The sequence below is a fragment of the Typha angustifolia genome, chromosome 9 (genome assembly GCF_048772165.1).
Source record: "Typha angustifolia cultivar Huaian chromosome 9, ASM4877216v1, whole genome shotgun sequence".
NCBI classification, from domain to species: Eukaryota; Viridiplantae; Streptophyta; class Magnoliopsida; order Poales; family Typhaceae; genus Typha; species Typha angustifolia.
Window position 1 is genome coordinate 7,523,866 of NC_133247.1, and position 72,089 is coordinate 7,595,954.

General features: G+C 38.0%; 1 protein-coding gene across 2 annotated transcripts; it reads right to left on the reverse strand.

Moving 5' to 3' along the window:
- Nucleotides 1–3,977: 3,977 nt before the first annotated feature.
- On the reverse strand, nt 3,978–47,007 carry LOC140767196 (dol-P-Man:Man(5)GlcNAc(2)-PP-Dol alpha-1,3-mannosyltransferase). Of its 2 annotated transcripts, none has more exons than XR_012105550.1 (13): nt 46,816–47,007; nt 46,702–46,736; nt 46,441–46,578; nt 45,391–45,459; nt 29,119–29,276; nt 28,942–29,008; nt 28,821–28,874; nt 21,360–21,448; nt 20,308–20,424; nt 19,712–19,830; nt 19,516–19,594; nt 4,534–4,646; nt 3,978–4,373 (listed from the first exon to the last, which is right to left on the reverse strand). XR_012105550.1 is itself a non-coding variant. In XM_073107025.1 (13 exons), the coding sequence occupies exons 1-13, from the start codon at nt 46,949–46,951 to the stop codon at nt 4,324–4,326; spliced, it is 1,287 nt and encodes a 428-aa protein (XP_072963126.1). In that variant the 5' UTR covers nt 46,952–47,005; the 3' UTR covers nt 3,978–4,323. The 2 variants fall into 2 exon arrangements, 1 of the variants encoding a protein (XP_072963126.1); XM_073107025.1 differs by having other exon boundaries at nt 3,978–4,492; nt 4,590–4,646; nt 46,816–47,005.
- Nucleotides 47,008–72,089: the final 25,082 nt, after the last annotated feature.

A 72,089-nucleotide genomic window follows, 5' to 3' on the forward strand; every position in this document is an offset into this window, starting at 1 on the left:
GTCGACTTCGTCGTCCACGCAATTTGGCTTGAAGAAGATGCAGGAGGACTTGGAAGAGGACATACTTCCTCCCATTAATAATCTCACTTGCTAGATCTCTACTCCCACACCCAATTAATTCTAATTAACAGGTGTGTTTACGGAGAGCTTCTTAACTTACAAGTATATAGTCCCCCTTCAATTTATAGGACGGAAGGCCACATACTTGAGCAAGAAGGGGGGTGAACGAACGTGATTAGATTCCCTACAATTTGCACGCTATATGGACGGTGGATATTTGATGAATTGATGTATGGTTAATGGGTGGTGCAGATAGCATGGTGAAACCATCCAAATTTCCAAATATTCTTCAGTCCCTCTCCGTTTTGGCATTTGACTTGAACAATCCCTCGCCATAGTATTCATCTTATCTTGTAGACCATCACAGCTACCCTATGAATCAACTGAACTAATCTACAACTGAGATAAACCTAATTCTAATATCAATCAAATCAAAATATTTGATGTAGCTTAATAGTCTCTGGATCATATAAATATAATGGTCAGTAGGTAGATTAGCTTTGGTCTACATTGGCTACTGTGGTTTTATGACATCTATGAAATTATTCGTGTGATATATTAGCTGACTAGAAAGAACTGTAGATCTACTTAGCTTACAACCAATTGATTACATGCACAGTGATTAATTCCCTTGTAAGCTAAAGAATGCAACTGATACTTTCATGTACTTAAAACTGTCAAAATTTTGGTAAACAATTGTGGCGCAATATATTTAAGGAAATATCTACTCTTTAAGTTGAATAAGAGAGATAAACTTGAGGAGGATAAAGTAGGCTGGTCAAAGAAGGATAGACTTTTTAGATATGATTGGTTAGCTAACATGCATATATGTTTAGGGTTAGCGTTTCCAAATCTCCATTTCCAAATCTCCACCTTTGATTTCTTGAGCATAATGCAAAGCTGTTTACTTTCTCTATCTTCTGGCCAAGGTTTGGCGCACCACCCACTTACTTTTAGACTTTGTCCATTTGTTTATAACTGTTTAATGCTTGCTTGCTGTAATCACATTTGATTAGTATAATAATATATAGGTAGAATCTTAACGCCTGGTTAGGTCAGGCCCTATTCTTTGTGCTGTGAGATTCCTTCTATTTTCTTATAAGAGGTACAGTTTTTTGGAAGTGCTGTCAACTTGCCAATAAAAAAGAGCAGGTTAGATGCAGTGAACCCAATAGGCTAAATTGAGAAGTACATGGTAAGCTTCCAACAAAGCAAGAATACAAAGAAGGTTAGAAATTATCATTATTATATATTATATATTAAGCAAGATTGCCATGTGAACTAATTGGTGGAAAGGGGTGTTTGATTACTTTAATCTGATTCTGTGCAAAATGATCACTCTCATGTGTCCTTTCTTGTACAAAGAGGACACACAGGGAGAGGATTTCCTGGCAGATGGCTAAGAATAATGGGAGTGAGAGAATCCGTCTTAAAAGTAGTCAAAGTTCAGGAATAGTAGGGTGGAGAAAGAGGCAAAGATATTGATAGATTTTATCATGTGGAAAGGTATGGAAGAACTTAAACAGAAGGCCAGGGAAAGAGAACATAGGAAGTGCCTACTCTTTGGCTCCTCCATTTGATTGCTAGCTTCAGTGCTTCCAAATGCCAGTTTGTTCATGCCTTTTGCATATCTTGCACTGTCCATCTATAGTCCATGAGTACTCGAAGAAGTACTATTCTTGAAAGTTCATTTTCAATTTTTTATATTCTTTTCTAAGTCCTGTGTTGAAATTTGATTGATTTATGAGTTTTTTTTTACCAAACTAGCCCCTATGTTTTATTGAGTTTTTTATAAATCACACCTTATATTTTATTTAATATGTAATTCATACTCCATTTTTTGAGAATTTTGTAACCTGATTTTTTTCTTTTCCCATATAATTCTCATTTAATATGTTGGGTTAACTTAGACAGTACTAGAAAAAAATATTACATCATAATATACAAAATAATTTATTAATATCTAAATTACTCTTGTCTTTTTCATCCTCTTTTTCTCTTCCCAAATAAGAAGAAGAAGAAAAGAAGAAGGGAGATAAAGAAAGATGGTGGCGGCAACAGTATTTTATGTTTATTTTATTCATAATAGCGCTAGGTAAAATGCTGATAAGTTTATTTTATAAAATGCTCAACTCTTTAACATTTTATGTTTAGAAAATGCTGAAGAGATAAGTATTCTATTTGAAACAATCGAAAAAAAAATTTTAAGTAAATTTGGAAAAGCTACGATCTTTTCTATAATTTTGAGCGTAGTTGGATTCAGAAAATCATTGTCATTCCAACTTATAAAACTCTTTTATATTTTCACAACGAAATATTTTATAACTAAAAATAGATAACTTAGCACAAAGTTATAACGTTATAATTTTTTTCTTTATATTTTTTATTTATCTTTTTTTTAGTTGTTTAAACAATAAAATACTTAACTTTTCAACATTTTATGTGTATCTTTTTTTTAGTAAAATACTAAAATATTCATCATTTTTTGTTGTAATTAAAATGTAGATTAGATAAGTGTTTTACTTGATAAAATGCTAATCTAATTAGTGTTTTACTTAGGTTGGGACAAGTAAAACGCTTAACAATTAGCATTTTATTTAAGGCTATAGTAAAATAAACCCATTTTGGTACTAAGTTGGAGATATAAGCCACATTGGTTTAAAAAAGAAAGGGTCTAGTTTGGTCAAAACCTCCTTGATTTATAACCAAAATATTACTGCAGTGAAAATTTTGAATATATCCTCCTTTGTTTATCTGGAAAGGTGTGAATTAGGGTTCTCTGAGTATTTATGAATTGATTCCTTTTTCAATAATGTTTGGGAAATAGTGCCATGCTTTTCACTATCATTTGAGTATCCAGACATCGAAGATTAAGAATGTTGAAAATGTCCCATAATTCAGTCGAATCTTGATGCATTTTATTATTTGGGGAAATTAACTGGCTTGCATTTTAACCTGTCTCTTCTTTTTTTTTTTTTTTTTTTTTTTGAGAATAAAGGGTTGCACCCAGTTACCCAGTTATATTATTAAGAAGATAATGTATTGAAAACCCTTTGAACACTAGCAAAGAATAACCCTCCAATTATTACTTGGACCGTGACTTCTCAAGAGGTTTTGCAATTTAATTGTATTTGAAGTATAGATTTAGCATATAAAATTGAGTGCATATATATTCTATGGTCAATGCATATTTTATTATGACAGAGTATACATAATGTGATACATAGTAGAGTCGAATCAAAAAATCAAATGCAAAAGCTCCCACCCCAAGTCCTAAGAAATTATTTGCAAGATAATTCCACTTTATAACAACATTAGCAAGTATGGACTAAAACATATGTTACATGCAAATAAGAACCACTTTGCTTTGCAGTGCGCACATTAAATGTGTAATGCCGATATTTATGTAAGCAAAGCGTATCTTTATATAAGAAATGTAATGCAAATAAGAACCACAGCATGAACCTTTCTATAAAGCAATACCAGTAGACCTTGTCTGCAAAGAGTGAGTTGTTGTCTGTTTGCAAATGTTATTATAAGAAAAATACTTCATGTTGTTATGATATCCACGGCAAAAGCCACAATGAACTATAAGAGCTCTTCTTGTGACTAAGATTCCATCAGCAGCAAGAGTACAGCTAATTCCCAGCTCTTCAATAAATTTCTACATACTTTCTTGTTTGCCAGCTGCAAAGCAGATTCATCTTTTGTTTGCATATTGGCATGGTTTTACTCTTATCGTACTAATTTATCTTGAAGATATGATTACATCTCTTTTATATGCACATTCCTTCCGCTTGTTTGTGATTACATTTCTAGGAATTTATATATGACACGAGACTCCTAACGGAGATAACCACTGTCCGAGAAAGCAATTTTTCATGTCTACCTAAAAAGACTAATAAATAGAAATAATAGATAGACAAGGAAACTTCCCGCCTTCTCAAATAATAGAAATAATTTAAGAACTGTTTTACAGTACGGGCCTCTTCCCTGAACTTTGAACTTTGTTACTTTCTCAAAATTTTCCACTAGATCATCATCAACAGAAATTTCACAGGTCTTCCCTATCCAAGAATCTTACATAGTTGCGGTTGCCCAGGAAATAATTGTCAGAATTGAATTTTTTTTTTCTTTTTGGAAAAAACAACGCAAAACAAGTAAACTTGTTACCAGTTAATGAACTTCTTAAATCATCCGTACAGTCTGCTGTATTCTCAAAACATCCGTGTTGCCGGTTAATGAACGCGGTGCAGTATAACATCATCCCTCCCTTTCTTGTGATGTCTTCTTATCAATATAGGGATGTTCACCTGGGGAAATCCAAAGGCCCCATAAAATTGATAGATGAATACACAACAGTATTATAGAAGAGTAGAAGGTTGAGGGATATATATTCCAGCAGAGCTCCACACCAGCAAACAAGAGGAGCCTGCATAGGAAAAGTTTGATGCAACATCATACATGGAGTACCTTACTCGACGACATACTCTGGAAACAAATAATCAGAAAGCCATCGAGATTCCTACCGTACAGGAGTAGGGAAAGGTGTCTTCCACAAAAGAAAAGGCAATGAGTAGAAGTACCTGCAACCATCAAGGAGATGAAATTATTTCTATGTACTCAGATAGCTGATCAAGACATGCATAACTAGAAAAAAATGTTACATGTATAATGTAAAGGCACATAATGCATTCATCATCTGAGTATCCAGATAAATTTGTATGCAGCATATTTTACAGGCAAGCCAATAAAGCAAGAGAAAACTACAGAAATCTCATTCAAGTTTTCTATTACAATTCCCGTGTCAGCACACATTCAATGTTAGTTGTTTAGAACTGACTAGTTAACTAATGAATCACGTAGGAAATACTGCATGTACATGTCACTGAAAGGTACTTAATCGCACTTTAGTATGACTAGCTATTGAGAGACTAAAAACCACATGCGTCCTGGCAGTAAGACTATGAAACTCAAGAAGATACATATGTTGCACTTACTTGAGGAAAGACTATTTTATATAACATTGAAGAGGACAACGAATTCCTCTCAGTAGCAGTGTTTATTTGAAAGGATCAAGAAAAAAATCTAACTCTGGTTATTGAACATTCCTTTTGGAGAGAGCTGAACTGATACTAATAATCCAAAAGTTAAGTTATAAAATTGTAGGGTATTTTACAAATCACACCCTACATTTTACATATTTGTAATTCACACCTCGTCTTTAATGATTTTGTAACTTGACTCCTTATTTTTCTTTATAATTCTCGTTTAACACCTTAATATTGACTAACTAATATTAACCAAATTACTAAAATACCTCACTACTATTTTTCCTCCTTTTTGCCCATCCTCGAAGAAGGTATAGATAATTTAGATATTTATAAGTTATTTTATATATTATATTATAATATTTCTTTGTTGATACCGTTTAAATTAACGAAGGGTGTTAAATGAGAATTATAAGAACAAAGTAGGAATCAAGTTACAAAAATTTTAAAGACAAAATGTGAATCACAAAATAGATAAAATATAGAGTGTGATTTATAAAATTTTTAAAATTATAATATGAAGTTGTAGAGATTGTTTAGTTGCTCTCACTTCTAAAGAGGGTGCTCAAAGCTGGGAAAAGCTTCTCTTCATTATAAGTGTCATTGGCAGTTTCACATGCATCATGTTGGCAAGCACATATACTTGAGCAGGTAGTTTCACACGCATCATGCTAGCAAGCACATATACTTGAGCAGGGTCTGGGAGCCCCTCCATGGGGTCTTAGAGACCCATCTACACAATAATTAGACTCTTCGATCCAGAGTCCACTCCATGTGCAGGAGAGGCTCAGTACACATATGCAGGAGCATTAGGGCCTTGCATGTGAATATACCTAGAGTGCTCACATGTCAGCACATAATTCTAGAGCCCCTTGTCCAGGCTTAACCATTTTCTTGATTGAAGATCCATGTGGCCCTCTTCCTTCTTCTTTTAAACCTCATCCAACTTGAGCAAAAGAGGGAGGTTAGATTAAAATGATAGGCAACAAGAATTCTAAGTTTAGAGATAAGACTGATATGCTATGAAGCTTTTCTTTAATAGTTCTAATAACAAAATACTCAAATATGATGTCTTACATGTATAGGGGTCTATCCCTTATATAGCAATAATAAAGTATATAATATAGATTGATTGGAGAGGCTCAATGCTTGTGGCAGGGCTGTCAGAATTCAGCAAGCATCACCATAATCTTCTTGTGCACATCAGCAAGGATAAGGGCAGCAAATGATTAAGAGTGAGCTTCCATTGGCTCCTCTTATCCCTTGCATAAAGCCCACAAAGATCACTAGTTAGTTAGAGGCCTTTCCCAAGTCAACAAAGATTGCACAACCTTTCTTGTCCAAAAGTGAACAAGAACCAATACAGTCAAAGGTTTTGGTAGATCACTTGAGCAAAAGACCTAAATATCATTTAAAGAGAACTAGGTGAGTATCATGACAAGGATTTGGTGCACCCAAATTGCATGATTTTTAGTGAAAAATAGGTTGGTTATGACATTTGCCCCTACCTAATGTGCGAACGTCCCATCCAACAACGCCTCAAATGTCTACCACAGCTCCTCAAACTCCAAAAATGTTGTTTAGTGGAGTGTCTTCACTCTTGGTTGCTGATGCGAACTAGGTTAGATCGGATCACATCACGGGAAGATTGAGCTCAATGGATTGAGTCTAGTTATCTTATCTGCTTATTTGCTTTAATTAGAGTCTTATTACGTTAGAATTTGTTAGTTAACTAATTCAGCTCTGTGCAGTTTCGTGAAAATGTTCGAAGAATATTCCATAGACGACCAAAAATTATGAAACCACTTGGAGAAGATCGAAGACGTTCTAATCTATAACTTTCATATTTAAGGTTTCTCCAAATTCAGACTCTATCTGTGACAGAACGAAGAATCAATCCGAGAAGGATAAGAAATGCTGATTTAACTAAGTAATGTTTATCTCTAGGTCATGTTTATCTCTTATGTAAGCACTTAAAGTAAGTCTAGTTAAGTCATATAAGCCACTAAGGTAAGTTCAATTAAGTCATGTAAGCCTCTAAGACAAATCCTAGTTCGAGTCGTATAAGCCTTTAAGACTAGTCCAAGTAGGACTCATTACACCCAACCTATTTATATAAAGAGGCTGGGCTTCTTTGTTTAAGATAGAATTGAAAGGAAGGAATATTGAGTTAAGTTCAGTTAAATTTATTTACCTTGCATTACTTATCGTCCTTATCTTTTACCATAGCCATTAGATCGTCGTTATCTTCCTAAGAGTAGATCTAAATTAGAAACCCTAATTTTACCTCCAATCCATAACCACTATCACCTCCAACAGCCACCCTACTTTACAGCCGTCCACTACCACCCTTGGCCATCCGCCACCCTCTGACGACCGCCGCAATGTCGGATATTTACCATTAATTATATCTTTCTATCCAGACATTTGATTGATGTGAACCTAAAGCCATTAGAATCCTAACTCACGAGGCTACCTCCACCTAAATTTTATAATTTTCTTACATCGAGTCGATCCAAATCTAGTCTGTAATAGTTGCACACCGAGCCTCACTTCAATGTCATGGTTTGTCATTCGCCTTGATGACCTTCACTTGGACAGATCTTTGGGCATTGTGTTCTTGAACCCTCCAAGGATGTTGGTGGCTTTCACTAGAATAGCCACCTAGTCTGAGAAAGTTGCCTAAACCACAACTCGTTTATTGGGTGCCTTCTTCGTGAAAGCACCCCTATGCACATAACCTTTTCAAGGAAAGTAGTTGTCAGTTTTAGATCGTCGACCTCGTGGAATTTAGACTGCAACTTCATTAATCTAATTGCCTTAGAAACTCGGTCATTGGATGCCTCCTTCATAAGCATAACCCTATGCATTGCAACCCACTTAAAAAGAGAACTCTTATATTGATCTCATCAACTTCAATTTGTACTAAGCAAGTCGTCTCTGTCATAACTTTCTCGTCAGCTAATCCCTTTGTGAGAGCACCTTTATATGCTGCAGCCTTAGGCTCGTTGACTCTAATTAGCAGCTCCTCCAAATAAGATGCCTCAACAACTCTCTTGCTAGGTGTCTCCTTCACAAGCACAACCTCATGCGGAGAAGCCCACTCAAGGAGAGCACCACTCATCTTGAGCTCATCAACCTCCTCATTGACGCCAGACTACTGCTCTTGCAAGCGAGTTTGCCTTAGCCGCAACATACTTCTTATTTCATCAATCAAGCTCCATCTTTGAGCTTGCAAAATTGGATTTTAAAGGTGCCTATGGAATCTCCAAGGCTGTCCTCCCGTGAGAACGTGCCGATCCTCCAAAGGTAAGGCTTTGGTGCACCCAATTATATTATGAAGTGTTCAATTATTAATATTAATTTTAATGAATGTCTTCAATCATAGTATGTGTTGAATAACATCTATATTTATCTATTACTTTTTCTTTAATAAAATAGGTTATTTACAAAAATAATCTAAATGTAAAAGTATTATAATGTAGGTTTTAAACTTTTATACATATATTTAAACTAAAAACCAAAGCTTGACATATTGAAGACTCAAAAACATCTTTAAATATCCTAAAAGTTTATTAAAAATATTATAAATACATGCCAGTAGCACGTAGGGGCGTGCCACTCACGTAAGGTCATGCAACTGGCATGCAAGGGTATAACATTGGCGCAACGAGGCATGCCACTCACATAGGGGTGTGCCATTGGCACGACGAGGCGCGTCAAGGCGTGCCGCTTGGCACGCCCTGTGTCGACGGGCATGTGCCGTGCCGATGATGGCACGGCCATCATTGGTACCAGTAGGGAAGTACATTAGCTGGCTCAACTCCAAGGGTGATCTCAATGCGGTGGTCCTGGGGTCAAGCCGACAGCATGCCGCTTGGTTCTTAAAATACCTCGCTAAACTCTTTCAATAAGTTGGTCACTTCGATAGGCATTCCTTCCTTCATTTTGTGGTCCACTTGGCTCTAGACTAAGTTGCATTAAAAGGCCATGGCAGCCAACCTTAGCAGCCTTGCCGTTGGTTGAAGTTGGGCTCCAAATCACTATTGGATTTCATCACCGCACTCGTTCACATCACTTCGTTTGAAATTCATCCTCATCTCTAAAAAGTCAAAGGTGACTAGACCCAATAGTTGCTGTTGGGTCCCCAACACAATGTTAACCCCTTGTAAAGCTAAGGGGTGAAGATCCAAAGTAAAGAAATTGCCTTGAATCCAAGGTTCCCAGTTTTGGCCGATCTCGATCCTAACCGAAACTAGCCGGTGGGGTTTCAACCGAAACAGGTGGGAACGAGTCGGATCCAACCCTGGGGACATCAATAATTGATGTCCCCCCACCCACTTGCCTCTTTCTCCCTTTTCTCTCTTTCTCACGAGTCTCTTTCTCATCGATCTCTTTCTCACCAGCGACTGAGTAGATCTCCGGTGACCTTGACCTCCGGCGACGTTCTCCGACGAATATCCGACAACCTCAACCTCCGGCGACTTCGGGTGAGTTTTTTTTTCAGTTTCTAATTCATTTCTTTCTCTTTTTTTCATTGCGCATCTACTGCTACTGAGAACTTGAGAGGCTAAGGCAGAGAGGGGTGGAAACTATAAATTAGAAAGAAGTAAAAAAAAATAGAAAAAAAAATTGAGAGGGTTTTATTTTCATAAATTTTAAATTATTTTTATTTTATTTTGATTTTTGTTTATGTTTTTTTGTTACAAAGTTAAAATATCAATGGCTCCAAAAGAGAAGTTATATGATACCGACATTGGGTGGCAACATTGCAGCACTATTGGGTAAGATAAAATACGTGTTAAATGCAACTAGTGTGGAAAGGAAATGAATGGTGGTGTCAGCCGTTTGAAAGAACATTTAGCTGGAAGAAAGGAAAATGTAACAGCTTACACTCAAGTGTCCTTGAAAATTAGAAAACAAATGTTGACTCATTTAATTGGCAAAAAGAAGAATAAATAATCTACACAACTAAGAGAGTCAACGGTTCGAGAAAAATTAATTGATAATCATGTACACATTGATGATGATAGTAGTGAGTAGAGTGGGGAGGATGAGGAGAGATATATGAGGAGGGCAATGAAAGAGAGCAAAAATATGTATAAAGGAAAGGAAGAGATGAGAAGAAGCACCAGTGGTAACTTTCAGAGATCTAAATCTGTCAGAATCAAAAAAAAAAAAAAAAGAAAAAGAAAAAGAAAAAAGATTTGGGATGAGAAAGGAGGGTGCACGTGCTATGCACGTGCAACCCCTCCACTCTCCCTCTCGAGCACGCGACGAGGTGCTGTTAGGGGGGGGGGATTTCATTTAAATCCGAATCGGATTAGATTTGATCCTCATCTAATCTATAAATTAAACCCTAATCTCTCTCTCTCTGCTTAATGCTTAATAATCTCAGCCCTCTCCTCTTTCTTTTCTTCCTCCTTCACCGACAGAGTCACGCCGTGGAATCGGCCTGCCGGAGCGTCGCCGGAGCCAGCGGAGACCACCACGCGACTCCCCCGTAAGCCCTCTCTAACCCTTCAAAGTTAATTTAAGAATAATAGAGTTTAGTGAAAATACCTAATTTGGGGGTTTTCGGCCTCGTCGGCAAATCTGCCGGCCGGTGGCTTCGAGTCGCAGCCGCTACCTCTGGAAGCGCCTTGCCGTTGGCCTCGTGCCGTGGGCAATCACCGTTGGAGCCCTCGTGGCTCCGGTCGCCGTCGGTCATGGGATCGATCACCGTTCGCGGGTTCTCCTCCACCTCGCGAGGACGGCGGCACCGTATGGGTGTTGAGAAGCCAGGGATGCGGCCGGCGAACCTTCGTCGTGGCGGTCGCCGGCGTCTTCCTCTTTCTCTTCTTCTTTCTCTCTCATTTCCTCTCTTTTTCTCTCTCTCTCTTCGGTTTGGGGAAGACAGACTCGGGTTGCCCGAGTCTGATCTTCTCCCTTTAGTGATGGATTCGGATTGGGTTGGATCCGAATCCAAGGAACCCGACCCGGTTCCATTATCTAATTGGATTGGGCCTTAGCCCAATCCATTTAAGAATTAATTGGGTGGGCTGTGGGCCAACTGCAGCCCAGCCCAATTGATTTGGGCTTAGTTTAGCCCAAATTAATTATTCTTAGGTTAAATTATATAAACATTTTTAATAATTGTTTTGATTAAAAATGTTATTGTTATTTATTATTTAAGGTGGTGATTTTTAGTACGTGGGCTAGAGATTTGAGATTTTGGTTGTCTTGCCTAGACTCAGGTGAGTGGGTTCACTCACGTGTTTATTTTATTGTATTTCGTATTTTTGTCAGACCATGTAAATTTTCTGTGTGCAAATTATTTATTTCACCCTCATGTGTAAAAATTAAATTGTTGCAATTTCTGTGTGCAAGTCTATTTATTTCATCCGTACGTGCGAAAATTTAATTGTTTTATTTTCTGTGTGTATTTAATTATTATATTCAGTGCATCACCATACTTCGTGCTAATATTGAGAATTTTGAAAAGAAAAATGAGACTAGTATTGATATGACTTAGAGAACAGTCCCGATATAAATCGTCTGCGATTTTCCGTGGTGACTCAAGTCTATCTGAAAGTCTAGGGGAAAGTCCTAAATTAGATCACTGCGGTGACTTTCTTAGGTGACTCTGGCGGGGTTAGGGAACAGTTCTAGGAAAAATGAGAAAATTTCCTAGGTGACTCTAACTTCTCTCAACGGTTAGAGGAAAAGACAGAGTGTGTTGATCACAGGGTGATACCCTCTGATGACCCTAACCGGATCAGCTACGAAGAAAAGTCCCGAGCGTCATCTCGAGGTGACTTCTAGTTGATGTGGATCCACAGGGTTTAGACCCATTGAGACATATGATAGTACAAATATCAAAAAGATGTTAATATGTTGAAAACGTGCAAGGTTACAAGTTGTGACATTTCTCTATTATTATCATTGTTATTATGTAAAGAGCATGCCTATTGCATATTATGATGGATATTGTTGCTTTTAGTTTAATTTATTCAGCATTAATATGTTTTAAAATTTATTTGGTTCGAGTGGATTCCACTCACTGAGCTATAGTTGTTGGCTCACGAGTTCTATTATTTTTGTATTTGTCTATTTATTTCAGGTAATAGTCAGCGGGGCGACTGAGCGTGATGTATCCGGATTCCACCTCCACTTAGGATTTACCTATTTACCTTTCCGCTCTTTTAGATTTTGTGCTTTAGATTAGAAGATTTTATTTTATTTTATTTTAGTTTAGAGACTCAAAAACTTTAACATTGTTTTTATTTTAATTGCATTTAGTAATAAAATTTTAATAAAGCACATTCTCATTTTATTTATTTATCTTGTCATCGTATACGTAGAGAGTATTATTAAGGCTTCGTGCATCTCAAGCATATTGAAATGTATGACCGGTCATGATTCCTATTTTGGGTCGTGACAAAATCAATTAATATATAGGGAGAGAGAGAATATCGGGGCAGCAGTTCTACCCTTAGAACTCCTGATATTACAGTAGAGTCTGAAAATATTAGACTAATGGATACATATCCTCAAAAATAAAAAGGGATCGTACACAGACTTCCATCAAAACAGTTCTCAAAGAAATTAAAAATGCAAAGAAACATATTGGTAATCTCTAAACTTTTCTTATACAACCATATTCTTTTCAATGTAACTGATAGTTTTTATTATTACACTATGGTGAATGCTATACAATCAGTAGGGCCTAGTGTTCCTCCTCCTAGTTCAAATGATATTGCTACTAAATATCTTAACTCAAAAGAAGATGAGACTTCGTACTTACATTGAGACATTTAAACGGTATTGGGATGAATTTAGTTGTACACTGATATGTGATGGGTAGAGTACACAAAACAAAAAAATATATAATTAATTTCTTAGTGTACTCTGGCATGGGGATAATAGTCCTGAAGTCTATGAATACTACTGCTCATTTCAAAAATGCAAATTATATTTGTCAGTTGATGGATGAGGTGGTATAAAAAACGATGAAAAAAGAGTAGTCCAAGTAGTTACTGATAATGAGACCAATTATAAAGCTGTTGAAAATTTACTTATGATAAAAAAAACCTCATTTATATTAGACGCCATGTGCTGCACATTGTATTGATCTAATGTTAGAGAATATTACAAAAGAGCCTAAAATTGATATAGTCATACATGAAGATCAGATGTTAACAAATTTTATATATAACTATGGTTGAGTTCTTAATTTACTCAAGTAGATGACTGATAGTAGGGAGATCATCAGACCCAGCGTCACTAGATTTGCCACTCATTTTTTAGTCTTAGAGAGCATCATGGACTACAAGGATAATATTATGCGGATGTTTACATCACAAGAGTGGTCTATAAAAATTAAGAATATAAAACCTAAAGATAAATCTTTAGGTAAACTTTAAAAAATATAGCTCTTAGAAATACATTTTAAAATGATATTATAATTACCACCATAGTATTTGAGCCTCTTATCAAAGTATTAAGACTTGTAGACAGTAATGACAAATCTAAAAATGGTTTATTATATGAGGCAATAGACATAGCAAAAGAATAAATAAAAAAAATGTGGGCTAAAATTATAGAAAGTGATGAAAGATGATTGATTCTAGATGAAACAGGCAACTACATAGGATATACACGTTGTTAGTAGGCATGCTTTTAAGCTGTAAGTTTTAATTTACTAGTTACTTTTCTTTATGAATATTTAAAAACTTGAATGCTTATAAATTTTAAATTTCTACAGGGTATTTTTTTAATCCAAGATTTTAATTCTCTATAAATGTCAATAATGATAGTGAAGTCTTGTTAGGAGTTAGAAAGGTAATCAGCAGGCTTGAGCCCGATATTCATAAACAAATCATTTGCGATAAAGAAGTGAGTTATGATTCAATTAAATAATTTTATTATTATTTGTTTCAAGTTTTAAATTTTAATAAGTTGCTACAACTATATCTTGTAACACTCAAACTGAATGGTGGTCTATCTATAGATGGGAAGAGGCACCAAATTTGACGCCAATAGCAAAGAAGATTTTAAGTCAATCTGTGTCTTCATCATAGTGTGAAAGAAATTGGACTACTTTCTCCTTAATCTACACAAAAACACGTAATTAATTTACAATGGAAAGATTGGAGAAGTTAGTTTTTTATCATTATAATATAAGATTGAGAGAGAAATTTAAGAAAAAAGGCAAAAACTGAACAACTAATTGATTTAAATCATATTTTTGATGAAGAAGACCTCTTGACTCCATAGATCAGAGAAATAGAGGACAGGTTATTAGATGACAGAGATAACCCATGATTAGATGAGATATTGGGAGAGACCACAACGAGGGCAGAGACTAGTACGAGTCGTTTAGCAGCGAGAGATAATATACCTACTAGTACTAGTCATAATCCTGATGATACACATGGTGGTGAGATCGTCCCATCTACATTTGTTGAGGAAAGTCAAGGAGACATAAGGATTAATGACAGAAACTGAGGATGTATATACATATCAACGACGTCGTCATAAGAATGTTGCTTCCTATGATTATGGTACATCGAGTATTTATTGTTTGGAGCCATCACAAGATCCATATGCTAGTTATTATCCTCAATATCCTCAGTATTCTTAGACACAAGATTCAAATGCTGATTATTATCCTCCTCAGATGCAAGTTACACAACAAGATCTATACAATATGACTAGTATGATGGAATCACTTTTTGGAGCATCAAGTCCCAGACATCAATATTTACAAACTTATGGTGATTATGAAGATGAAGACTACAAATTTACGAGAACCAACTCGGTATTCATCAAAGTTTTAAATTTTGAGTACGTTAATACATTTTTTAAGTTTGTAGACTTTATCTGTGAGTAATTTTTGTTTTCTTATTTTTCTGTCATTTTTTCTAAATTTTTCTGCATTTTTTTGCATTTTTAAATAATATTTAGACTTTTATATAATTAAAAAATAGTCCAATCCAATACGAACAACCGATATGTATCATTTTTCTAGACGACCGATACCAATCCCGATACTGGGAACCTTGCTTAAATCTTCAAAAGAACCCCTTGACATATATTGTTCGCCCGAAGCATTGTACTATATCCAAGTGCTACATCATACCTAGAGGTAGCCTCTATAGCCATGTCTATCCTCTTCACTACATGCTCATCCATAAAATTATGGGTGCTCCTGGTGTCGATGAGGATCCGCACATTTTGGTTCTTCACGATACCGTCAACCCGAAGCATCCTTGGCGCATTAGCGCCAAATGTAGATATGCATGGAGATCTCAGCATAGATCTCCTCACTATTCTCCAAAGACTCTCGGTCTTTAATAAGGTCCCCTAGTTCATCCTCTGTTGGTTCACCTTCTTCCACATCTTCGGTTTCGTCCAATACCATCACCGTGGCCGCCAATCGAGCACACTTATGCCTGGGGATGAATTTCTCATCACAATAGAAGCACGGCCTATTTGCTCTTCCGTTCTTCAACCTTGGCTTGTGTTAGTCTTCTCATGGGGGCTCGAGGAAGTCCCCTCAACTTTGTTTGTGGCCGTGGAAATGGCCTTGCATCTACTGTCCTTAGCAGGCCTGTTAGTACATGGTGTGCGGTTGTAGTTTACAGATCTACTCCTCTGGCCTCCATGGTGCTCTAGCCCTCTTTTGTTGCCATCCACAGCTCTCTAAGTTTCTCTTCCATCACTTAAGCTACGGCGAAAGCCTCAAGCAAGGTGGCTAGCCGAGCGGCTTTTACTTCCGCCTGTTTCTCCTGCCAAAGGCAACTAACTAATGTGTTCTTGAGTTGAGAATCCACTAAGCCCTGAACTCGATTGCTCACAGTTCAAACTTCTCTTGATATGCCCCAACTATAATCCTTTGGATCAGCTTAGTGAGGACAACTTAGAAATCTTCATAACTGGAGGGCCCAAACTGGACGCAAATAGCATCAGCAAACTCCTCCCATGATCGGTAGGGTTGAGCCTGGTTCATGGTTTGGTACCATCGGATGGCGGTGTCTTCAAGGTGGAAGGATGCTAACAATACTTTTTGTTCATTAGGTGTTTTCTGGTACTTGAAAAGTTGCTCTTAATTATTTTGTTTCCGAATAGTTGTTAGTTTCCTATCTAGATTGGATTTATAGTAGTTTTCAGAGTTTTATAGTTGTTAGTTTCCTATCTACTTAAAAGAGAGGTGGTGTATAATGGAAAGCACGTTATTTTTGATGAAATTGATTGCTAGTTCTCTTCTATTTTTGTGACCGTGATCATAAAATTTCTTCATCAGCTATGACAAATTGCTAACAGAGTCATCTTCCACAGAGATCACCCTATGGCCGACATTGTTCGAAGAACAGCAGACTCATGGGGACACCAGCCTAAAGAACGTTATACTTGATGGCTTTTCTAACAAAGCTACCAACAGCTCTAGTATTCATTTGAGTATTGCAAATGATGCAACAAGAACTCAGGCTACAAACATGACTGACTTCCTTAGCCTTCAATGCTCGATGAATTGTGGGTAACAGTTGCACAACTAATAATCATTAAAGCCAACAACAAGCCTCCACAAACGAGTTGGGTAGGAGACCCAGCATGCAACTCGTCATTGGGCCCATATGACGGATCTAGCAATGAGAAAGTAGAAAAATATCTTTCTTGAATGTAATCCAAGAAGGGCGGGGAGAACACATTGGGATCTGCAAAAACACTTTAACTTTCTTTTCCTTCATTCAATGATCAATTACATATAGAAGATCTTTTTGACTGGAGAGGTGGAACACTACTTTGATTACATGGAGATCATTAAGGAAAAGAAAGTTAAAGTGTGTGCGTAAGGATGAGCTTCCTCATAGTGGGATCAACTAGAGACTGTGCACAACAAAACAAATACTGCGTACCCATTTCCTTCCTACCAACTATGATCAATGCCTTTTTAAAACAATATCAAAATTGTCAAGAAGGGAACTAATCCATTTGTGATTATGCTGTCGAATGTTGTCGACTCTACAGGAATGATTTATTTGGAACAAAATCTTAACAAGTAGCAAGATTTCTTGGAGCACTTCATCCAATGATTTATGATCGAATCAAGATTTAAACCTATCTTCACTCTTAATGAGGTGGAGAAACAATTAGATCGATCGAGTGGGAGCACTAGACCCTACAATATATTGTCTTCTGCGACAAATTCAATGGATCCATCACCAAATAAAGTATGTATTCCACTGAATGATTCAATTACTTGATCTAGTCCACCAAGAAACCCGATGATGCAATCAAATGTTGCCTCTCAACCTACAACATCAAAGAATTCAACAATTTTATTGCCAAAACTGATTGAAAACAACACTGGGTAAAACTGATGTGGAGAAGTAGGACATCATTCAATGGAATGCCACTGTCGATAATGATTTGATCAAAGAAGAGCAATATTATGATGATCAACAGGATGGCTCATATATCTTATAAGGATGAAAGAGTGTCTTTGGTAGTCCGAAAATTACTGTCTGCTCCAAAACAAGATCCTTCTAAGCAGTAACGTAGTATTTTGACTATTTTCAAGACAAGATGCACTGTAAATCAATGGGTTTGTGGCATTATCACTGATATGGATAATGAAAATATTGTCTCACAACTGACGTTTAACAAATTGAATCTCCTACCTATTTAAGATTATCTAAACACTTATTCTATAGGATAGATCAATAGTATTGGCAAGACAAAAGTGATGAAACAATGTCTTATCACTTTCTCCATCAACCAACTATACAGGGATCAAGTTCTTTTTGATGTGGTTCACATGGATATTTGTCATACACTCCTTGGTCGCCCATAGCAGTACAATGTCGTGATAATACCTTTACTTTCTATAAAGATGGAGTGAAGATTATTCTTGCCCCTATGTGCATGGAGGAAAATGCACCAAAAACACACAAAGTGAAAGAAGCTTTCCTTTTAGTCAGTGACATAGAGCATGAGTCCCGAGAAACTAAAGAAGCCTTAGCTCTGATCATCAAAAAAGAAGGTCCAATATCGATGCTAGAACCACCCAACGTAATAACATTACTTAATGATTTTTATCTTTTCATACCTGACAAGCTTCAAGAAGGTTTGCCTCTGGAACGAGACAAACATCCATATTGATCTCATTACTAGCATGAGTCCACCAAATCTACCAAAACAATGGGACATAGCCCTTGCCCAAGCTGAGTTTGCATATAATAATATGAAGAACCGATCAATGAGAAAATCACCATTTGAGATAATGTTCGAGCAGTCACCAAATCATCTTGTGGATCTTGTTCTTTATGAACAGTCGTACATAAACACCGCAAACTTAAAGTATTCAAAGAACATGACTTAGTGATGGCACATCTCAGAAAAGAACGAGTTCTAGTGGCGACTACAATTAGTTGAATTCTAGAAAGATTGGACCCTTTCACATTTTGTGCAAGATCAATAATAATGCTTACGTAATCGACCTTCCAAACAGTTATGGAATTTCAAAGATATTCAATGAGGAATACTTGTTTGAGTATCATCCTTCCGAAGTAAGTCCATTATTTGACTTGAGGATGGTCATGAGGGACTAATGTAGTATCAAGTGTTTCCTAGTTCTCATAGATTCCTAATCTTAAAGATTTTCTAATTCTTACATTCTCAAAGGTTTACTAATTCTCATTGGACTCCTAATCTAAAAAGGTTTCGTATTTCTAGGATCTTTCTTAATTACTTAGTTTCATAATAGTTTTTAGTTTCCTATCTAGATTAGATTGCTAGTAGTTTTAGGAGTTTCATTTGCTTTAGGATTGTTCTCTATTTAAAGAGTAGTGTACAATGAAGAACACATTACTTTTGATGAAATTGTTTGTTTCTATTTTACTTCTTCTCTTCTCTTCTCTTTTCTATTTTCTATTTTTGTGACAGTGATCACAAAATTTCTTCACCGATTGCGCCAAAGATACTTTTTAACTTTAGGTGAAAAAGAGAATGAAGAAAAGTTGATCAGGCCATGACAAGCCAGCACAAGTTCACACAGCTCAACACTGCTCATGGTTAATGTTTGTTTAAACAAAAAACATAACTTCTTTGCAAGTACCAAAACAAGAACTTATAATCAGTAATAACAATCTCACCTGTGATAATTAAGTGCTCAAGACAAGTAACTGATATGCAAAGAAATGAAACCCACATAGTACGCATGTTTAAGAAGACAATAAATGGAAATATAAAAAAAGAAAAAAAGGAAAAAAAAAAGCATATAGCAGTTAATTAATTGAAGGATCCTTAACATCATCGTATAAATATGCAGATAAGTAAACCAAGAAATGTAGGATATACTTATCCTTCTGCCTTCTTTCTCCAAGATGAAAAATAACAACCTTAGCATGAAAGTTCTTACCACGAATAGAATTGATAATGCAAAGACCGAGCAAATACGACACCAATGAAGTTCCCGACAAACATAACTGTTATAATATCTGGATGAACATCACAAGTAAAGTCAGGTTCAGGTTTAGTCAAAAATCTATAAAGTATAAACTATCAAAAAGAAGACAAAGATGAAGTATATCACTAGTTTATCTTGAAAACCGTACGTTCTTTACTGAGAGTTCTAAGTCTGGACTCTAAAGTAAGAAACTTTTTTATAGATAAGGATTTTGATACAGCATCACTCAGTCTGGAATTCAAGAGCTGGAATAGTCCTCCTTCATGCCTGTAGATGATGTTTGATGCTATTAGTAAATTGTATGCTTTCAAGAAAGGTCAAATATGATGTCCAATTAAAGCAATCCATCTTTTCCATAACATGAAAAATAGTAGGACAACTGACTAATAGTCATATAGTGGGAATGCTTTGTGTAAAAGTTATATAGCACAATGATTAATCATTGGGACATAAAGAAACAATAAAGCTCAGCTCAGACACATGGCTATCCCATCCCATGAGACAGCATTTTCTTGATCTCTTCTCACCTATCTGATAAGTGTGTGTGGTCAATCAACACATGATTATTTCAAAATAAAAAGGCAGCTTAAGCAGAACCATGGTTAATCGATGAGGATCATACCATGCAGATCATTTTAAGAGAGAAGCAGGCCTAGAATAGTTAAGAGAAACTATTTTAATTGTATGTCTTAATCAGATAGAATGTATGAGTAAAAGATGGCGCTTTTAATTTTGTCTACTCACTTGGACCACCTAAAGTGTGCAAACATCAGTAGGACTGTAAGATGAAGAACCAGTAAGGCACTGGCAAATTCTTTTGATATGAAAACACTTTCTGGGACAAACTTGAAATTGACGGACCTGAAAAACAAAATAACCCATAATTATGTCAAAAAGGACAATTTATATGCATCATCTTAAAGAAGCATGAACTTATAAAAAACCTATTTCTGTTGCAGGAATTGGACTCTTAGATTAAGAAACAGAAAAGTAAAAGAGCAGAATAAAATCAGGAATAGATGCTATCAGAATTCAGCCTGATCACCTCCCAGCAAGATCTTAGACTAATATAATGCAAAAATGCATGTTTTATGCAAATAATACTCTTTGTATCTGTGTCCATTCACAGATGGATGAGCATGAAGTCTTCTGCATGTTCATTTTTGCCTGAAAGTAAGCATAATTACTGTATGCTACTTCACAACAGCAGGTAAGATATGGTTACTAATGACTGAAATTTAAGTACTCCTGCTGGAAAGCAGAATACAGTTTTTTGAAACTCAGCTTAGTACCACATGATATGTGCAAGCTGCAATGAAAAAGAAAAATCAAGATTATGGAATATATTATAACTCCACTCGTTACGTACTGAAACAAGGTTTAATATTTCTTACATAAAATCTACTTGTGATGCCATTGCACAGGACGTGCCAAACAATTGCATGCTATTGCTAGGCATGTACCATCCAGGGAGCCCATGATGTGTGGAGAACAGAAGAAGCATGCAGCACATTGGCATGGCACTGGCCAACACAGCTAGACATGCAGATGCAAAATGCAATTATGGAACTTAAAAGAAGACATCTACTATTCATGGAGAAACATTTGCAAAAAGAAACCAATAGTATAGCTTCCTAGCATACATATTTAGATATTTAAAAATGAGATTGAAGAGCTTCAGATGCTTTTGAATTTTCTTTTCTACTCGATGATTTCAGGAATTTGCAGATTATTCAGTCCTTTTTACAAACATAAAGCTTGAAAATAACTTCAATTTGGATAGCCTGGATATGCACCAGAAGTGGATGAAGACACGGCCTAGATTGAAGGCTCTTGAAATGTACGCAACTGGATATGATGACAAGAAAGGCAAACCCAAAAGAATCTGCAAAAAGTTAAAAAAAAATATTCATAGTACGCAAGCATGGCTACATGCATGACAGAAAATTGTCAAACAGTCCACTGTTGGATGCCTAGATAAACTTTGCAGTACATTAGCAGAGTAGCTACTATAATATTTGACCCTCAAATTATGGATATTAACTAATGCCACCATATAAAACTATTGCCCACAGAGAATAAGTCATCAAGGCATATTTTAAGCAGCTAAATGACAAATAAGCAAGGAAGAACAACCACATGGGTAGCTGCCATAAATTTAGGATTCTTCCGCACTAAAGAAAGATAGCCTTCATGAAAAGAAATAAAGGAAGACAACTGTGTACATCAGTTATGCTTTCAATAGGTCACTACAAAGCAGGAAATTTGGACAGTACATAAAACGGAAACTTCTTTTTTGTTCTTTTCTTTTGCCTGTAAATTCTACAAATTTTCTAAAGAATCTAGATATTGTATTTAGAGTTTCACCTACTGTTCTAAAACACAGTGTGATACTGTGATGGTTGTTAAACCTACATTTCAAAAGAAAAACCAAAATGAAATAACTTGAGTATTCCCAAGTATGTGTAGATATTACTAGAGGGAGAATAAAGATGAGAAAGCAAGATGACAAATAGGATTTGATATGAAGAGATCAAAAACCAGCACGGTTTGAAGTTTCAATCAGAAAGAATACAAGTTGAAACTTCTTGAACACTAAAACTGAAGCAGCACACTGATCAAGGCTGAAAGCCTGAAACCAACCAAGAGTTTTTGGTTTTTACCTTTGTTTCAGAACACTATGGCTGAACCGACCATTTTCACCCAATTTTCCATTTTTTGGTTTGTCGAGACAGAACTAATCAAAATCAAAATTCCAAACCACAAAGGGAAAGGTCTATACCACAATCAAAGTACAACAGTACAACAGCACGAGTTAACATCCATAGAAATAAAGAATATTAAAAGAAAGAAGACAAAATAGAAGCAGATAAGAAAAGACACAGTATGGTAAATGTCTAGCAAACCAATTAGTAAGAAGGAGAGTGTTTAAAATAACATTTTTGAAAGATGCGCATAGCTAGAACAAAGGATTGCCATGCTAGCAGCACAGGCATTACGATCGTGTCTCAGAATGCACATGTTAGATCCCCAAGAACAAATGATTGATTTATCCATTCAAAGAAATTTACTTGAGGAACTTTCTTTGACAGAATATATAATTTCCAACCATGGAGCCCGCAAAAGAAATCCTGAATTGTCCTACAAGTCATATTTATCAGTATATCTTTTACAGGTCAAACAAAAAATAAAAGATTCTAATGCTTTTTCCGCCACAAAATTAAACTTAAATAAGGTAGACTAGAAATGAGAGGTCAATATAGGACAATGTTGCAATTCTCTTTATTCTGACTCTGTCTTTGCCAACCAAAGGAATAATCCAATATTATAGTGTTGGTATAGACAAAAATTGTGCTATGACCCCAATTCCAGAAGTTAGTACATACTGGTACTTTCAAATATTTGATTGATCACAATTTTGTATATTCCATTTACTAGAGATGTTCCCAGGCAATTCATTATAGGAATATTTATAGGCTGTAAGTTAGATAACTTGTTTACACCTGCCATCTCAATGGTTCGGAGCAGAATTTTGAATTGGCCCATTAGTTGCTACCAAACTGTAATAATCCAAAAAGGACAAGCATAAAAATAATATTATAACGATTATAGAAGAAAGAAGGAACTAGTTATAATGATAAGATTAATAGTAAAATATTAGTGATAACATTGATTTTACTAATACTAATAACAAACAATCATATAAACAACTTATTTTGAAGCAATTTTCGATTTTTTTCTAATATTTACTTAAAGTTTTTTTTATTTAAACTTTCATTTCTTATTTTGTCTTCTCACCCTGCTCCCTCTTCTCTCTTCTCCATTCTCTATCTCTCCCTTCTTTTTATTTTAATTCTCTCCATCTCCAGCCGACTTAAACAAACCAACATGGAAGTTTTCTTTAGAAAGCTCTCTCTCTCTCTCTCTCTCTCTCTCTCTCTCTCTCTCTCTCTCTCTATATATATATATATATATATATATATATTTCCGCATCTCTCTCTTCCTCTCTCTAGTTCTCTCTCAAATCCACTGCTGCCGCCAACAGTACCGCTCCCTCCCTCTTCATCTCTACTCTCTCAGACGTCCAAACCCAACACCAAACAGCTACCGCCACAACCCCACCTCGTTGGTGACCTGGTCGAGCCAAGATAAACCTCCTCCTCTCCACCACACTCTCTCCTCAACCATTTTTTCATCCCACCACCACCCACCACCATCGCACCCAACTCCAACGACCACACTACCACCATCACCTCCACCCTCCCCACTCAACAATTTCATTGCACCACTATACCACCATCACTTTCCTCTCCCTCTGATAACCACGCCATCACCACCACAACCTTCCTCTCACTCCTAACCCCCAACGACAATCATGTCACTCTTCTGACTGCCACCTCTTGCGACTCTGACCTAGCTGTAAATAATGCTAGGCCTCGACCCTGCACTGATTCACAGCTCAGACTAGGCCAAGCCTAGGCCAACATAGTAACTCTCTCTTTTATTTATTTTGTCATTTTAATTTATCTTGATTTATTTTCTGCTCCAATAATTTAGTAACTAATTAAATTCTAACTTTAGTAAATTAAGTATGGAATAATATCTAGTTTACTAAAAAGATTTTCATAATGAGTGTTAAAGTAATTAAGTATTTTATTTGAGAAATTAATAGCCATATTCTAATAGTTACTAATCCCATTAAGTTATATATTTATTTATATATGTAAATGTATTGACAATGACGTATATATCTATTGTTATAAATGTATGTCCTAGCATACTTAAAATTATACATACATACATACATATATATATATATATACAAATACTATATTTTCATATACATATGAATAATACACAAGAATTATGTCTACATTGTTGGAATTATCTTTTATTATAACTATATACATATATATAACTAAATTTATTAAAACAGAAAATAGAATAGAAATATAAATAGCAATAACCATATTAAAATAATAAGTAATCAATATGGGAAGTAAGCCACGAGGTTCAAATTTGATCTTTCCCTGTTACTCAACGAATTTGTACCAACGGAAGTAGAGACTCGAGAGTACCTCGAGGCAAGTATTATGTGATCAATAGATGACCAGAGAAAACACCGAAAGCGAGAATGCGGGAAGTAGTCTTACCCCCTAGACGCCTTTTGCAAATTAGGATATATTAAATATTTATATATACGTATTATGTTTTGGCCTCCAACATGATTATATGGTCCTATCAAAAGATTATTACAGTTAAACATATTTTTATCATTCATTTGTTAGGTTGATCTCAGGCATAAGTATACAGATGATTTAGAAATGATTAGAAATAAATCTTGTACATATTTTATTAGTCGAGTTGGTTTGTAATATGAGTAGGCATATGATAAATATATAATTGGAGACTGCATTGAATCATATTTCTTTCGACTTCTTTACCATCTAAATTTTTTATATCCATGAATTGTTATAATATTAGATAAATATATATGATCTATCATTTAAAAGAAAATTATGAAATTATCCATATGTGATGTACTTGATACTGGATATACTCTTAGTGTATGATAGAGTATAGTTATAGTTAATGGTTACACTTTTAGCATATAACAGGGTACAACTATCATTGATATACTTTTAGCACATGATAGGGTATGTTATTACTAAAATATTCTTAGCGTATGGCAATGTATGATCATTTTCAAAGATACCTTTAGCATATGACAGAATATAATTATCTTCAGAGATACCTTTAGCGTATGATAAGGTATACTTTGAGCTTGTGGCATGACAGAGAATAGGTATCAAGTTTGTGGCCTAATACCACGGTCCAACATGGGAGATGATATTCAGAGTTTGAGACTAATGGCTGTGATAGTGAGAGATATGTGGACTATATCTAATTCTGACACACATGATTATCAAATGGTTGATATGCATCATACACATTACTAATGAGATTATTATTACTTGATTATGATTATTATACATCATATGCTGCTATATTTGGTGATGTTATATTATGATAACATCATGAGATATATTTTTTGTTTAAAATATAGTATGTTAATTCATGAGGACATATATATATATATACATGTTCATAATTAACATCATATTCCTTTCTGATTCACATTATCCAATACATGATTTATTCTCTATTTGACATCTCTGGTTTAAAGTAATGTCTATTCACTGAGTCTCTTGGTTCATGACTCACTTTCCTATATATAATAGTAGAATAGTTCTAAAAATTGTATATTTATTTCATTATGTACTAGAGAAAAGTTAGTTGTAACAGGTGACAATGTACATAAGTTTTTGTTCATATATTTTTGATAATTATAAACTTGATGGTTTGCCATGGCTTGTGTGGGTCCTGCCAAATTATGTAGTTGTCTAGTTTCATTAGTGTAGATTTAGATATTCGTATGTTCAAATATTTATTTGGATTATAGAATGATTTATCTCTGAGATGGATTATCATGACATGTTCATCTTTGTGTGGTGGCCCTGTTCGTCCTAAAACAAGCATCGCACGTGTTGTGTGGGAGCGTGGATATGCACGTGGCTGTCAAGTAAGGCGTTACACAAACAAACTACCAAAACCCTGCTACCTCAACAAACTAGTTCCACTAAGCACTCTCATCTCAAAAGGTTCTAAGACCTACATTAAAGTCTTTTAGCAACAAATATTAGTGTTACACATACAACTTATTAAACGAAGAGGTAGATCAACTTTAATTATACACCAAAAAATATTCCAATTTAATGATTTACCTAAATTATTCTCAGACTTCTAAGTTGAATTAATGATCAGAGAAAACCAAAATTAAGAACTTCTTTAAAATTGAAGTAAAATTCACATAAATAAAGCATCAAAAGGCAAACGGGTATCATAAGAGTTGAAAAGGACCCCAAACAACTAATATTCAAGCAAAATAAGCTCAATATCTACTAGCACAAGACAACATAGGTGGCCATAAGAGGGTACTAAGATAACACCGTATCAACGCCGATAATCATTAGCACAGTACATGTCGACATGTATCCGTTGAGCTAACTAGCACAGCAATCTTTGTATAGTCTAGGACAAAATTTTATGAATCATAGTAATCAAGATTATTCATCTTTAGTTTATCCTAACTTGCTTTTGAGCATATGGGTTCTATTTCTTGAGCTCGACTCAGTTTTGGCTCGATTTGAGCTCGCTCATTTTGTTAAATGGGTCGATCTCGACCCCAAATATCGAGCTCATTTATAAAAGAGTTGAGCTTAAAGCTGGCATTGGCTCACTTGAGCTTGTCTCAAATCAACTCATACATGTATAAATATCTAATCTCGGCTCAGTTATGGCATGATTTGAGCTCACTCATTTTGTTAAATGGATCGATCTCGAGCCCAAATATCGAGCGCATTTATAAAAGACTTGAGCTCAAGCTAGCATTGGCTCACTTGAGATCGTCTCAAATCAAGTTGTAAATATATCTTGCAGATATAGCAGCTTGATACTAGTTGACACCCTTCCAATTTTGTCTATTTATTTTTTGCTTTTGTTGTTTCCCCCTTTACTGCTTGTTCATCCTCTTCATGGAGTTACTCCTCTATGTTACTGCAATGTTTTTCCTGGGCCACCTTCACTACAAATCCTTCTCCAGCTTCTGCAAGGCTCCTATTCCATGGGACGATTATATTTGCGACAGTAAAACAGATACTCTGAGAATAGTAACAGTGAAATATGCATATATAGTGTAGGATGTGAACATATAGTGTGCAGATTAAAAGGACAACTGTAGATTATGATCAAAAAGTGCAGAATATGAATATAATAATTATTGATTACAAAGGTAGAAAGGATGGATTGTTGACATGAAGATTTGATTACATTTATATTGGTGGATTATAAATATGTGAATCTCGCTCAAAGGACAGTATTGCAAATAAAAAGAATTGTGGACTAAATATGTGAATTTATTAAGAGTTATTATAGCATGTGCATACTCCAAAGTAAGGAATTGGATTATGCTAAAGTATCTGTAGTTTAAGTAGTGGCATACAAATATTCTTCTTGAAGAACAGCATTCAAACCAATCAGTGAGGATTCAAACGACAAGGTCAAAAATAGTAGCCACAACCAACCAGTGAAGTTTCATATGACAAAGTCAGACCATACACGAAGGGCAAATAATGACATCCAAAGATGTCCAAAGATGAAGATGTCCAAACCCTAGAAAAGGCAGAAGTAGTGATATCCAATCTATACAACAGACTGACACGAACTGATTTGATTCATCCATTAGTTAGATATTTATTTGCTTATGGCTTGAATAGCTTAGTAGTTAGTGTTCTTGGGCTAAGGTGTTCGAACATCTGAAAGGGCTTGAATGGCACCTCTGAAAAGGCTTAAAAACTTTTCCATGGGTGGGAAAAAATTTGCCTAAGAGTTTTGAAGTCCCATGGAGGAGCCAAGGAGTTTCGTCTCGTGCGGAGAAAAGGAGATGCCATTGCTAGTGTTTTATTCTTTCAGATCAGGTGAAGAATATATAAAGGTTTAAAGGATAGTGGATAGTAGATGCAATCCATTATTATAAGTTACTATCTATTTTCATTAAATTTGAATATGTTAAGATAAGTTAATGACTCAAATTCATTATCACTTAAGTTAGGATCTATTAATATATTTTAGGATTCATTATTAAACCCTATTGTCTTCTTCTTCACCCTCTCTTTGCAGTTGTGGAACCCTAAGGCAGCGATAGCAATGGCAATTGCAGTGACAATGGCTGGGATGGAAAAGTGACAATGAGGATCTAACAGGTTCCTCTCTCCTTTCTCTCTTCTCCTTTCTTCTTTCTCTTTCTCCTCTTTCTTTCCTTCTCTTCCCTTTCTTCTTAGTCGTGCTGGTCGTACCGAGCATTGACATCCACTGTGCCGTGGCACATGCCAGTGGACAGGACAGCATGTGCCAACAGCAAAACAATCCTTGATGAAAATGATGTAAGCTTTTCACCATTTAAATCAGAAAAGTGGCCCAGAAAATTTTAGAGTGAATCAATATGATTCCATCAAGAGTTCAAATCTTGGAAACAACCTCCTCAAAGATAAGGGTAAGGTTGCATAAATCTTTGCTCCCCAAACCCCATGTAAAAGGGAGCCTCATGCAATGGGAGTATGGAATGCCCTCTCTTTATTTGCATCAGCAATGTAAGAATAAGTAATGACTACAAGAAACAACATTATATTGGAGCATACCTGCAGCAATGCAGCTCCCAACAATGCAAGAAACACCCCTTTAATGCTCATACCCTACAACAAAAGAGCTCGTTGATAAAATGCAAAATGGAAAAGAAATTTAATGACCTGAAGATAGTACCTTCAACATAAGTAGAAACAATGGTGGGGCATAAAGAAGAACATTCATCTTAATTGACACTGCTCCACTGTAACCAGAAAAACGGATAAGAAATTAAAATAAGTATCATCAGGCATTTATGTGAAAGAATAAATGTCTTATCTAAAATTAATTTGTAGATCAGAAATCAACAATCACCTGAAGATAATTAAAGCAAGGTGCCATTTTTGATAAAGAAGCAAAACCAGCGAAGCATGGAGCAAGGTCATCGCAAAACAATCATTGAAGAGACGAAGCATAAATATGGAATGAATTCTCCTTGATAAACAAAGTAAGCCTAAAGCCCACCATGGTAACTGCCATTGTCATTCAAGATAACAAAAACAAAGTTAAAATCATGAAAGACATCAAAAAAGTAGATGGACAACATTGCAAACTTGTGATTGAAAGGACTGATATTGTAACTATATTATAAAGAGCACTAGATATCTACAGAATAATATGATGTATTTCGGAGAAACCAGAAATGGAGCTAAAATATCCTTTGGATTGTTTCTAAGAAGTGTTTTTGATTGCTTTCATAAGATCTTCAAGATCAATAAAAGGATCTCTTGACTCAATTATATTGCGCCCGTTTGGATAGTATAAACTAGAAATTTTCAGGAGAAATGGCATTTAAATTTTCAGGAGAAATGGCACTCATACATGAAAACGTTTAGTACTGACAGACAGTTTGTACTAGCCAATATGGTCACTGTGTTAGTTGTCACAGTGCAAAACCGCTATGGCATGGCCTAGTCTAGTTTTTAACTTTTCACCATGTTTTCTTCCACCTTTACATTATTTTGATGGTTTTTGACCGGCATTCTATTCTAATGTGCACTAAAGAGTGAAATAAGCTAAGGATAACCCAATAATGCCAAATAATTGTTACAAAATTAATACAATTTGACAGAAGTACCAAACCACCTCTTCAAATAATGATAAATTGATAAGTCACCTCATCTTCCCCTCTACCTCCATAAGGAGAGCCCTGCTGGCCCAAAAGATTAATTCTCCCATACCAACAAGATATTCTCGTGGTGCAACAAATATTGTTGTTATTGATCAAAATCTTGGTGCAGACACTACTTTCAGGCACGTGATTCATGTAGATGTAAGAGGATAGCCCATCTAGTGAGACTTTGGTTAGACAACGAGTTATGAGGGAGAGACTTTGGTGTGAGGAGATTTAGTCTTTTTGGCATTATGGGTATTCTAATCTTTTGTCCTTTTAGGGTTCTGCTTGCCGTATTCTACGTTGTGCCTCATTTGTTCTTTACTCAATCAATCATTCCATGAAAATCGAAATGTTACAAAGCACAATCCATAACGAGCATGACAAGTTCCGATTCGCACAAAGAGATCACCATCAACGAAGAATAAGAAAAATCCATCACCACTGCACAACCTCTACGTGAGACTCAACGACCATCAAAAGTGAGTTGCTCATGTATTATTCAGTAATCAATTGCCAAAGACGAGATCAATCTTTTTCTTCATCGTAGATCAACAAAAAAAAAGCCTTTACGAAGAAAAAAAACTTAAATTTTCCTTATCTCGAAATTCAAATTTCAAAGTTTTGAAGTAGCAGATTTATTTCTGTTTTGATTATTATCCCTTCATTCAATTATGTCATTAAAATCCTACCTTTCTAAAACTATTATAGCCTATCCCAAATTTCAAACATTCAAATTTAGGAGATTTGCTCGTTCCTTAGATATCTCAACAAATCTTCTCTTACTTTAATCTTTCAACAAATCCCACATTACCAAAACTATCCAAACCCATCAAAATTTCCAATTGCCTATACCCCCAAATGAACTTCAATCCAAAACCTAATCACCAATAGACTGTTGAAATCCACCAACAAATGAAAGAATGTAGACAATCTCAAAAATCTCCAAATACTTATTAATCTCAAATGATAACATAACAAGCCTTTATATAAGGAAACCCTAAAAATATAAAAGAGTGGAATACCCATAATATAAAAAAAGACTAAAATCTTCTCACCTCAAAGCTTCTCCTATATGACTCATCATCCAACCAAAGTGTCACTGGATAGGCTACCATCCTGCATCTACGTGAGTACACATATATGAAAGTAGTGTCCGCATCAACTTTCCTGAGATGGGAATAACTCGACTCCATCAAGTGGGACCGAGGGCCGCTCTAGTAAAACTCTTAGAAGTTTGAATCTATCTACTAAAGCTCCTCATGAGTGATCGACATGCTATCAGACTTTGGGCGGTCTCTCTGTCAGACTAGGAATCAGTGAACTCCATCAACATTAGATGTTATGGAACTTGACAATATGGATGATATTCGAAAATTCAATCAAGAATCCTTTGAAAAATATGCTACCATGGTAGATGATATCAATGCCCATCTTGAGGCTCTTAAAATTTGTCATGAGAGGCATAAGAATGGAAGAGATGCTGAAGTTTCCAGTATGGGAATTGTGCATCAATCCTAACATTCAGTACCATCGACATGCCCCTAATCCCCTTACCAAGAAAAATTTCCTAAGAAGTTCCCACAATGGCACCATTATCAATATGACACTGTGGATCCAAACGTTATAGAGAGTTTAGAAACAACACTACTTATAGAGATTATAAAGACCATAAGGATCAAATAATAAAAAATATTAATGTGGATGCTCCCACTTTTAATGGGCGAATGAATCCAATGGTCTTCACCAATTGGATTCGGATTCACAAAATAGACTTCTTTCATTGGTACAACTTGTACGAAAATTGGAAATAGATTTGCCCAAATGGATCTAATCAGGCGTGCCAAGTTGTTTTGATAAAGTACGAAATAGATTTTAATCTGAAAGAATCAACCTCCAATAATTGATTAGGTGAAAATGAAAGAGAAACTAAAAGGAAAATGTTTATCTCAAAACCTATTGAATCAATGGAACAATTTTAGGCAAGGGACGAAATCTTTGAGCAATTACGTGTCTCTATTTGAAGAGTACATGTTAACGTGCATCATCATAGAAGATGAGAGGGTGACCTTGAGCCATTTCAGATCCAGCCTTAATGAAGATATTCGACGTGAGTTAATTTTACAAGAAAATAACCACACTAGACTAGGCCTACACTTTTGTGCTAAACTACGAAATGGTCACGAAACAATGTGTCGAGGCGTCCTATGAGTGGAATCCCTTTTAATCTTGCTCCAAATGGAACTACAACCTAGACGGCAATATCACTTCCTAAAAGTATTTAGAATATGGTGCCGATCAACAAAGATAAAGAGGAAGGACCTATGAGTGACACTATGCCTGCCACCAATCCTTGTCGATGCTATAGATGTAAGCAAATAGAGTACGTGACCATGCACTGTCCTAGAAAAGTTGTATACCTTAGGGAATAGGACAATTCGGTTGAGAAGACAATGCTGATGAACAAATTTATGTATCGGACCCTAATGTCATGCAAGAAAGAACAGTGATGAGGAACATGTCTATGAAGACCATCCCGTTGGTGTCGTCAAATGCACATTGACTCAACCGAAGAAGACAAATAATTGGCATCGGAGCATAATTTTTCACACATACATTAAATGTGGAACCAAAGGCTCCAAAGTAATCATCGATAGTGGAAATTGCATTAATGCGGTCTCTTCTAGTGTGGTGTCCCGTCTGGGATTAAAACCTACTCACCTAAGTCCTTACAAAATATCTTGAGTTAATAATCATTTATTTTCATTTCCTATCAATTTCTTTCATACAAAGAAGATATTTGGTGCAACTCGTACCAATGAATGTGGGACATATCATCTTGGGCCATTTGTGCCTATTAAATCGAGATGTGACCAAATTAGGTCGATCGAACTTGAGTCCTTTCATTTTCAAGGACACAAAGATCGAAATTAATCCTATGTGCCCCAAATTAGCTAACAAAGATAACAAGAAGAATGCTACTTATGAAAAGGGTTTGCATATCATAAACCAAATTCCTAGACTTGATGACATGCTTAATATGACGGTTGGAGTTATAATTTTCTCCAAAATCAAAGAGTGGTTATACCAAATTAGAATTCATCCAAGAGATGAATGAAAAATTGCTTTGAAAATCACGGATGGCTTGTGAATTATGCCTTTTGGACTATCCATCTCCGGTGCACCGAGTACATTATTGCGAGTTATGATACAAGTGCTCCAACCATTTATGCGCAAGTTCTTGGTGGTGTATTTTGATGATATCTTGATCTGTAGCCACTCGAAAAAACAATATTTAGATCATTTTTGCCCAATCTATCTCACCCTTCACACCTCAAACCTCTATGCTAATGAGAAAAGGTGCTTATTTCTCGTGAATAGGATCATATTCTTAGGGTTTGTGGTTTCATCTAAAAGAATATGCATTGACCCCCAAAAATCAAAGCAATTGTCAATTGGCTTGAGCCACAAAACATCTATGATATTCGCAAATTTCATGGACTTGCTATGTTCTATCGACATTTCATTCGTGAGTTGAGCAAAGTCATGTTCCCAATTATTGACTGCCTTAAAAATTGTGACTTTTAATGGACTCGAAATGCAAATAAGGCCTTCAAGAAAATCAAACTAAGAATGTCAAAATGTGATACCTCTAGAATTGGAATAGGTGGTGTCCTTAGTCAAGAACGCCACCTATTACCTACTTTAGCAAAAAGTTAAAGTAAGCAAAACAAAGGTATTCCACGTATGAAATAGAATTTTATACAGTTATTCAACATTTGCACTACTAAAGTCATTTTCTATTCCCGCATGAATTTGTGCTATATTCCGACCGTGAAGCTCTTCGATACCTCAATTCTCAAAAGAAGCTCAATGCTCAGCATAGTCACTGGATTGAATTTCTACAGGAATATATTTTTTTCCAAAACATAAGGCTGGAGTTGAAAACAAGGCAGCTGATGTGCTCAGTTGAAAAGTTAATCTTCTTTCTATCACAAGTATCACTATCATATGATTTGTCAAGCTAAAAAGAAGATTACACCTCATTCCCCAATTTTGGAGAAGCCTACATCACTTTATCAAATGATTTGAACGTATCTCTAAATGACTACTCTCTCTAGAAAGGTTATTTATTTGACACCAATAAATTTTGCATACCTCGTACATTTGTATGTGATATTTCAATTTGAGAGATTCATGTCGGTGACCTTTTGAATCATTTTGGACATAATAAGACTATCAAAGAAATGAAAAGCCAATTTTATTGGTGAGTCTCAAACATGATATAGCCAAAATAAATGCAGCTCCCATATTGGAAGCTTTAGCATCACCTCTATCTCATGCCTCCCATGACAAGTTTCAAGAGCTTTAGGGCGGGCATTGATATCATCTAGCTTTGTGGCATATTTTTTAATGAATTTCCGAATATTATCCATAGCATTAGGTTCTATAACAGACTAGAATTGAGAAATGGAAACTACCCGACTACTACGTAGGATCATACAAAAGAATTATCACTAATGACAATGCAAAGAGAAACGCAACAACTAATATTTATAATGCAATGATATGATAAGAGATAATAGCAAATCTCAAATAGTAATCAATCAAATAATCTAAGTCTGATCTCGACGAATTTCTAGCTACAAAAATATCAAAATTCAACATTTAATTGCAATCCAGTAGTGCACGCCCTTCGGATCAAAATGGTGACCTAGATGTCAAAGATTTTTCCTCCAATTATGGCACTAGTTCCACCTTAAATATTGAACATTTAATAGCCTATTAACCTCCTGTGACCATCTCTAATGATCCTTATGATACACTTGTTTTCACCCTTCCAGATATACATGTTTTTAACCCTGCCACTTCCTATTTTTCATCCACATGAAAAGAAAAGATAGATGCTTTTTTAGATAAACAGATAATATCTAACGCTAATGGAGGAATTCACAAGTTCCCGTCCGGTCCGATGGAGAGGCCACCCAAAATCTAATAGCACGTGGATCACGTGTGAGGAGCTTCCTCTGGGAGTTCTACCAGAGCTACCCTCAGCCCCACTTAACGGGGTCAAGTTTCTCCCACCTTGGAAAACTTAATGCAAACACTACTTTCAGATACATACTTACATAGACGTAGGAGAACCGGCCATCCAGTGACACTTTGATTTGGCGACAAATTGATGGATTACAGTACCAAAAGATCGGCTACGGAACGATTCCTTCAAGATCTGGATTTATTACAGGAATCAGTCCGCGCAACCGTGAAAAAATATTCACCAAATATTTTTCGGTAATCAGAAAATTATGAAACCAAATAGATTAGAATCGTAACTCCCTAATCTACAATTTTCGTATTTACACCCTTCGCAAATTCGAACTGTAACTGGGACAAAAACACGAAAGAATGCGGCTGATGGTGGTGGTGACGAGTGGAGTGGATGTTAGGGTTATGGATGATAATGAAGATGAAGGTGGATGGTGTATGTGGTTGAGAGATAAAGACGAAAGGGAAAAAGTGGTCAAGATCCCAAAGAAGAGGGAGAACTCGACAGACGAGGGAGATTAGAAGTTATGAGAGACCTTGCCGAAGATAAAGATGAAAGGTTGGTGAAGAGGGAGAAGGGAGAGAGAATAGAGAGAAGATAGAAGGCAAGAAATTAATAATCCAAATAACATTATAAATTTGGCTTCCATCCACACCTTTATAAAGGCTAGCCAACAAGCCCTAATATAATAACCAACCCTAATCCTAGTGCAATCCTGCCGATCGCGTTCGAACGCACAAAAGACGTTCTCTGTATGTGCGAACGCGATGCAAACGTTCGACCGCAACGTTCAAACGTGTCTGACCGCATTCGAACGCACTTTTCGCGTCCTCTGTATTTGCGAACCTGATGCAGGCGTTCACAAAGGCGTTCGAACGCAACCCATCCTACATTTGAACGCAACCCATCCTATATTTGAACGCAACCTACAGAAATTTTATTTTAATGAAAATAAAGAACTAATACAGTAAGAAAAAATCCTAACTAAATGTATCAGCCTACCACGCTTCTCCACTTTGCCCTCAAGGTGAAAAGTCAAGAAAATACTCCAAAATGTCAATCTCCAACTCCCATGTCGCCTCATCGGATGGCTTGCCAAACCACTCGACTAAAATCTCCATCTCTAATCTAGTACTATGTCATCGTCGGCGCCTAACAAGTACACGAACTAGCTCTACGATCTCTGTCTCCTCTAATGGCTCCGGTAGAACTGATCCAACGATCTCATGATCTCTAATCCACTCCCTTAGCAATAAAACATGGAAGACAGGATGCACTATCGACCCCTCCGGCAGCTCCAAACGATATGCAACCGGACCAATACGCTCTAACACTCGAAACGGACCAAAGTAATGATGTGCTAACTTTTGGTTTTGCATCGAACGTAAGGTCACCTATCGATACGGTTGCACCCTCACATACATCTAACTGCCAATGTCGAACTCCTATTCTCTATGGCTGCGATCATAAACTTGTTTCATACGGTTTTGAGCAAGTTTAAGATGGGCACGCAACCTTCTCAATGTGGCGTCTATCAATCAAAGTAAGTCCACATTTGTCCAATCTGCAGATGTCACTGGATCATAAGCGCGTAATGTCGGAGTCGTACGTCCATACACCGCCTCAAATGGAATCATGTCAGTGCTACTGTGATAGGCGGTGTTGTAAGACCACTCCGCCCAAAGTAAGAACTCCAACCATCGTCTCGATATCTCTCCAACAAAGCACCTCAAGTACTGCTCAATGCCTTAATTGACCACCTCCGTTTGGCCGTCCGTCTGTGAATGGTAGGCCGAATTGAAGTTCAATCGAGTCTCCTACAATTTGAAAAACTCCATCCAAAAGTCGCTCATAAATACACGATCACGATCCGAGACAATCGTGTGTAGCATGCCATATAACCGAGCAACATCTCTAACAAAAATTTCAGCCACTGACTTGATTGAAAATGGATGTGACAATGCCAAAAAGTGCGCATACTTGCTCAATCTGTCAACCACCACAAAAATAACAGAATAACCACGTACCAGCCTCTATAAAATTCATAGAAATGTCTTCCCAAACACGGTCCGGTATAGGTAAAGGTTGAAGTAATCCGGTCAATTTCAATGTGATTGCCTTGACCTTTTGACAGGCTTCGAAAGCACAGACAACTTCTCACATCCCGCCTCAATCCTAGCCACGTGCAACTTTGGAATATCCTTCTATAAGTCCTCAAGACACCCTCATAACTAGCCTCTGGTGTTTGGTAGTAGTGCTCCAACAATTTTTACCGCAATCCATCATTTGCGGGCACCCGAATGCATCCTCGGTCCACTAGCAAACCGTCTCGATTCTCCAACTCTAGATAGCGCTCTGGATCATCCATCACCTCCTGTAACAATCTCAAAATATTTGGATCAGATATACATGCATACCTCAGCTCATCAAGAAAATAAAAGGTGGGAGAAAAATAGGTTGCAAGTTCGATGGTATCAGGTTGGCGCGATAGTGCATCCGCCGCTCTATTTTCCGTTCCCTTCTTGTATTGGATTTTATAATCATACCCCAATAATTTTGTGACCCATCTCTGCTATGCCGGAGTGTGTATACGCTGTCCCATAAAGTATGGAAGGCTCCTTTGATCGGTTTGAATAATGAATCGCCTACCGATCAAATAAAACCTCTACTTTATAACTACATGCAGAATTGCCAACATCTCTCTCTCATAAGTCGATAATTGCTGAGATTTTTGTGATAAAGTCTTACTAAGAAAGGCAATAGGATGTCCTCCTTGCATTAGTACAGCTCCTATCCCAACACCCGACGCATCACATTCTACAATGAACTCTTTGGTGAAGTACGGTAACGTTAAAATAGGCGATGTCATTACTATTTTTGATTTTTCAAAGACTGTAGTAGCGTTAAAATAGTCGATCTAAAAGAGTCTTTCTTTAACAAAAAAGTGAGAGTTGCAATCTTGCCATACCCGACGATGAAGCGACGATAATATCCGATCATCCCCAAAAATCCTCGCAATCTAATGGTGGTAGTAGGCATAGGCCAAGCAGTCATGCATGCTACCTTTTGAGAATCCGCCGCTACACTTTCCATTGAGATGATGTGGCATAAATACTTCACTTGTGGTACTCCCCATAGGCACTTGAACTTCTTGATCTTCAATTGATTTTGCTTCAACAAATTCAGCACATCCTCCAAATGTCGCCAATGTTCTAATTCATTCCTGCTATACACCAAAATGTCGTCAAAAAAATACCGAGGCATACCTTCGCAATAGAGGCCGAAATATATCATTCATAAGATCTTGAAAAGTAGCAGGAGCATTGGTGAGACTAAAAGGAATCACCCGGAACTCATAATGCCCGTCTGGAGTCCAAAATGCAGTCTTATTCACATCCGCCGGATGAACTCTAATTTGATGATACTCGGCCCTCAAGTCAAGCTTGCTGAATATAGTCGCCTCTGGAAGCTTGTCCAATAGCTCTTCTATAACCGGAATGGGATACCGATCCTTGACGGTAATAGCGTTTAGTGCCCGATAGTCGATATAAAAATATCATGTCCCATTCTTCTTTCGCACTAATAGCATGGGCGATGAGTAAAAGCTATGACTTGGGTGAATGAGGCCTTACTCCAACATCTTAGCTACCATCCTGGAGATAACTTCTTTTTGCACATGTGGATACTGATATGGCCTCACATTCGCCAGTGCAACCCCGAGCACAATCTCTGTGCGGTGGTCCACCGTTCTCCTTGGTGGCAACTCCCTTGGTTCCTCAAACAATCTAGCAAATTTGTCTAATAAATTAAACAACTCGATGGTAGTATATAGACTCATTTGAGGCTCATCTCCTACTGGTCCTAACTGAAGAAAATAGGCCAAATCACTCGCACATGGCAACCCCACCATCGGCTATATCGCAGGAATCGATGGAGATCGAACGCCATCAAGTCGCACATCTTTGTTTTCTTGCTTAAATTTCATCCACATGCTCCGGAAATCAGAAGTGACAGGTCCCAAACTTTGTAACCACTGAGTGCCTAGGACAATGTCCGCTCCTCGCAGCGCCAACAGATACAAGTCCACAATGATATCGTGTTCTTGCACCCGTATACCGACCCGACAACACAAGCTTTCCGCCTTAAGTTTCGTGCCGTCTCCAATAGCAACGTCAAACCCCATAGTCGGTTCAGCATTTAAACCCAATCTTTTTACTAACCTCTCGTCTAGAAAGTTGTGTACTCCCAGAATCGATGAGAATATGCACACAATGCCTTCTAACGAGTCCATCTACTCGTAACGTCCTCAGAGCGCCCGAATATGCATGTATCGAAATTTCAACTTGGATATCTTCCTCCACGCCCTCCTTAACAGCCTCCTCATAGACCTCCTCATAGACCTCCTCTAGACACTATTTATCATCAACAACCTCATCATCCTCCTCGAGACCGTCGATGAGCATCACTCCCGATCGGTTTGGAACATCGATGACCAAGGGTGAAACGTTCATCGCATCGAAAGCAAAGGCCCTTCACTCTTCGCTCTTCGCTCCTCCACCTGAGCAGGTATGAGAGTTCAAACGGGAGGTCTAATGTCTCCTCTAACATCGGAAAAAGATCTTAAATGTGGTCGTGGTCTAGTGCTCGCAGCCGCTATTTTTGAACCCGTAGAATTTTTAGCCAGCATTCTAGGTGCAAACTGCCTATCTCAGTTGCCCCAACTTACTTTTGCTGCCATCTTGAGAGCCTTATGTGTTTGCTCTATCTTCACGGCCTTCTCAAAGGCCTCCTCAAAAGTGATAGGACAAAGAGTACAACCATCCGCGTGTATCTCATCCCGCAGCCCTGAAATAAGTGTGCTCATCAATGTCGGTTCGGGACAAGGTGGCTCACATCGACTAGTAACTCTTTCAAATTCAGATTAATACTCCAATACGGTTGTCCTCTGAACCATCTTGTTTAATGTGGCAGGAAAATCTTCATATACCACTGTCCCAAATCTACGTGTAATCCTCCTACAAAAGTCAACCCAACTGATAAATCCTCCACCACGAATAACCGATCTATACCAATGCAATGTCATTCTTTGGAGGTGAAAGCTTGCCATTTGGACCTTTGTGTCCTCCGCTGTCCCTTGACAATTAAAGTATTGCTCTATTTGAAACATCCAATTCGTTGGATCACCGTCTTAGAATTTTGAAAAGTCCAAGCATGCGGTTCTCTCCCGAATAGCATTGTCGGGTTCGTGAAAGAGGTTCAGGTCTGAACATTTGTGCATGTTGATCCCCTTTTCTAAATCCTCAAGCACGTTCATCACCATCTCCGAAGCGATCAACCTCATCCTCAAGGTGCCAGTCCTCCTCATCGACGAAGTGCACCGATGCCGCACGCCTCTCGGGTTCCACCACCGTCGGTCTTAGATTTTGTATCGAAGATAGAGGACGATGTGTAGGCATAGGTAAAAAAGGATCATTGACACTCACATGTCGCACCTGGACCTGTGGGGTATCGGTTCAATGAGGTCCCACCACTGGTCCTTCTTGAGGCACCGATCGGTTCATGACATATTCTCTTAAATCATTATGATCCTTTTACATTGCGTCAACTCTATGCAACAATGTTTGGAACATGCCCCTGAGTTCATCCGCCAAGCGCATATTCACCCATGGACATTGGTTGACTCGGTCCTGCCATGGTCGATCCAAAGGAATCGGTCTCACGATTAGGGTTATCGTGAGTTGAGTCTTCCCTAGTCGGTGTGTTCTCTATTGTCTCCTTGTTGATGTCATCTTCCTTATTTCAACCATTAAAAGAGGTCTAAGGTTTACCTAGCTCTGATACCAAATTGATGGGTTACGATACCAAAAGATCGGCTACGGAACGATTCCTTCAAGATCTGGATTTATTACAGGAATCAGTCCGCGCAACCGTGAAAAAATATTCACCAAATATTTTTCGGTAGTCAAAAAATTACAAAATCAAGTGGATTAGATCCATAACTCCCTAATCTACAATTTTCGTATTTACGTCCTTTGCAGATTCGAACTGCAACTGGGACGAAAACACGAAAGAACGCAGCTGATGGTGGTGGTGATGGGTGGAATGGATGTTAGAGTTATGAATGATAATGGAGATGAAGGTGGATGGTATATGTGGTTAAGGGATAAAGACGAAAGGGAAAAGTTGGTCGAGATCTCAAAGAAGAGGGAGAACTCGACAGACGAAGGAGATTAGAAGTTAGGAGAGACCTTGCCAACAGTAAAAGTGAAATGTTGGTGAAGAGGGAGAAGGAAGAGAGAATAAAGAGAAGATAGTTGACAAGAAATCAATAATCCAATAACATTATAAATTTAGCTGCCATCCACATCTTTTTAAAGGCTAGCCAACAAGCCCTAGTACAATAACTAACCCTAATCCTAGTGCAATTCCGCCGATCGCATTTGAACATGCCCGATCACGTTTAAACGCACAAAAGACGTTCTCTGTATGTGTGAACGTGATATAGACATTTGAACGCAGCGTTTAAACGCACCCGACCGCGTTCGAACGCACTTTTCACTTCCTCTGTATTTACAAACCGGATGTAGACGTTCGCAAGGGCGCTCAAACGCGACCCCTATAGGAATTTTATTTTAATGAAAATAAAGAACTAATACAGTAAGAAAAAATCCTAACTAAATGTATCACAAATTCATGAGGAAAAGATGTGAGATTTTAGTATCTTTGGCATTATAGGTATTCTTGCCTTTTGTCCTTTTAAAGTTTGCCTAAATAAAAAGTTGTTATGTCATCATTTGAGGTTGATGTGTAATTGGAGGTTTTCTAGATTATCTACTTTCATTTTCTCTTGTTGGTGGATTCCATGGATTCCAATAGTTCATTCATGCTACATTAGTTTTGGGTTAGCCTGAATTGAATAAAGGATTGGGTTTTGGGTTGAAGTTGATTTGGGAGAGATAGGCAATTTGAAATTTTGATAGATTTAATTAAAGAAAGAGAAGATTTGTTGAGATATTTAAGAAAAGAGCAAATCTCCAAAATTTAAATTTTCGGAATTTGGGAAAGGCTATAACAATTTCGGAAAGCTAAGATTTTAATGAGATGCTTAAATGACGGGATAATAATCAAAATAGAAACTAATATGCTAATTCAAAACTGTGAAATTTGAATTTCGAGATAAAGAGAAAAAAAAATTTTTTCCCAGAGGTTTTTTCTTTTTTTAATCTACGACGCAAAGAGAAAGATCGATCTCGTCTTTGACAATTGATTATTGAATAACAAGAGCGACTCACTTTTGATGACCGTTAAGTCTCATGTGGAGGTTCCACGGTGGTACCGAATTCATTTTGTTCCTCGCCAGTGATGATCTCCCCATGCGGTTCAAAACTTGTCGTACTCGTTGTGCGTCAAACTTTGTAACCTTCTAGCGTTCATGGGGCAACCGATCAAACAAAGAATAAATGAGGCGCAACGTAGAATCCGAAAGACAAAACATCCATAATCTGGAACATTAGCTCTAATACCAAAACTAATGTAGAACGACAATATCAATAGAGAAAAATAAAGAAAAAAACCCATGAAATCCTCCAACAAGCTATTAGAATCCACTAACAAATGAAAAAAAGTAGACAATCTCAAAAATCTTTAAATATTATTAACCTCAAATGATAACATAACAAGCATTTATATGGACAAATCTCAAAAGGACAAAAGACTAGAATACCCATAATGCAAAAAAGCCCAGCAGAGTTTTCATATACTACATGTCAACATCTATGCTCATTTATTTGCTTGCATCCATCTACCAAGTGATCTCTTGTGGTACTCCTAGACACTACAACACATCTAGGCATCCTCCTAGATGTGTTACCTGAATCAACCGACGCCTCCTCCATAATGGATCACAACATAATAGCTGCACCCAATGATGGTCGTGCCCCTGCATGCCACTAGCGCGTATTTATAATATTTTTAATAAAACTTTTAAGATATTTAGAAATATTTTTAAATATTCGGCATGTCAATCTTTGGTTTTAATTTAAATATTGTATTAAAACCTAATATTATATGTCAAATATAAATATTATTCAACATATAATATGATTGAATACATTTATTAAAACTAATATTAATAATTGAACACTCAATAAGATGATTAAATACTCCATAATATAATTGAATGCATAACATTTGACACATAAAACTAATTGATAATAGTTCAATAACTAAAACTAATATTTAGTTGAATGTAGAATAGCGAGGAGAATCAAAGATTTTATTTACTGGCACAAAAATAATACAAGAATGTTGCATTAAATATTATTGATAATCTTCAAAACTGATATACTGACAGTATTGCTCATTGTAAGTTGTGACGTCTCACATGGTTTTCATACAAATAAAAATTTTACAATTTTCCTATGATATGATATGGATAGTGAACATACACAAAAACGACGAGCATTGACATTGGCACAAGCATACCAAAAGCATATGCAAATTACGGATATGAAGTATAATAAAAATGTTGTGATTCTAATAGGTGGATTAATATGATGGTAATAATGAACTCATATCATCTTGTGGATGCCCCTCTCCTAATGTCCTGCTACCAACAGACTTAATTTATTTCCTTGTATGGTTGTAATCATGTTGAGCTTGAAATGGTCCTTTTTCTTTCTTCTGTCTCTGATAAATTCTGCCTTGTGGTTGTCTAGGTCTGGCCACATAGTCTTGATCCTTTATAAAAACAATACCTCTCTGAGAAGGTTGTATAGCAGGGACGTATGTCTCATCTTCAGTATCACCGTCACTAGACTGAGTCCTGTCTTTATCACCATCACCATCATCATCATCATCATTATTATCATTTCTAGTCTCACCATCATCAATTTTCTTAAGTCTAAATTAACAAATTTGAAAGTAAAAATTTATGTGAAGTCACTATCATCAAAGACCCCCTAATTAGGCTATAAAATATTGTAGTTGTAAACCCAAGGATCTCTCTTGTATGATTGATGAATTAATGAAAAACTCTTTTATGATGACCACAGATCCTTATTTCTCCTCTAGATAAGGCAATTACGGGTATAAAGCCCTATGAAATAAGTATAATTACCCAAAACTTTACCCTCAATTTCCCTTACTTTTTCTCTCCATCTGAATCAAGAATAAGATTTAGCCAACTTTAAGAAAGTGGAACACCCAGTTTGGATCATTTTTGCTGGCGCGAACATTTGAACACTCCAGAAGATCCTATTTGATAGTGAAACAACCCAACCTTTGACCGATCTCTCATAATCAGAGTTTCCTGCACCTCAAATTAATCAAACAGCACACCATGGATGGTCGTGCCATGGCACGGCACGGCACGGCATGGCACATACCGCGGCATTTGTCGATTGTGCTATAAGAGATGGAGAGAAAAAGAGAAGGGAGACTAACGGCGCTTTCCTCTTCGATCTCCTCGTCACCGCTCGCCGCCGTCGTTCGCCACTCGGCTGCCATCATTTGCTACCAAAGTTGAAGGCATCATCAATTCGGATCCGCAACTGTACTCTTTCTTCACCTACCCCGACTCACCCGAGGTCTTCTTCCTCCTCAGGCTGGGGCTGGGGCTAGGAGGGTATCCCGGCTTGGGACGCAACGACGCCTTCATTGATAGAGCTCTCCAGCACGACAAGCGATGACTGCGGCAAGGTTGGCAGCGACGAAAGCTCAGACGGCAAGCAAATTGCCGCTATTAGGGGTGTCGTGCGACACTCCTCGTGCCACGTGCCGGTACGCCGCCGGCACGACCATCATTACAGCAAACCAAGACTCTTACATTGTAGTCCACATTAAAAGTTTAAAAAAAGCCCATTTTCATTACCACCATTAGTGAATATGGCTATTCTATACCGGTATTTTGCCAACCTATCATTGTTCACAGCCAAAGAAAATATATACTTTTATTCATTCTTTTCCAAGAACTTGACTGAGGCTGATTTTTTTTCAGATCATACCTAGACAACACATTGAAAAGGGAGGAATCTGAACCAGGTTAGTTTCAGTTAGTTCCTTTTGAATCTAAATTGAATACATGATACAGATATGTAAAGTCCTTATTATTGATCTCTATTAATCTGTTCACTTGCATCTAGATTAGAACTTGCTCATCTGCATTGATGTGTCCTAAGTCCTAAATTCCTAATTGAGTGATCATTTCATATACCTGCATATGTGTGCATTCAATTCAATAAAATACTTCCTCAAATTATCGAAAATAATAACATCCTTAACAAAAAATTTTAAAAAAAAAAGACAACTAGGAATGTGCAGACAATTATAAACCCATTGTACATACCCAAAAAATATGAAACCAACCTAGCAATCCATAAATCCATATTAATGAAAGGAAACGAAACCATAACAAAAAATATCATACCACTTCAGTCTTCAAATATATGAATAGGATGATGCCCAGATTAACAATGTACAGAATGCCAAACAGAATCTGGAAAAATACAGAGATAATTGAAAAGTCAGAGCTGGAAAACTACTAAAATTTATATGAAAACAAAATAATAAAATAGAAATAAATGGATTTCCATCCATTCTAGCACCAAAGATCAATACTACTGCATAAAACAATCATCACATGTATTAAAGAAGATATCAAAAGAATTTTGTACTAGCTCGAAGTAATTTTATATTTACTCGGCTAGTGATGAATGAACTTTTATTAGGCTGATCTAATGAGCCCAAAAGTAATTACAATAATCCCACACCCCCATTCAATTGAATATTAAATCATTAAGTAAAATAGTATAAATAGCTCTACATCACAAATAATTTCTTCCCTATGGTATGTTTGGAATAAATTATAGATTCCATTCAATCAATTTCATTTGTGCACTCGCAAAAGCATCTGGTTCTATCACTTGTTGTTCTGAGCTAGCTAAATGACCTAAAACTTCTCCAAGTGAAGCAATTCATGTCTAGAAAAATATCTTCCCTGATTCTCATAGACCTTTATATTATTAACGACAAGCTCCATTCACATTTAAAGCATGTTGCTGTGTTATTTTCCTAATAACCAAATTATGCTCACTAGTAATGATAGTTCTGACACATTGACAATCACCTCCATACTACAATCTTGTCCTTGACTCCAGTTTGCATTTCATGCACATTACTGAGGCTCAGCAGTTAATTCTTATCCATTGATAATCACAACTCATAGGTAGTAAAATCTAATTTGTATCACATGTCAAGAGATTCACGTACAAAAAAAAATTGTACAAAAACAACTAAAACAAAAATTAAGACAAAATTGGTTGAATTGAAAAAAGAAAAAAAAATAGAATGCAGAAGCATTCTGCCTAGGAGAAGGATAATGGCACAGACAGCCTTAAGTTTAGCATAGTCAACCATAAAAGAAAACAGAACAAAGAAAGAACTAAACAAATTAGCTCCTATGAAGACTAAATATCACCTGTGCAGGAAAGACCTGGCCACCAGTTATAAACTTAATGAGAGAGTACACATAGAGAAACCCAGCTGGATACACCAAAGGCCCTGTATCCCCTTTCAGCTTGGTGTAGTCCCTCTCCCCCGCAAGAAAACCATCTACCTGCCCTTCCCATAACGATTAAATTACAAAAAACAAAACAAAACAAAAGGTTTGGTAGCATCAAGCAAAATTCAACTATTACTCAAAGCAGGGGAAATAGAAATCGGCCATACAGAATTTCACCTGGGAAATGTACGCATCCCAATCTATCTTCGTATCTGAAGTGAAACGAAACGAAAAGAGCAACTAACATCAGAAACACATCAAAATGCTATAGGGGAAAAGATGGTCTCTCACAAGGGACGTAGGAGATGATGAACGAGACCAAGACGGCATCAAGAACCAGAAAGAGAGAAGCGAAGAGGGCCGTCGGAATCTTGTAGCCACTCTGAGCTTTGGATGCTCTCTCTCCGATCGATCTGACTCCTCTCATGACTTCCGCGAGATCGTTCTCCGACTCTCTTTATTTTTACCCTCTTCGATATAGCCACTTGCTCCTGAGTTCTCTCTACTTTCCTGCGCGTAGGGGCAAAACTGCAATAAACGGAAAACCCGATGGTAATAGTAGGGCAGTATTTATATGAGTTTTTGACCAAATTTGCTACAGGAAATAATATTTTCGAAATTACTTACTTGAGAAATTTGCCCTAAAAGCACTTAGGTTTTGGAATTTGTCACTTAGGTCTATTTTCAATTTCCTTTGTAGATGCAGCTATTTTCTATTTTTAGCTTTCAAATTTGTTCTTTTATCATTTAGTGTCTTATTAAATACTGATGTAATACTATAATCTAGAGAAAAGTGATATCGTACTATTCTTCATCGTCTTCTTCTGTTTTTTTAATCACTTTATTATTATATTTCTTTTCTCTATAAAATTTATCTAATCAGTTTTAATTAATAAAATAGGAGACTAATCAGAAATAGTGGCAACATATTTAAAATTAATTATTTAGCTATTCATTTGACTTGTCATCAATAAGTATGTGAATTCGTCTAGCTATTCCAATGGTAGATGGGATGAGTATTAGACTTTATTCGGATCGAGAATATGGAGGAATAAGGAGGAATTGAAATAGCAAAAATAAATTTGTTATTACTAAAATAATAGTTGTATTTTAGGAATAGCTATTCATATGTTTACTTGTATTTTGGAATAAAGGTATAATAATTTTTATATAATATAATGTGAATGAAATGATGAGAAAAATTACTATAATATCCTTCGATTTAATTTAAAATAGATTGATGGGATAGAGGGAGAGAAGCTTATAATATTATAATTATGCAATACATGCATGAAATATTGAATATTTATACTTTACGCTCTTACCGGTATGTATTACTATAGTGGGAGTATACATATACATTGTGTGCTAGTACGTATATAAAGCATTACCTTTTGACAAACAATATTAATTATTATCATACTTACTTATCTACCGGCACTGATTACTATTTTAGGAGCATATATATGAATTGTGTGTTAGTGTATATATAATACATTACATTTTGGCAAACAATATCAATTATTATCATGCTTTACTTATATACCAGCGCTCATTACTATAATAAGAGTATACATATGCATTGCGTGCTGGTATGTATGTAATGCATTACATTTTGGCAAACAATATTGGTGTATATGTAATACATTACCTTTTGGCAAACAATATCAATTATTATCATGCTTTACTTATATACCAGCGCTCATTACTATAATAGGAGTATACATATGCATTGCGTGCTGGTATGTATGTAATGCATTACATTTTGATAAGAAATATCAATAATTACTATGTTTTACCTATCTACCATTGCCCATTACTATGATGGGAACGTACCTATGTATTGTGTGGTGGTATGTATGCAATGCATCATATTTTGGCAAACAATATCAATCATTATTATACTTTACCTATCTACTAGCCCCCATTACTATGTGGGAGCGTACCTATAGATTATGTACTAATACATATGTAATGCATTAAAATATTGGTTTATCTATATTAGTCTTTTTTACATTTAATTCTACATATTTTATAGTCAAAAATAATATTTTATTATTTTAAATATTTTAAATATTATTATATTTAATAGTCAAAAATATTAAAGTTTAATTTACATGGAACATATATTTTTTAATAATCTTTGCAAAATGAGATTATTAATAATATTAAAATATTTACACTTTCATATGATTTATTTTTGTAACAATCCAACCTAAAATAAATTAAATTAATTAATTAACCAAAAAAGAAAATTAAAAAACTTAATTTATGGGCACGGCGTGGCCAACCTTGTGCTCATGCAGCTGTAGGTGGCAGCTTGCGTGGGGGGCCTCCACGTGCCCTACCGCCGCTATTGTAGACAACCGATTGCGACTAGTTGGTTGTAGCAGGCCCCGATGCCACCACCATCCTCCCCTAGCACCGCCTCTCTCTCTTTTTTCTCTTCCCTCTCACTCTCCTCTCTCTCTCCCTCCTCTCTAATATGATTTGGACTTCACTAATGTATCTTGAGCACGGATACACTTTAGGGGTGTCTTTGTTTTTTGTTTTAATGTTAAATTCCTAAGAAAATAAGTTTTCTGTATGTCGCATTCGAACGCGAGTGGAGTGCGTTCGAACGCGATTATGAATGCACACATCACGTTCGCACATCTAGAGAGTGAGAATTGTGCGTTCGAACACGGTGTGAACGACTGCATCGCGTTCGCAAATTCAGAGAAGTGGAAAACAAGTGCGTTCGGACATGCGTTCGAACGCGCTACATGTTCGAACGCATGTAGCGCGTTCGAACGCATGCATCGCGTTCGCAAATCTAGAGAAGAAAGAAATAGGTGCGTTCAAACGCGATCGGGTGCGTTCGAACGTGGTCGGCGAAAATATATTGTTTAGGGTTATTTTTGAATTGTTTGGTTAGCCTCTAAAGGATGTGGATGGCAACCATATTGAAACACTCAAACCTCCAAATACACGTGTAAACCGTGTGGGTAAATACCCCCACGCGGTGCCTCACATGACTTGTTAGTAATAGGATTTCACAAGGCACACAACAGCACTTGTGCTCATGCAGCTATAGGAGGCAGCTTGCGTGGGGGGGGGGGGCACGTGCCCTACCACCGCTATTGTAGCCAACCGACTGCGACTAGTTGGTTGTAGCGAGCCCCGATGCCACCACCTTCCTCCCCTAGCACCGCCTCTCTCTCTCTCTTTTCTCTTCCCTCTTACTCTCCTCTCTCTTTCTCTCTCCTCTCTGATATGATTTGGACTTCACTGATGTCTTCTTGAGCACGGATACACTTTAGGGGTGTCTTTGTTTTTTGTTTTAATATTAAATTCCTAAGAAAATAAGTTTTCTATATGTCGCATTCGAACGCAAGTGGAGTGCGTTCGAACACGATTGTGAACGCCTACATCATGTTCACACATCCAAAGAGTGAGAATTATGCGTTCAAACACGATGTAAATGCCTGCATCGCGTTAGCAAATCCAGAGAAGTGGGAAACAAGTGCGTTCGGACGCCTGCAGCGCGTTCGAACGTTTGCAGCGCGTTCGAACGCCTACATCGCGTTCGAACGCCTGCATCGCGTTCGCAAATCTAGAGAAGAAAGAAATAGGTGCGTTCGAACGCGATCGGATGCGTTCAAACGTGGTCGGCGAAAATATATTATTTAGGGTTATTTTTGAATTGTTTGGTTAGCCTCTAAAGGATGTGGATGGCAACCATATTGAAACACTCAAACCTCTAAATACGCGTGTAAACCGCATGGGTAAATCCCCCCACGCGATGCATCACATGACCTGTCAGTAATAGGATTTCACAAAGCACACAACAGCACAAGTTCATACCATAAATAAATTCAATCATAAAAGTCTAGATACAAGTTCCATAGGCCACAACATGCCTTCTAGATACACATCCAAAATACAATACTAAAGTCCAAAATACATCGTCAACTATAACGCCCTCGCAGGGGCTTAATACAACTAATAGACATACTGAAAAAGAAAGGCAGCTACTCCTCGCTACCCGCACTTGCATCCCCTAGCTCTGAAATAATGCTACTAAGAGATGGTGAGCTCACAGCCCAACGAGTAGGATCCATACAATCTAAAATAATGAAATCACATGTGCATATCCAATGTATGCCTATATTTGCTAGCAATAACAATATGCTTATTGAAATGACTTACCATGAATTACTAAATCAATGTAATCGATAAAAATTACCAGTCACTAACCTGGAACATGCTAGTTCCTAAACGTACTATTCCTAAATGTATCAGGATAAGTCCACATAGATATAAAGCTTGATACAGTCTCTTATTCATAGAAATCTCAATCATAGTGTTTTCATATTATGCATAGTAATAAAAGAGTAGTTTAGTCATCTCATGCCTACCAAGGCATTAATCATGTTTATCATAGCTCACCGAGCTATTCACCGTATAGGTTAAATACTCTCAAGAAATAATCATCCATCACATAACCATCCATATCTCATATATCGAAGGGGGATATATACACAACTAGTGGTAATGCTACCTACACGTGTATGGCGACACTATATGTGACCGATTGTCTGTGGCCATCAGACTAAGGACCCCGATCGTAAGCCCATATCTCACTCTCTCTAAATCATCACCGCCCTCAGTGGGAGAATCGAGAACCCTTAGCTCATCAACGACGGGTACCGCTACGTCGTCGGGTACCGCTAGAGATATATCCCCGCCTCACAATCATGTTCTTCTATCATTATAATCTAGTCCGGACTATACAGTATAATTATCCGAACTCCACACAGGCTCTTGACCTCAAGTGTAGGCCGCTAATAGTATAGTCATATAAGATACATTTTACCCTTAACCCTGGGCTGAGTCAATAAGGGCACTTCCTAGTCAGAACCCGACTATTAATGATAGGTGGAAGTTGTGCAGTGTCTATGAGTGTAATAAGCATGTCATAGTCATCATGATCATTACATTCTATATTCACAACAGATATTTATGCAAGGGTATATCATACAGGATACATGTAGAGCATCATTACACTAATGCTTATGCTACATTAACATTCTCATAATATCATGATTACCAAATTATCAATAACTGTATATGTAAAGATATATCATGGTACACTAAATGCATGTATTAATACCGACATTTCCTATAGTGTCATGACAGGTATAATGATTGTAACTACATTATTTTAGACTTGTATAACTCTACTTGCATGGGGGGTCTCCATAGTACACTAAATCTCATCAGCTAGCCGGCTCCTCCGGAATCCCAAAATCCTCCTCACGTGGTGTAAATCCTATTAATTCACGCAAGTAAAGCCATACGTAAGATTAGCGAACTAATAGAATTAATTATCTTATTAAAGAATTTATGTTTAGGCATATACATGAGTCAAGGGTCTCCTAGGGTGAGTCCTATGTTATCCTAAAATTCACATGATAATAAATTATCGTTACGGGGTTAGGCTAATAGGGTCAAAATGGCTACAAATGGGCTAGACTAGAGGTATTGGGTTAGGCTCAAACCTAACCTAATAGGCAAGAGGGCCTTGGTGGGCTAAGGTGGGCTGGGGGCCCAACCACAGCCCACCAAGGTTGGATTAGTGGGCTGCAGTCTGCAGCCCACCCAACATTTGGGTTAGTGGGCTGCGGTTTGTAGCCCACCCGAGCCCAAATTGGTGGGCTGCGGCTTGCAGCCCACCTAAGCCTAAGTTGGTGGGCTGCGGCCTGTAGCCCACCAACACCTATCTCTCCCCCCCCCCCCCCCCCCCCCCCCCCCCCCCATCTCCTTCGAGGGAGGGAGATAGAGGGGACAAGAAGTAGAGGCTCGGCGCTGCTGGTGGCCCACGCCACCGACAGCCTGCCCTTAGGTCGGCAGTTTGCGACCCATGTCGTGGAGGGAAAGGAAGGAAAGTAAAGGGGAGAAAAAGAAGAGGGCGCGGCTTGGCTCGACAGGCGTAACCCACGCTGCGGAGGAGCCACCGCCCGTCCTCCCCGACTACGGGGGAGCGGGAGAAGCTCGCCCCGCGGCCGACAAGGCAGCGAGGTGAGCTCCATGGCCGATGGCCATGGAGGTCCCTCCTCCCAATACAAAGGCCCAAAGCCCGTCCAGAGAGCCCCTTCCCCGAAGCTCTCGGAATGACGGCCGAACGCGGGGTCGTCGGCCGCCGAGGATGATGGCGAGAGGGAGGGAAACTAGCTACTGAATTTTAATGAGGTTGAGGCTTACCGTGATCCGTGTGCTCGGCTTCGTCGGCTCTGGGGCTTCGGCAGCTCCGAGGCTTCGACGACTCCGACGTCGACAACCCGAGGGCGAGAAGAGGGAAGGAGAGTTGGGGAGGTAGAGAAATGGTGCGGTGGGGGAGGGGAAGATGGGGATTAATGGAGGTGGGGAAGATAGCGTGCACGGCAAGGGAAGAGGAAGAAGAAGAAAGGAGAAGAGAAGACAGGGGGGTTGGTAGGCTCTGTGACGCACACGCTCGGCACGTGCGTTAGGGAATTTTTTTTTTGGTTTATGAGTGTTACACATAGAGTCATTATTGATGAATTAAGTTTTTGCCTTACCTCCTTCGTCTTCTTCGCTCTCATTCTCTCTATCCCCGGCAATGCCGCTTCTAACCTCCCTCGACCGACTAATCACTCTAGTCCCTTAGGGTGGCCCTCTCCTCCCCCTTCTAATCTATCCAATACTTGCCCTAACCCTTCCATCAACCATAACCCTTCCACCACCACTTTTCACCAGTGCCATCCCATTAACGCCGGTCTCCACCAACCACCATCATCTAGGATCTCGTGCCTCCATCCACGGGTCCTAATTAGACCCCCTGATGGTCGTCCACTAATCGAACGATATCTCAATATCTTCATATCCGATTCGCCTGAAACTTGATTTGTTGGAAAGCTCTTTTATGGGGCTACAACATATCAAAATTTCATGTTGATACAACGACGGAATCTTTCAGGATCTATTTACAAAGTTCCATACCAAATCTAGTCCAGACCTAAGAATTGGAAGAGATCGAACCCTAGCCAAAATGGGAGATCGTATCAAACTGGTATCAAAGCCACCATTCCTCGGACACGCACTTCCTATGATGACAACCAGAGCCATGGCTGCACGGTGAGATGATGAAGAAGAGATTCTCCCAATAGAGGAGGGGAAAACGGTTGCGGGGACTTCCACCCGTGAACCGCCTGATCTAATCGGAATACGGAAGAACCTACTATTCAAGCGTGTTAGGGTCTCTTTCCAAATAAATGGCCATCAACAACCAGATGATGATGGAGATGATGCGGGAGTTACGGGCGACGAGGGAAGCCATGGCGAACGGGAACGCACCATCGACCCCACGACGTGAGTCCACTCCTATGAACCCACTGCCACTGATTCAGAATTTGCAACCACAAGAGCCGCTGCTGCCACCACCCTATGGGCAGAGGCAAGCAAGGATGGTTCCACCAGGCCCAGTTGCAGGTGAACCCATCCGACAAGCGAACCACTATAGAGATCACCTTGGAGATCAAGATCTGTGGGCAGGGCAATACGACCCGAAACTACGGCGAGTTATTCAAAACCGAAGGAGTGATCATCAACCATTCATGGTGCATCCTCCTTCGGTTAGACAAGGACTTGGACATGATTCAGAATGAGACAACGGCATCCGTGGATAAATCGTGCGTCTCGAATTCCCTAAGTTCAAAGGTGGCGATCCGATCACGCTTGCAAGCTTCCACCTTGAAGATGTGGCGCTTCATTGGTTTCGAGCAGCCAATGCCAATGTGACTATTAAAACTTGGGCTGAATTTTGGAGCGTCGGGGTATGAAGACTTCGATGCTCTCCTCTCAAAGACGGTGCAAAAGACCATGGTTGGGCATACCAAGAAGAATTTGAGAGGATAAGTAGCAGATGTCATCCCCCATGGACGAATCAACAACTTCACAGCACCTTCATCTCCGGGCTGCGGGGAGACGTACAAGCCGATGTGAGGACTTTAAGACCTAGAACCTTAAAAGAGACCTTCGAAGATGCGGTGCTCATGGAAGACAAACATAGAGCTATGAAGTTACACCTGAAACAGAATTGGACGAGCCAGGGAAGCCGCAATCAAGCTCAACCAACCATAGCGACGGGAAATATTACTGGAGTACCAAGAATCGTTGCTGCAATGGTGCCTCCTCGAGCACCCATGAAGCTATCCCAAGATGTGAAGTACGCACCTAGTGGTTCGAGGCGAGCATTCACACCTGCTCAAGTAGAGGAACGAAGGGCCAAAGGCCTATGCTTTCGTTGTGATGAGAAGTTTGTACCCGGGCATTGCTGTGCTAAACTGATGGGATCGATAATGCTAATCGATGGATTGGAGGAGGCTGAGGATGAGATTATAGATGAAGATGAAGGTGTGGCTGGACATCAAGGAGAAATAGCTGAGGAGGAACCCGTGGAGGACATGATAGCTGAAATCTCCCTCCACGCCTATTCGGAGATAGCTACGCCAAAGACTTTGTGGGTGAACGATGTAGTTAAGAAAATCATAGTGAGAATCTTGATCGACACTAGGTCCACCCAGAATTTTATTGACAAGAGGCTCTTTAGGAAGATTGGGCTCGAGTCGGAACCCACGAAAGGGTTCGATGTGACGATTGGAGATGGCACCACATTGCAAGCGGATTTTATTTGTGGAGGTGTGGAATTGAAGGTGCAAGGCCAAACTTTCACATTGGATCTTTATCCGTTGGTCTTGCGAGGTGCCAACATTGTCTTGAGGATCTAATGGCTTCAAAGCTTGGGGCCCGTAACATTTGATTTCTCAAACCTCACACTAACATTTCGAAGGAATGGTCGAAGGGTACTACTGGATGGAAATCAACCGTGGCAAGGGTCGACATTGCAACCACTTGTGGGCTTTCCTTGTGCAGGGGACCGAGCTCTACTATTGCAAATGGCTGTTGTTGAACCAAAACATCCACCACCAAGAGAAATAGCCACTGACATGCAAGAGCTGCTGCAGGAGTTCAAGGATCTCTTCGAGGAACCCCGAGGACTACTGCCATTCCAAGGGCTAAACTAGGAAATGTCCGGCCTTATTGGTACCCGCATGTCTAGAAGGAAGAGATCAGTAAATTGGTGGTGGAAATTCTCGAGCAAGGGATTATTCAACTGAGTAAAAGTGCTTACTCGTCGCCAGTCCTGCTGGTTCGAAAGAAAGACGGGAATTGGCGATTTTGCGTCGACTACCGAGCCTTGAATGCGATTACCGTCAAAGACCAGTATCCAATATTGGTGATTAAGGAGTTGCTGGATAAACTCATAGGGTCGGCTTACTTCAACAAACTTGACTTAAGAGTAGGGTACCATCAAATGTGCGTCGACCCGGAAGATGTGCACAAAACGGCGTTCTGAACTCATGATGGCCACCATGAGTTCCAAGTCATGCCATTTGGGCTCACCAATGCACCGGCCACATTCCAAGGGCTGATGAATGACCTTTTCCGCTCGCTCTTTGTGTCGGTACGTGCTCGTCTTTTTTGACGATATTCTAGTGTATAGCAAGAATTGGAGCGAGCACTTGCAGCATGTGCGTGAGGTGTTGAATATCTTGCCACAAAACCAGTTAAAAGTCAAAATGAGCAAGTGTCTTTAGGGAGAGCCACGAGTGGAGTACTTGGGACATATAATCTCAGCAAGAGGAGTGGAAGCCGATCCAAGCAAGATCAAGAATATGGTGGACTGGCCGATTCCTACTAATCAGCGAGAATTGAGGGGATTCCTTGGGTTGACGGGGTACTATCGGCGATTCGTTGCCAACTACGGCAAAATTGCTGCCCCGCTGACCTCCTTACCCAAAAAAGGTGGGTTTCAATGGACGGGCAAGGCGACGGAGGCCTTCGAAGCCTTGAAGATAGCTATGTCTACCGCTCCGGTTCTAGCACTACCGAATTTCAGCAAGCCCTTTGTGGTGGAATGTGACGCTTCGGGTGAGAGCATTGGAGCAGTTTTGATGCAAGAGGGTAGACCCGTGGCATATTTGAGTAAGGCATTATCAAACCAGTCACGACAGCTATCCACCTACGAGCACGAAATGCTAGCGATTCTACACGCCATCACCAAATGGCGACCCTACTTGATTGGCCAACGGTTTACTATTTGCACGGACCAGCATAGCTTACCCTACTTTATGGAGCAACGTGTGCACACCCCAGCCCAGCAACGGTGGGTCACGAAACTCCTTAGGTATGACTATGAATTAGTCTACAAAAAGGGGATCGAGAATCGAGCGGTCAATGCTCTTTCGCGCCAACCGGACACAAGTGAGCTCGCCTCCTTTTCAGCACCAACCTTTCCTTTATTTTCAGATATTTGGGGAGCCAATGCAGAAGATCAAATCATGGAGAAGCTAGAGTCAAATATCATGGGTCACTTCCCAAATTTCAAACCTTGAGGACAAGGTTGCAGAAGCATGGTGGAATGATATGATTCGGACTTCACTGATGTCGTCTCGAGCACGGATACACTTTAGGGGTCTTTGTTTCTTGTTTTAATGTTAAATTCCTAAGAAAATAAGTTTTCTATATGTCGCGTTCAAACACGAGTGGAGTGCGTTCGAACGCGGTTGTGAACGCCTGCATCACGTTCGCACATCTAGAGAGTGAGAATTATGCGATCTAACACGCTGTGAACACCTTCATCACGTTCGCAAATCTAGAGAAGTGGGAAACAGGTGCGTTTGGACGCGCGTTCGAATACTACATCGCGTTCGCAAATCTAGAGAAGAACGAAATAGCACATTCGGACGCAATCGGGCACGTTCGAACGTGGTTGGCGAAAATATATTATTTAGGGTTATTTTTGAATTATTTGGTTAGCCTCTAAAGGACGTGGATGGCAACCATAGAGTCATTATTGATGAATTGAGTTTTTGCCTTGCCTCCTTCGTCTTCTTCGTTCTCGTTCTCTCGATCCCCGACGACGTCACTTCTAACCTCTCTCGACTGGCCAATCACCCTAATCCCTTAGGGTGGCCCTCTCCTCCCCCTTCTTCCAATCTATCCAATACTTACCCTAACCCTTCCATCAACCATAACCCTTCCACCACCACTTTTCATCGGTGCCATCCCATTAACGCCGATCTCCACCAACCACCATTATCAAAGATCTCGTGCCTCTATCCACGGATCCTGATTAGACCCCCTGATGTTTGTTCACTAATAGGACGATATCTCGTGATCCCCATATCCGATTCGTCTAAAACTTGATTTTTTGGAAAACTATTTTTTGGGGCTACAACATATTCAAATTTCACGTCGATCCAACGACGGAATCTTTCAGGATCTATTTACAAATTTTTATGCCGGATCTAGTCCAGACCTGAGAATTGGAAGAGATCAAACCTTAACCGAAATGGAAGATCGTATCACTCTCTCTCTCTCTCTCAACATTCTCTCTCTCTACTACCACCGTCACCTCGTTGGCCTGCAGCTGCCGCCACCTCCAATGATGCCAGTGAGCCTTTTCACTCCTCCTCTCTCTCTCTCTCTCTCATCGTCTCTCTTTCTCTCCCTTTCTTTCTCTTTCTCTCTTGGGTTCGCCGGAACTGAGCCGCCGACGAGAGGCCGGCCAGCGGTCGAGCCCCTCCTCGCTGGCCCGGCTCCTCCTCCCTTTTCTCTCTTTATTCTCTTGTTCTCCTCTTGTTCTCCTCTTCTTCTTCCTTTCTTCTTCTTCTCCTTCTCTTTTTGCAACAATGCTGGGCTCGGCCTAGCATGGGTGGTAGTGCTCTTTTTTAATTTTATTTTATTTATGTTATTTATTTAGGTATTTTCTTTCTTAATTAATGCAAATAGATTATTTAGATATTAATTATTTTAATAGTAATATATAATGCAATATGATTATTATTAATTATAATTATTATAGTTAATGATTAATTAAGTTATAAACTACTACTCACAGATACTGGTAATATGTGGTTTGTATCTTCTAAATAGACAGTGAGTAGTTTTATCCTCTAAATATCATTATCAAATTAGGATATATTATAAATTATGTATATGCATGTTTTGGTCTCCAACATAATTATTAGACCTTATTTAGAAATGATTCGAGCATATTTTATTATACATTTGATTAGGCTGATCTGAGATATAAGTACATTGGTGATATATAGAGATGATTGAAGATGACTATAATGTTATGATTTTATATCGAGATGATCTGTAGCATGAGTATGCATGTGATAGACTAGTAGGAGTATGCATGTGTTAGATACATGGTTGGAGCCTATATTGCATCATCTTTCAGTTGGCTTCTTTAACACCTAAATTCCTAAGTTGCATGATCTATTGGAGTACTAGATATATGAATATGATTTATCATATATAGAAAATCATAAAAATACATGTATATGTGATGTGATGGTTGGAATGAGACATACTCTTAGCATATGACAAAGAATGGTGATGGCTGATGGTTGTACTCTCAGCGTATGACAGAGTACAACTATCATTGATATACCATTAGCGTATGGTAGGATATGACTATTCACTGAGATACCCTTAGCGCAGGCATGCATCATCATTGATATGACTAGTATTCCTAAATCATGGTTGTTATACATCACATGTTATATTCAGTGATGTTATATTATAATTTCATAATGAGATATATTTTGATTGATGAAATAATATGCCCATTCGTGAGATAATATTGAGTTCATTTATATATATGTTATCGAGGACATATATACATGCTCATATATAGCATGATGCTCTTTCTGAATCATATTATACAATACGTAATTTACTTTTTGTTTAGTATTACTAATTCGGGGTAAGGTCTATTTACTAAGCCTTTTACTTATGACTCTACTTTTTTTTTCTAATCCCTTAGATATGTGGTACGTGATAACGACTTAGGATATCCTGAGAAGATATTTAGAGTGATGATGAGGTGAGCTATAGATGCGAGGCAGTATAGATGATAGTTTATATAGAAATTGAGCTGTACCATTTTTTGATATTTATACTTCATTGTATTAGACGATGATTTGTATAATACATATCGGATTATAGTGTACTCGTGTTTTAGTGATTTTAAGTTGTATCTTGATGGTTTGTCGTAGCCTGTGTGGGTCCTGCTAGATTATGTAGCTGTCATATATTTGGATATTCATATGCTAACAGATTTATTTGATTGATAGTATGATTTATTTATATTAATATGTTTATTTGGTTGATAGTATAATTTATCTTTGAGATGGATTATGTTGAGTACCAGTATATCTGTACGTAACAAGCCCCACTCATTCTATCGTGTGCGTTGCGCGTGCCGTGTGGGTGCGTGGGCGTGCACATGCCTGTGCCAAGTAGGGGTATTATAATTTTAGCTTAAAACATGAGATTATTAATAATATTATATTATTTTTTTCCCAAATTTCTTATTTTATTATTTTTTAAAAGATTTAATTAGATTAATACATAGTTTAAATAGTAAATATATTATTTTATCTATGAGTTAATATTTAATTTGATAAAATTTTAGTTTATTAATATAATATTTTTGCTGTTATTAGTACATATAAAAATTACTTTAATAATAAGATAATTTATAAAATAATTATTATATCAATTAAATACTATATTATTAAGAATTTTATAATATTTATATTTACAAAAAATAATATTTAATAATAGTAAAACTTTTTAAAATGTATATTGATATTTATGTTGTTTAAATTAAATTTTATTTATTTAGTATAAAATAAAAAAATATGATATGAGAGGAGAGAGAGTAGAAAGAGTGATAAATTATGATAGAATGTTGATTAGATGTTTAAGAGAGAGAGAGAAGATGAGTAATGAATTATGATAAGATATTTAAAATAAATAAGAGATAAATGATAAATTATAATAAGATATTTAAGAGAGGTTGTAGTAATATTAGGGTAAATTGGTAATTGGATTAGTATGTGGTATAAGATGTAATTTTAATAAATAATATTTGTATTTTAGAATATTGCTATTATGATGTTTAGTTACTATTTTGGATTAAGAGGTTGTATTTGGATCAGAAATTTTGTTATTTTTAAAGTGAAAGGGGGCTTAGAGTTTTGCTAGGAAGCTTCCATTTATTTATGGGTATTAGCATATTGAAATCATAGTTAGTATACTTAATTTAAATTGGTTAGTTTACCCTATAAAAATCTATAATCTATCTTATAAATAAGTTGCGATATCCAGTTATTGACACTTTCATTTACAAATTTCAAAGTTAATTTATGAATTTCACACTTAATTTATGAATTTTGTAGTTAAATATTAGCAATAGAAAAGAAGAACAAAAAAAGAAATTAAAAAAAAAACTTAATTAATGTTGCTAAAATAACAAAAAGCTTTATAATTAATCTTTCAGAAACAAAAATTGCTTAATTCAAATTGTTTGATTTCTCTAAAAATAATTCAAACTATGTTACAAATAAGTTACAATATCTAGATATGAATACTGTTAATTAGTAAGATATTAGTGATTATAGTTGTCTCTACAAATTTTAATAGGCCTTTGTCTGTATAACTCCCTTCAGTGTCTTTTTTCCTGACTATATTTCATTGTTAATTTACAATTTTTCTAAATTAATTATAAATTTTGTAAAAAAAAAACTACAAAATATAATCAGAATTTCCTAGTTAATTTACGATTTATAAATTCATGTTTGATTTTATTGAGCCGAGCGCCACTAGGGATCTAACTTGAAATCATTTATTATGGAGGTTTCCTCTAGCTCCTATAATTACTACCTTTCTTTGGAAATGACTTGGAACCGGCTGCCTACTAAGCATAGGCTTCTCAAACATAGTCTGCCTATTTACCCTATTTGTGACATATGTAAAGAAGACATGGAAATTCTTGAGCATTTATTCCTGGCTTATGTGGCTATTAAATAATTCTAGAATTTAAATATGTAGGTGTTTGATTTTCATTTATTCTCTAAAGAGAAAAGTGCATGGGGGTGGCTCAAATAGAGAGATAGCTATCCTAGTAAAAAGAAAATTGTTATAGCCTATAAGTTCACTTTTCGATCTGGATTGAATGCAGAAAAATAACCCACACAGTAGGAAAAAATATTCACCAGATATTTTACCAAAGACATCAAATTACGAAACTAATGGTGGTCGATCCGTAATTTTCTGATCTACGTTTTTGATATTTACGCTCCTCACAAATTCTGATTAAAACTGGGATGAAAATACGTAAAAGTGGGGGTGGTAGTGGAAGTGACGGGTGGTGGTGATGATGAGGTAAGGGATGATAATGGCAATAGGGTAGAAGGATTGTGGTGTTTTTGGGAGAAGGATGAGAGGAGAGAAGGGGTTGAGATCCCAAGGTGGAGGGAGGACTAAACAGATGAGGGAGATTAGAGGATCACCGAAGTCAAGAAGGCGCACGGCTAGGGCTTGAACGAAAGGGGAGGAAGATTAGGGTAGAGAGGAAGGGAAGGGGATAGGATTCAGTATTTATTCATCATCCTATTTTTGATTGCCATCCACATTTTAAGAGGCTAACCAAAAAAGCTAAAAATGATAGATAATAATCCTGGAAACAAATGAATTCTTGCTGATCGCGTTCGAACGCGCTCAAATGCGCATTTCACATTCGATGTTGATGCGAACGTATACAGGCGTTTGCACATGGGCGTTCAAACGAGGTCTATGCATTCAAACACATAAATTGCGTTATTTGTCGATGTGAATGCCTATAGGTGTTTGTAAGAGGCGTTTGCACCCCCTTACCCATTCGAACGTAACATACAAAATCTTTATTTTTATGAAATAAACACTAAAACACAATAAGAGAAGACTCCCATAGGGTGTATCCATGCTTGAGACGTCTTGGTGAGGTCCGAATCACATCATTCCACCATGCTTCTGCTCACTTTGTCCTCAAGGTGCAAATTCAGGATATCTCTCCATTAAGGTTGTCTTGGGTTCCCATGTGGCTTGCTCCTATGTCTGTCCCATCTAGCTTATCATCACCTCTGTGACTATTCATCCTTTACGTTTGACCGCCTTTCTTGCTAGGACCTTTTCTGGAGCGGGCTCAATTGCCTCTGATTCGGGCTCGGGTAGTTGTGCTGCAACTTGCTCAATTAGACCAACTTGGGTTCTCAAGTTGGTTACATGGAAAATCAAGTGAACTTGTGATGACTCGGGTAGGTCCAGCTTATATGCAATTGCTCCCACCTTCTCCAAGATTTGAAATGGACCAAAAAAGCAATGCACCAGCTTTTTGTTCTTGAATAGTTCGTACTGAGATTTGTCGATATGGTTGGAGTCAAACATAAACCTAATTGCCAAATTTATAGCTTCTTGATGGGTTCTTGTACCAAAAGGTCGGCTATAGAATAATTTTTTAAGATCAGAATTTATTGTAGGAAGCAATCCGTGCAACCATGGGAAAATGTTCGTCAGATATTCTCTTGTAGTCAGAAAATTACGAAACTAAGAGAGTTAGATTTGTAACTTCCTGATCTACAACTTTCGTATTTACACCCTTTGCAGATTCGAACCACAACTAGGATGAAAATACTGATGAACGAAGTAGTCGAGATGACGGGTGGAGTGGATGTTAGGGTTATGGATGGGTATGGAGATGAAGGTGGATGGTGGATGTGATTAAAGGATATAGATGAACGAAGTAGTCAAGATCCCAAAAAAGAGAGGTGGCTCGATAGTCGAGGGAGATTAGAAGTTAGGAGAAACCTTGCCAACAGTAGAGGTGGAAGAATGGTGAAGAGAGAGGAGGGAGAGAGTCTAGAGAGAAGATAGGAGATAAAAAATCAATAATCCAATAGCATAATGAATTTGTCTGCCATCCACATATTTATAGAGGCTAGCCAACAAGTTCTAAAATAATAACCCTAATTCTAGAGGATTCTCGCCGATCGTGTTTGAACGCACCCGATCACATTCGAATACACAAAAGACGTTCTTTGTATGTACGAACGCGATGCAGGCATTCGAACACGAGCGTTCGAACTCGCCCGACTGCGTTTGAATGCACTTTTCATGTTCTCTGTATTTGTGAACCTAATGCAGTCGTTCGCAAGGGCGTTCGAACACGACCTAAAGAAATTTTATTTTAATGAAAATAAATAACTAATGCAATAAGAAAAGATCCTAACTAAGTGTATCAGCCCACCACGCTTTCCCCACATTGCTCTCAAGGTGAAAAGTTGGGGAAACACTCCAAAATGTTAGTCTCCAACTCCCATGTCACCTCATCGGATGGCTTGCCAAGCCACTCAACTAGAATCTCCATCTCTAATCTGGTACCATGTCGTCATTGATGCCTAGCAAGTACACGAACTAGCTCTATGATTTCTATCTCCTCCAATGGCTCCGGTAAAACTGATCCAATGACCTCACAATCTCCAATCTGCTCCCTCAGTAATGAAACATGGAAGACAGGATGCACTCTCGACCCCTCCGGCAGCTCCAAACGATATGGAACCTCCTCAATATGACTGCTCTATCAATCAACGCTAAGTCCACCTCCGTTCGATTTGCCGATGCCACTAGATCATAAGCGCATAATGTCGGAGCCTCATACATTTAGTTAGGATTTTCTCTTATTGTATTTGTTGTTTATTTTTATTAAAATAAAATTTCTGTAGGTCGCGTTCGAACGCAAGAGGGGTCGCATTCGAACACCTACATTAGGTTCGCAAATATAGAGAATGTATATCGTGCATTCGAACGCAGTCGGGTGAGTTCAAATGCCCGCGTTCGAATGCCCGCATCGCGTTCGCACATATAGAGAACGTCTTTTGGTGCGTCCGAACGCGATCGGGCGCGTTCAAACACGATTGGCGGGAATCCTCTAGAATTAGGGTTACTTATTGTTTTAGAACTTGTTAGCTAGCCTCTATAAATATGTGAATGGTAGCCAACTTCATTATGCTATTGGATTATTGATTTCTTGCTTCCTATTTTCTCTTTAGACTCTCTCTTCTCCCTTTTCACCATCCTTCCACCTCTACCATTGCAAGGTTTCTCCTAACTTCTAATCTCCCTCATCTGTTGAGCCACCCCTCGTTTTTAAGATCTCAACTACTTCGTTCCCTTCTTCTATACCCTTAATCACATCCACCATCCACCTTCATCTCCATACCCATCCATAACCCTAACATTCACGTCACCCATCACCACCACCATTACCCATGTTATTCCATGTTTTCGTCCCAATTGTAGTTCGAATTTATAAAGGGCATAAATACGAAAGTTATAGATCATGAAGTTATGAATCTAATCCACTTAATTTTATAATTTTTTGATTATAGAAGAATATCTAACAAATATTTTTCCATGATTGCGCGGACTGCTTCCTACAATAAATTCAGATCTTAAGGACTTGTTCCGTAGTCGATCTTTTGGTACAAGAACCCATCAATCTGGTATCAGAGCAGACAAACCTCAAACCTCCATTAATGGTTGAAATAAGGAAAATGACATCATCAAGGAGACCTATGGAGAGCACACCGATAAGGGAAGACTCAATCCACGATGACTCTAACCGTGAGGCCGATTCCTTTGGAGCAACCACGACAGGACCGAGTCAACCAATATCCATGGGTGTGAATATGAGCTTGGTGGAAGAACTTAGGGGCATGTTCCAAATGTTGCTACATAGAGTTGACGCGATTCAAAAGGATCATAGTGATTCTAAGGAATATGTCGTGAACTGATTGGATTCGTCATCTCCTCGACGACGATCAGAGCTTCAAGAAGGACCAGCAGTGGGATCTCATCGATTTGATACCCCATAGGTCCAGGTGCAACATGAGAGTGTCAATAATCCCCTCTTACCTATACCTACACGTCATCCCTCACCTCCGCTACAAATCCCAAGACCGGCGGTGGTGGAACTGATACACTTAGTTAGAATATTTTCTTATTGTATTAGGTGTTTATTTTCAATAAAATAAAATTTCTGTAGGTCGCGTTTGAACGCAGGTGGGGTCGCATTCGAACACCCTTGTGAACGCCTGCATCAAGTTCACAAATACAGAAAACACATATTGTGAGTTCGAACGCTCGCGTTCGAATGCCTATATCACGTTCGCACATCCAGAGATAGGGCTTTTTGAGTGCGTTCGAACGTGATCGGGCGCGTTCGAATGCAATCGACGGTAATCCTCTAGAATTAGGGTTTCATATTGTTTTAGGACTTATTGTCTAGCCTCTATAAACGCAGATTTAGGATAGCGGCATATGAAGATTTTACTGTCATATTAAGCAAGATGGTTTAGAGGACTACCGTATTGGAGTACCAAGCTGAGTTTGAAAGAGTTAGTAGTCGTTGTGAGCCACCGTGACCCGAACGGATATTGATGAGTATATTTATTTCAGGGCTGCGGGATGAGATACAAGCGGATGTTCATGCTCTATATCCTACTACTCTTGAGGAGGCTTTTGAGAATGCTGTTTGGATGGAACAAAAGCATAGGGTTCTAAAGATGGTAGCGAAAACCAATTGGGGCAACCGAGATGGGCGGTTTGCACTTAGAATGCCAGCTAAAAATTCTACGGTTTCAAAAATAACGACTGCGAGTATTGGACCATGACCACCTTTGAGACATTCTTCCGATATTAGAGGAGGCACAAGACCCCCCGTTCGAACTCTCACACCTACCTAGGTGGAGGAGCGAAAAGCGAAGAGCAAAGGGCCTTTGTTTTCAATGTGATGAGCGTTTTACTCCCGATTATCAATGTTTTAAACCGATCGGGAGTGTGATGCTTATCGATGGTTCTAAGGAGGATAATGAGATTGTTGATGATGGAGAGTGTGCAGAGGAGACCCATGAGGAGACCGTTGAGGAGGGCGTGGAGGAAGATATCTAAGTTGAAATATCGATGCATGCATATTTGGGTACTTCTGCGCTGAGGATGTTACGAATAGACGGACAATGCTACTTCGGTCTGTTTCGATTGTTAGAGCGTATCGGTCCGGTTGAGTATCGCTTGGAGTTGCCCGAGGGGTTAAAAGTACATCCAATATTTTATGTTTCATTACTGAGGGAGCAAATTAGAGATCACCAGGTCGTGGGATCGATTCTACCTGAGCTATTGGAGGAGACATCGGTTGTGGAGCTGATTCGTGTACTTGTGAGGCACTGACGACGTCATGGTACCAGATTTGAGATGGAGGTCCTAGTTGGCTTGGCAAATTATCTGATGAGGCGACGTGGGAGCTGGAGATGGACATCTTGGAGCGTTTCCCTGACTTTGCACCTTAAGGACAAGGTGGGGGAAGCGTTGTGGGCTGATACACCTTGTTGGAGTCTTTTCTTTTTGTACTAGTTATTTATTTCAGAAAAAATAAGGTTTCTATATGTTGTGTTTGAATGAGGGAGGGGGTGTGTTCGAACACCCTTGCAAACACCTGCAGGCGTTCACATCAATAGAGAACGCAAATTATGTATTTGAACGCGCTCGACTGTGTTCGAACGCTTGCATACGTTTGCATCGACAGAGAACATAATTTGTGCGTTCGAATGAGGTCGACCCCATTTGAATGCGATCGGCGAGTATCCACTATTTTTGTAAATGGTGGATGATCTGGTTGAGTGCCTTATATTGGTCCATTTGGATAGAACAGAATACTTGAATTTTCAATAATAGCTCAAAGCCATGGGAAAGTTTATATCGTAAAGTAACCATTGTTCATCTACTGGGTAGGAATTCAAGTGGATAATGCTATGAAGCGCGCAAGAAGGTTTATCCATGAAAATGCGGCTGGGAACCCAGTGGACTTGGACTAAAGATGGAGTTGTGGGATTATGTCTTACTAAAGTGGTTAATTCTAGTTTTTCCTGTTGTTTGTGGTGCTTTGTCACTTACTTTGGATTCTAATGTTTTGTGATTGTTTGGATGTTTCTATAGTTACTTTAGTATCAATTTTTGGCGGTGTTATCTCTAGTTGTAGACAAAACTATTAGTAGAATTCCTGACATCTGTAGGTAGTTGATCTGGCTGTTGGAATTCCTATGCTGTAACTGGGGTCTGTCAGACTTGTGGGTTAACCTCTGTTGAGGTTAATTTTGTTTTAAGTTTCAATGAAACGAGGGCTAGGGCTTGTTTGTCAAAAAAAGAAAAAAGAGAATCCACTATTTGTAGGGTTAATAATTGTCATTTTTGGCTTGTTTGGTTAGCCTCTAAAGGTGTGAATGGCAACAAAAAAATATTATAATGAATGAATCTTGATTTATATCTCCTTCTATCCTCTCTATCTTAATCTCCCTTCCCCTTCCTTCAAGCCCTAGACATGCGCCATCTCAACATCGATGTTCTTCTAACCTCCCTCATCTGTCTAGTCCTCCCTCCTCCTTGGGATCTCGGCCACTTCTCCTCCTTCATACTTATCCCTTAAACTCTATAATCTTCTTCTTCTTGCCTTATCTCAATTTAACAAATGGAACAGGCGTCCTATGATTAATGCGGATTCGAAAGGATCCCTCCATCCATCCTTAAACCCTTAATGGGTAGTATTAACAAGAACCAAAGTAAGGAAAGAAATAAAAAATCAGTCTATTGGCTGTTGTAGTAATTGGTGAACAAGCCGATTGAATCAAAGACACTAAATAAAAAAGTCATACTTGTGATTAGAAAGCAAGAGGGCATTAAGAAAATTATCAGGAAGAATTTTATACAATTGCTCTTCTTTTAATTTAGTCTCAACTAGACAAACCAGATCAGCACCGCGGGCGGACTCACTCTAACGACGTACCTTTCGCATGATGGGTTAGCGAGGAAATGGGAACAGCGGCTTAAGCCATTAGGTGTAGGCGCTTTCCAAAGGTGGAAGATTGACGTTCTTCCTATTTGACCCGAGAGATGGAACCATATCCAATCAATGGGGCTTCTTTGTTCAATCTCTTTAGGTCGAAGAAAGGATTGACCGCATGTTGATCAAGGAAAGCAAAAATGCAGTCTTGCTTCTGACGCTTGGGTTGTCTTCCCGGATCCCAGCTTCTTGTTTTGGTTGTGGATCTACCGCTTTTTCTATTTAGATTATGTAAAAGCCTTCATATGTTGGGGGCCTTGCTAACATTCGGAAATAGAAAGCGGGCGGCAATTGCAAAAAAGCTGCTTTGGGTCTTGTTGGCCTCTTCCTCTGCTGCTTGGTATAGCCTTTCGGATGGGGGGAAAGGCACAACAAGGAGACTCACTAAGGAATACGCTGGGATGGGTAAGGATGTAGCGAGTAATGGAACTATATCCATTGAATCTCCAATTTGCGGATCCGTGCCTAGTATGCAGTAGGGGGGATCTTAAACAGGTCACTTAAGAAAGATCATCTCTTTCTTCGGGGTAAACTGGAACTATTGACTAGTCAGAATTAGGATCTCTTGTTTCTTCGGATGAGACTAATCCTTCCCTAGCGAGAGCAGCTCGGCTAGGACATTTCACAAGCGTGGGAGCTTGGATAACCGATGCCCCAATGACTAGTGTAGCTCCCAGTTGAGGGCCTGGAACAAAAACTTCACGGAAAGGAAAAGTCAACTTTCCCTTAAGCCGAAAGCGGTTAGAGCAACATTGACTGAATACCAGTATTGCCTTGCCCAAAGCTACCAAAGAAACTGGAACCCTTGAAAGAGAGACGTAGGCCCCCCATATAAGAAAAGTTGTTTTGTTTTTAAGGATCTTCTAAAGCACAATTGACATGCTACCCAGTATAAAAGTAGATACTTTTCCCATAGTTCTTCAATAGTGTATTCCTTTGGATTTCCCTTATCTTCTAAGTAGAGGAAAGAAAGCCGATATAAATAGCTCCATATTAGCGAATTGCCTCTGACTACTCTTCCCAGGTTGGTAGAACTATTAGATTCCCATTCACTTAGTCAACTTATTGGACAAACGGGTCAACCACTTGACCGAGGAAAGTGAGGTTCGTTGAAATAGCTTTAAATGGGGAAGAAAATCAATGGATGACTAAAGATTAAATTCATAAAAGATTGAAGACGATTTTCTAAAGACAATAATCCAAAAAAAGGACAATGTACTTCTTTGATTTTTCTTTCCTTTCTTTGTCCTGATGATGCATCCCTACTATGACAGGGCAGAATAGGGACAAGTACTCTTTTACTAACTTGTCTGCCTTTAGGTCTCTTCTACGGATCATAGTCCGATGAAAAGACAGAATACATCATGGAATGCCACACCGGGTCGGGTTATTAGTTGCCCCGGATGAGGTAAGGACGTGTTCGCTCGTCGGAGAATCGTCTTATTTTGTCGGAGAATCGTCTGATTTTTAATTACATATGCAATTTTTCAGATTATTGTCTTCGAAAAATCGTCTTTAATTTTTTATGAATTTAATCTTTATTCATCCATTGATTTCTTTCCCATTTAAAGATTACTATATATGGTATATAGATAAACTAATATCTATAGTTAGTTATTGTTATATACAATATTGTATTTCATTAGTGAAAGATTGAAAGAAGATGATTATCTAAGAGTTAGCCTTAAAAAGATGAAAAGAGGCACTCCCAATTGTGACAGTAGACTCACTCAGTTCATCGATGGATCACACACTTGGAGACTAGGACAGGGACCCGCCTGACTATTTCAAAAGTAGACAAAGTGTTGAAAGAGTTCAGTCTCGCAACAACGGTAAACGTGAGGAATGGGATCTCCAAAGCTATCCACTCTAACTACTTTCCTCTTTTCCTCAATCCAATTCTGGGCATGTCCTTGAGATAGTGCCTGACTTCTCAGATATGTGGACATGAAAAAGAAATTGATCGAGGAAGATGCAAATTAATACTTTAATCCTCAACCACAACAATGCCTATCGATACAATACTCCTTTCAGATATCATAAAAAAAGACTATATAAAGAGCTTTTGTCAATAAAAAGGCTAATGACAAAGAAGAGTGAATCTCCTTTCCCCCTCCCGACACCAAAGATCTGAAGCTGGCAAGAGATGACAGCAGAGTGAACTATCTAAAAAGCCCAATACATGAGCTATTCCTGCATTTGTAGACTCTCGAGTTTTCACGCAAACACAAGGGCGTCGGTGCAGCAAACACCTAGGCTATCCACCCTCATCTCCACTATCATCCCTAACCTTATCATCACCGTCACCCGTCACCACCACCATCACCCCCACTCTTGTGTATTTTCGTCCCAGTTGTAGTCTGAATCTACGAAGGGCATAAATACCAAAAACATAGATCAGGAAGTTGTGGATCGACCACCCCTAGTTTCGTAATTTTCAGATGACGGGAGAATATCTAGTGAATATTTCCCCTTGGTTGCACGTACTACTTTCTTGCAACCAATCCGGATATTAAAGAGGATGTTCCATTCATATCACAGGATGAGCTCGACTATTTAGGAGAGAGATAGATTTTAGAGATATTCAGGTGAGTTAGATCCTATGTTAGTCTACGAATAATGTAATTGTTGTGATGATAATTTCTTTATGTCATTAATGATTACCTTTACATGCATTATTTATTATTAATCGCTTTATTAATGTTAAACTCCATGCTTAGTTAAGGCATATGTTATCTTGATGATCATGATTTAATAAAGTAATAGAAGACATAACACTACATGCACATATCAATTAGTCCAAACTAGGCAGTGCTCCTCTCATCCACTCAACTTGAGGTTATGGGTAGAGTGTATTATATAGTATTATTATATTAACGGTCTACACCTGAGATTGTTAGCTGGTAGAGTATTTAGAAGATTACACTATCTTCTTTGGAGACCAGTCTAGGATGATAGTAGAAAGATGTTTGAGATATAGGGTTATAGCTTTAGTGGTACCTGATAATGCAAGGTTAGAGAGTCCATTGAGCTGTAAACTCTTTCTCGTTGTATGCAATAATTCTGCTCTATGCGATGATTTAGCTACAAGTAATGATTTTGCTATGTGTGATAAAATACTAGAGCGATGATGATGTTGATGATGATGGGCCTATGATTATGATCTTTAGTTTGATGGCCACAGACAACCGATCATATACAGCATCACTAAGCATGTACAAGTGATATTACTACTAGATGATTAGTCCTCGTTATTATGTTTGCTATGTGGATTATGACATCATTGACGTGGTTGCTATGTGGTTTTTGAGACATTGAGTTATGATGATATTATGCACTTATGTGTGTTATGAGGAAATGAAAATTTATTGTAAATTACATTGTACACATTTACCTTGATATGTTGATAATTATGAGTATGCATTTCTATTTATCATGCAATACATTGTTCATAGACTACTATTTGATTATACTTACTGGTCGTGTGCTCACTGCTTTTTGGTTGGAAACATTAATATTTCAAAGTTAAATATGAAGGATACAAATATCGAGGAGTAGCGACTTTATTTTCTTATTAGTGTTATTCTTTTTTTCCTAGTTGGACTTTAGCCTTGCGAGGGTTTTCATATTTTAGGTTTGTATATGGACATGTATTCTTAGATGCTTGTCGAGGTCTGTGATAGTTGTAATTCTAGATTATTAATTTGGATTGTTA

Bases quoted from the DNA above. Each gene is read 5' to 3' on its own strand.
- LOC140767196 (XM_073107025.1), bottom strand. From the start codon at position 46,951: ATGAGAGGAGTCAGATCGATCGGAGAGAGAGCATCCAAAGCTCAGAGT. The intron at 29,009-29,118 runs GTGATTGTTGAT...TTCTGGTTACAG, and splicing joins CTTGCTTTAATTATCTTCAG to TGGAGCAGTGTCAATTAAGA. The intron at 20,425-21,359 runs GTGCATATCCAG...TTTGTTTTTCAG, and splicing joins CGTGTCTTCATCCACTTCTG to GTCCGTCAATTTCAAGTTTG.